This window comes from Cynara cardunculus, unplaced genomic scaffold, assembly GCF_001531365.2.
Source record: "Cynara cardunculus var. scolymus isolate 2C unplaced genomic scaffold, CcrdV1 Un_Scaffold_2491, whole genome shotgun sequence".
NCBI lineage: Eukaryota > Viridiplantae > Streptophyta > Magnoliopsida > Asterales > Asteraceae > Cynara > Cynara cardunculus.
In genome coordinates, this window is record NW_020201111.1 from 1 (window position 1) to 60,007 (window position 60,007).

The window sequence follows — 60,007 nt, forward strand, 5'->3', positions numbered from 1 at the left end:
GTTTTAGCGGGGAATCCCCGTCCCCGTCCGGGTCGGGTGAACCGGGTTCCCCACCGGGTCGGGCCAAATCACCATCCCTACTTTTCAAACCTGTGAGACTGCTTCAGATTATATCATTTTGAGGGCGATATTAACAACTAAAAATGAGCATGTCGACAAGATTAATGATTAGTTGATCGGAAGATTCTGCGGAGAGGAAAAAAATTACTATAGTTTTGATGAAGCAGAAGACAATAAGAATAATTTATATTCGATGAAATTCTTAAACTCACTGACTATTGCGGTTTACCCCTCATTACCTCCGGCCCGATAATACTATTGCGGAATATCGACCTCTCAAATGGATTGTGTGACGGCACGAGGTTGATATGTAGAGGTTTTCAGCAGAATGTTATCGATGCAGAAATAGTTGTTAATCAGTATGCTGGTAAGAGGATATTTTTACCAAGAATTCCTTTATGTCTGTCTGAAGATGACAAGTTTCTCTTTAAATTAATGAGAAAACAATTTCCCGTTCGACCTTGTTTTGCCATGACAATCAATAAAGCTCAAGGGCAGACAATACTAGAATCGGTATTCTCGCATGACCAACTTTATGTGGCATTATCCAGAGGGATATCACGTGGTAATATAAAGGTATTTAATGAAACCTATCAAAAAGTTCAATCAAAAAGGAGTCTACACATCAAATGTGGTGTATCAAGAAATATTTTATGATTGTGTATGATTAAAACATGATTTTAATATTTACTTTCTTTAAACATAAATTTTAATCTTTTTAAATGAGAAATTGTATTAATTTTTTATTTTTAGATTTATAATATAACATATGAACTACCAATTATTATAAAAATAATTTAAAAAAAATAATATTTAAAAGTTGAATATATCGTGATTATTAGATTCAAATGTTTGAATACTACGCCGGCCGCTTACTTTAGAGGATTTTACCCTGCTTCCTTTAACAATCATAAACTTGGATGAAATCCTTGGTCCAAGAAAGTAATGCCAATGGAGATCGCAACTCCGAGTTAGTGTCTTGTTGATTAAAATGGATTTCGTCGAATTGGAAGCAATCGAAGGCTTGCGATGGTCATGGAATTCATGGCCAGTATCAAAAACCGAATCAAACAATCTGGTAATCCCTTTATCGATAATGCAAACTCCATTGATGAAATTCAACGAGCTCCCACTATTATCGTATGACCCATTGATCTGTTCCCGTTGTGGGTCCGTCTTAAACCCGTACGCCCGTGTTGATTACCCTTCTCGAATCTGGGTCTGCCCGTTTTGTTATCAGAAAAATTCGTTTCCAAGATCGTATGCTGAAATCGGCGAAAACAATATCCCCGCTGAGCTTTTCCCAACTTACAGTACTGTTGAATACCAATTGGGTCATCAGGGTTTGATGACTCCGACCCGGATGAATTCTAATCGGGTTCATAATTGGGGAACCAGTAATGGTTTGGGATTGACCAAGTCCAATTCTTGTTCGTTTTCTTCATCTTCACTGTCGAGTTTGGATCAGCGAGGACTAGGAGGGCGGGGTTTGGGGATTGGTCCGGTGTTTGTGTTTGTGGTGGATGCTTCTTCCAGCGAAGATGAACTTCAAGCACTTAAGAATGAATTGTTGCTGATTGTTGCACAGTTGCCAGAAAATGCAATGGTGGGGTTGATCGTTTTTGATTCCATGGTGAGGGTGTATGATCTTGGGTTTACAGAGTGTTTGCGGATGGTTGTCTTCCATGGAGAACGCAAGCTTTCTACTACCCAGGTATACTTGGTGTCATATGCATTGTATTAAAATTCAGTGTTAAATCTTACTTAAATTTGCAATTTTTTGAATTGTGACATAGTTAGAATGAACTAATGGATTGGTTATTTAAGTTGGTTCTCAAAAATCATAGTCGCATAATGCGCTCCAATGCGTGATGCGCTCCGATGCACTGGAGGCTTCACATCAGAGGGGCTGATGCGAAGCGATTCCTTGCTGCTCTCTGATGCGGTCGCATCACCTATGCATCACATGATGTGTGCATCAGCGCATCTTGCATGTTTCATGTTTGGGCTCCTTTTTCATTCTTTAGAGGTTTTTAGTTGGGCTTTTTGTAGACATGGTCTATGTGAAATTCAATTGTGCTTTGCAACGTCGATATAAAAAATAGGGAAGTAGTGATCCTATCATTCTAGAAGACATAGATGAAAGTAATGAGTGGTTGATGGGGAGGATGGAGAATGATGATGAAGATGACGATTTGGTGTTTATTGGTGATGATCTTACGTGGGATGACGTAGTAGGTAGAGCTTTCGGGACGTATAAGACTCCTCATTTCACTAGAGCATCAAGAGGGAGAGTAAATGATGATGGGTCGGGTCCATCAAGAGCTAGAAGTGCTAGAGGAAAAGGACATGCTCTTTAGGATGAAGATGATGAAGTTGAGGTGGAAGCATATATTGGAGGGTTTGATAATGATGAGGGAGATGAACCCATGTTGGGGTTTGATGATGCTGATCTTAGGGGCTTGGTTTTAAAAAGCGTGATGCGGTTCGAGGCGGTAAGGGTCCTGGAAGCCGATGCGGATGCGCTTGCATCACGCACGTGATGCGCCCGATATTCAAAAAATACTTATAAATTAATTCTACATATCGATTTCTACCTTAAAAATACTTACCTATCAAAGTACTTCATTTATAACATAAAGTAGTTCAAAAAGTGGCATTAGAATCTTAAAAAGTTCGTGAATCGGAATAAGAAAATACACAAACTACTACCATGAAGAACACAAGTAAATGTCTATTAGTCCCCAATCCCAAACTAAATAATGACCAAGTAACTAATACTCCCCAAAATCAGCATCATCAAACCCCCCCCCCAACACGGGTTCATCTCCCTCATCATTATCAAACCTTCCAATATCTGCTTCCACCTCAACTTCATCATTTTCATCCTGAAGAGCATGTCCTTTTCCTCTAGCACTTCTAGTTCTTGATAGACTCAACCCATCATCATTTACTCTCCCTCTTGATGCTCTAGTGAAACGAGGAGTCTCACACGCCCGGAAGCTCTACCTACGTCATCCCACGTAAGATCATTATCAATAAACACCAATCATCATCTTCATCATCATTGTCCATCCTCCCCATCAACCACTCATTACTTTCATCTATGTCTTTTAGAATGATAGGATCACTACTTCCCTCTTTTTTATATCGACGTTGCAAGGCACAATTGAATTTCACTTGAGAGGGACTTCTATTTTATTAGGTCATTATTACGTTCTATTTTAATCTACAAAAAGCCCAACTAAAAACCTCTAAAGAATGAAAAAGGAGCCCAAACATGAAACATACAGGATGCGCAGATGCACGCATCGTGTGATGCATAGGTGATGCGACCGCATCAGAGAGCATCATGGAATTGCTTCGCATCAACCCCTTGATGCGTTACCTCCAGCGCATAGGACGCATCGGAGCGCATTATGCGCGCATTTTTAAACCAAGTTGGGGAGTATTAGTTAGGTGACTTGGTCATTTAGTTTAGGGATGTGACTATTAGACATTTACTTGTGTTTTTCATGGTAGTAGTTTGTGTGTTTTGTTATTCCGATTCACGAACTTTTTAAGATTCTAATGCCACTTTTTGAACTACTTTATGTTATAAATGAAGTATTTTGATAGGTAAGTATTTTTAAGGTAGAAATTGATATGTAGAATTAATTTATAAGTATTTTTTGAATACCGGGCGCATCACGTGCGTGATTCGAGCGCATCTGCATCACGCATCGGCTTCCGAGAACCTTACCGCCTTCGACCGCATCGCGCTTTTTAAAACCAAGGATGGGAACGTCACTAGTTGTAGGTAAATAAATAGTGTCTTTGCCATATGAAGGAAATACCACCAATAAAAGACTTCCCTCTCCAACTGTTGCAAAGCCAAGGAGCCTTGGTGCAACGGTTTTGCCTTTTTTACTATCCCCTTTCTTTTGATGGCTGCATAAGCTATTACTATTTTATATCATCCACCAAGTTGAATTGGTGACATGATCTCATAAGACTTCCAGTTTAATATAAACTGATGTGAGTAGGCTTTTGACAGTTGTTGATAGAAGTCCGACAATTGTTTGTATCCATAACAAAAGCATTTAAGCAACATAGAGGATAATTAACCTTGGATTGGAAGTGGACCTTTTACATGTCTTTGATCACAATAGGCATGTTGCTACAGATTCATGTAGTTTTGGTTGTTTAGAGCTGTTTGAATATCCGATCAGTAAGAGTTGCAGCTCACACAATGTGTGTGTATGGGGGGGGGGGGCTGGTTTCGTGTTGCATTGGGGTACATGCTAGAGTTATGTATAAGCACAAAATCCTTTMTTTTGCTAGGAAACCACAACAAATGCTTTGATGTATAGATTTGAAGGGCTCTCGAATTTCACACGTTTTTAGTTAACATTTATCTGGGGAAAGTAAGAGCTCAAGGGGAGGTCTGATTAAGCTAAACGATGAAGGTTAAGTTACTAGAGTCCTCTGATAGTTAGAGGGTGTGTGCTATTCCTTATTTGTTCTATGTTACTATGTACCTACCTCATACTATTTATTGCTCCTTTTCTTCTTCTTTTCTTTCCGTTGCTTACTATTTACTAGTCTTTGTCGATTCGGATGAGCTATCTAACTCTTCCCTTCTGTAGGAAAGCAATCTTTTTAGTTACATACAAGGAAACTATGAGAAAGATTGATTGCCATAACAAGGTTTCAGAATATCCTTATTAATATAACAAAGTTTGAAATTTTTATATCTTCTACCCATTTTGACTGGTAACCTGCTGTTCGTGTGACATTTAGTGACGTGGATATGTGTTGACAAAAGGTTTATCGCGAAGTGGAAGATAAACTTGACATCTACGTTATCAGATGTTACAAGTTAGCATGTTATCGGTCAAAATGCGAAAACATAGGGAATTTGAAACTTTGTTACATTAAATAGGATATTTTGAAACTTCGGTTACATTGATCAAGAATTTCGTTTTGTTATGCCAACTAGGAACCAAGGCAAACTTCGTTGCATTTTGCCCATTGAAAATGGAAAATCAAGAGGGAGGGGGGGATATTTAGGAAAAGATTGGAATGCGGTAGTTATGATAGATAAGAGCCTAAAACTAATATAATTGGTATCAAGAGACAAGACATGAAATTATATTAGCCGAAGAACTGAATATGTCACTTCGATAGGCTTTTGAATGTCATCAATGTAGATGCATTAGTGATTATGCTTTTCCGTAGGCTTGAATGAATTTATAAGAAGATAAATACAGGGAGGACGTTAAAGAAGTCATCTAGGTTGTGTGAATGAGCAAGAAACTTGGGTTAGATCTCAATGATCATTGAAAGAGGTTGACATCAATACATGCTTTGAAATGATCCGCAGGAGTTTGAGTTATGGCGATACCAATCAAGAATAACTGTTTGAAGTAGCTCACTGTTTGTTGGTTATAAACACTTATGAGGATGACTGTCACATAATAACCTTTAATGAGACGTATCATTACCCCCGCCCCGAAGATTCACCTTGTCCTCAAGGTGAAAGGCAGGGAACTGCTCCACCACCTGATCCATCAGCTCCCATGTGGATTCCTCACGTGTTAGGCCCTCCCAATGAATCAAAACTTCCAAGCCTTGATCACCTTTACGAGTCCCGAGCACATCCACCGGACGACAACCCATCGTCATACCGTCAGCCAAACCCACAAGCAGCTCGCTTTCAACTGCGAAACATGAAACACAGGATGTATGGTCGAGGATGGCAGCAGTTTCAATTTATAGGCAACCGCTCCCACCCTTTCCAATACCTCAAAGGGTCCATAAAACTGTGGAGCCAACTTCATATTAGCCCGATGAGCCACCGAAATCTGTCTATACGGCCTTGTCACCCACCTGAAAACAAACATCTCTCTGCTTGCCATCTGCACGAGTCTTCATGAGTTGCTGGGCCCGATGCAACTGTACCTTAAGTTTCGCTAACACCTCATCACGTTCCCGTACATAGCGGTCCACCTCAAAAGTAGTCGCCGCCCCCTGATCATAACCCAAAATACTTGGAGGATCCCGCCCGTATAACACCTTGAAGGGTGTCGTGCCAATCGAAGAATGGAAAGAAGTGTTATGCCAATATTCTGCCCATGGTAACCAACGCGTCCATTGTTTTGGTTTTGAGGAAGAAAAACACCGCATATAAGTCTCCAAACAACGGTCAACCACCTCTGTTTGTGCATCCGTCTGGGGGTGGGTAAGCTGTACTCCTGCCCTGATATTTAAACAACTCCCACTAGAAGTGGCTCACAAACACACGATCTTTGTCAGACACAATCGATTTAGGAACCCCGTGCAACCTCACAATTCCACGGATAAACTAGACTGCCATCGAGGCCGCTGTGTACGGGTGCTTCAGAGGAATAAAATGGGCTGATTTAGTAAGCCTGTCCACCACTACCATTATTACACTGTACCCCTCGACTTTGGTAACCCATCGATGAAATTCATCGCTAAATCTTCCCAGATATGATCAGGTAAAGTCAAGGGGCTGAAGTAGTCCTGCCGGTGCCAAGTTTGAATATTTGTTTCGCTGGCAGACATTACATTCCGAAATCATTTTAATAAATAATAATGTTCCGCCGCATACCAACCCAATGCACTTCAATCGCCATCCGTTGGTACGTCTTTTGTATACCTTCATGCCCCCCCTTGTCGCCCCACAATGCATCTCCTGGAACAACCGTGATGTCCATCCCGAAGTACGAGGAATAACCAAACGTCCCTTGTACCGCACATGCCCATCCTTCACAGTATATCCTTCGAGCCCGTCCTCCCCGTTCGTAATGCGTGAACGAAGGTGAACTATTTCCGGATCAGAACGATTAGCATCCAGTAAACCTTCATCAGTACTAACCCGAGACACGGTCAAGCTACTCACCTCGATCCCCGTTCCCTGACGCGACAGTGCATCGGCAGCCCCGTTCTCACTACCCGGTCGATATATAATCTCGAAATCGTATCCCGACACCTTAGAGATCCACCTTTGATGTTCACCCGCGACCACCCTCTCTTCTAACAAATATTTCACGCTCTTTTGGTCGGTAATAACCATAAAACGACGGCCCAATAAATACGGTCTGCATTTCTGCATGGCCATCACAATAGCCATTAATTCCCTTTCGTAGACAGATTTAAGTTGCGCCCTTGGGCCTATGACTTGGCTGAAGTACGCGACCGACTTACCTTTCTGTATCAACACTGCCCCTACTCCCTGCCCTGAAGCGTCCGTCTCTATAGTAAAAGTCTTCGAGAAATCAGGCAGAGCCAAAACAGGCACCTTAGTCATGATATCCTGCAAGTTTCAAAAAGCCTGGGTGGCTTTTTCGGTCCATTGGAAACTGTCCTTCAGCAGATCCGTTAAGTCCCGCGCAATTTTACTGTATCCCTTCACGAATTTCCGATAATACCCCGTTAGTCCCAGGAATCCGCGTAATTCTCGTATATTCTTCGGAATGGGCCACTCTGTCATGGCTGTGATCTTATACAGGTGCACCATCACCCCGTTGCTGGTAACAATATGGCCCAAATAGTCAACCTGGGTCTGCCCTAATACACATTTCTTGCGGTTACAGTAAAGTTTCTCCTTCCGCGGGCAATCAAACACCGTAAGTAAATGATTCCTGTGTTCGTTCATGTTTTTACCGTAGACTAGAATATCATCAAAGAAAACCAATACGAACCTTCTCAAATAGGGCCGGAAAACTCGGTTCATTAGCGACTGAAAGGTGGAAGGTGCGTTAGTCAACCCAAATGGCATGACTAAAAACTCGTAGTGACCCTCGTGTGTCAGGAAGGCTGTTTTATGTACGTCGCTCTCCTTCATTCTTATCTGGTGGTAACTGGATTTTAGATCAAATTTACTAAATGTCGTTGCACTGTGCAGTTCGTCCAATAATTCATCTATGACCGGTATCGGGAACTTATCCAACACTGTTGCTTTGTTTAAGGCTCGGTAATCTACATAGAAACGCCAACTACCGTCCTTTTTTTCACTAAAAGAACGGGACTTGAAAATGGGCTTATACTCGTTCGAATCACCCCAGCCTCAAGCATTTTCCCGACCAATCGTTCAACCTCGTCTTTCTGCAGTTAGGGATATCGGTAGGGGCGCACGTTAATGGGTTCTGTGATTTCTTTGAGAACAATAGCGTGTTCATGATCCCTCGGCGGTGGGAAAACTGCAGGTAACACAAACAGATTAGAGTAATCTGTCAGTAAAGAGTCATGTGCAGGCCGCCACCTCATCAATACTCGTCGGGGACACCAAGTAAGTCTCGTTGATATCTGGTCACGGGCCAGGGACTGAAGTGATGCCTCAGCCATTCGCAGCCCAGGTTCCCCTTGCAAGGTGACCCGCTCCATGCCATTCATAAAAGTCACGGTCAACTCACGCCAGTTCACCCGTGTATCCCCCAGTTTCCGTAACCACTTCACCCTTAGTATCACGTCCGTGCTGCCCAACTCTAGGGGATAGAAGTCCTCGATCACCCGTAATCCCGGTAAAGACAATTCTACAATTTTGCAAATATCATAACACTTATCCGTCTTCCCGTTGCCCATGGTGACGCCTGTCTCCTTCTGCCTCGTAACCCGTAGCCCCAACGATTCGACCAACCGTAAGGACAAAAAATTGTGGGTTGCCCCACTGTCAGTTAGTACCACAACCTTGGATCCTTGTATATTACGGCGAAGTTTCATAGTGTGGGGAGATGTCATGCCCACCACTGAGTGTACTGACACCTCCACCGCATCTAAGTGCGCGTGAGTTTCCGGTGTTACCTCTTCCCCCTCGTCATCATCATCATCCATTAACATGATCCGCAGGGCTTTCTCGGGGCAACGGTGTTCGGGTGTGAACTTCCCATCGCATCGAAAACATAAGCCCTTAGCCTGTTTATCCGCCAGTTCCGAATCCGTCATCCGTTTAAACGGCTATTTGTTACCCCTGTTGTCAGTCGTTGAGTTCCCGTTGGTGTGGCGGCCGGCAGCCGTGAGCCCCCCCCTCGGGTCCGCACCGGCTGACTTTTGTTTTTCCCTTTTTTTCGCGTTCCCGGTGCTGACAGTTTTATTTTCATCCACCATAAGAGCTAGTTGAATCGCCTGATCTAAGTCCATTGGTTGAAGCAACCTCACGGAAGTTCGTAGCTCCGGTTTCAACCCTTTTGGGAATGTACCCTGCATAATCTTCTCAGTAATACCCCTTAGCTGTGCCAATAATGTTTCAAATTTCCCTATATACTCGCGTGCCGACCCTTCCTGTTTAATTGCCAAAAATTGTTCGTATAGGTCCCCTTCCTGAGATGATTGGAACCGAGCCAACAACCGGCTTTTCAATCCTTCCCAGTAACGAAACGGGTGCCTATCATCACTCCATTGGTACCATGCGAGGGCCTGTACCTTCAACCCCAACACCGCCGCCCTCAACTTCTCCCCCGTAGTAACAAATCCCTGAACGTCGAAAAATCTTTCCATGAGGTACACCCACCCATATGCATCAATTCCATCGAACAGGTGCATCTTCAACTTACGAAGACGGGAGTCCGTTGCGGGCACCCACACCCGTTCCCCCAAAGGTCCTGAGCCCCTTCCATACCCGCTGCCAAACGACTTATCAGTCTCAGAAAAAGAAAATGTACCCGACTCCGGAAAAGGAATTTCCTGAGTGCCGATGGGCTTGTTCGATTCCTTTGTCGTACTACTGGTTGCATGCCAAGGCGGCAGGGGCGCCCCATTCTCATTAAAAATCAAATTTGATTGCTGCATTATGGGCCGTGTGGTGCAATCGGTGAAGATTGGCGATGGCATCGCCGCTGTCGGTGGTGGTGGCGACTTCAACGCTTGGAATTGTTGCAACATGACCTTCATCATCTCCGCATGTCGCTTCTCTGTTTCAGTGCACAACGATTCCACGGTGGCCTTCAAGTTTTCGAATCGCTGCGTCGTGTCAGCGCGGAACTGATCGGCCGCAGCCTTCTGTTGGGTCAACTCCACTTCAAGATCCTGAACTTTGGTCATGGTGGCGTGGACAAAATCACAGGCGCATGACCGATGCTCTAATACCAATTTGATACGAATCAAATTGGCAAAATCAAGACTAGCGGCCAAAAGGTACTGCTAATCGGATGCTTACGGATAAATCCTAGAATTCGAGAACCAGGGAATCTCCAATGTCAAACGACAAGAATAAAATATCTGAATGAATGCAAATAATGGGGTGGCCGGCCCCCTAAATAAAGCCGTACCCTAATCCAACAAAATAGGAAAATATATTTATCCTAATAAACTAATTAATATCTATCCTAATCAACTAATTAATTAAGAATAAGTAAATTGCAAACAGCCCCCTCTACTTGTTTCGTAGCCTCTCTTTTGCGACGCTGATATATCCGACCCCAGTGTGGGTCGGGCTGAGACGTATCAAGCAACTACTTATATTTGAGGAGATATTGGAATTTGGAAATCTAGTGATGGAACCTTTTTGTTTCCTCATTTGATTCTCCATTCGCACTAAATAGAATGACAAGAACAGGTAATATAATTTTAACAGTATGTCAATGACTAAATATCCATTGACCAAAAACCAAAATTGGAAATATTTATATGATATCCTTACAATATGAATGGAAACAAACAGTTACGTTAAGGAAAATTGTGCATCTTCTATTATGACCTAATTATATAAGCCTAAATCTAAACAAAAAAACTATCGAATACATGATTTGACGAAGAAGACGACTGACCTCGAAGTCTAAGATTGACAAAGAAGACGAGACGACTGGTGCTGAGTGACGATTGAAGAAGACAAAGGTTGACCGCTGAGTGGCTTACTGGCTCACTGCTCACACGATTGATGAAGAAGACGACTAGGGTCGATTGACGAGGGTTAGTTGATGAGGACAAGGGTCAATTGAGTAAAGAACTAAAGATTGTGTGACGGTGTGAGTTGTGACACTGTGAGACGCATACGGCAAGTCGGCAACGGCGTGGCGTCAATGAATGAGTTGGTCGAATCTTGAATGTCGATCAATGAATCCAGACTCCAGGCCATATATGGTCCAAGTCTAAGTGTATAATCAAAGCCCAAAGCCCAATTGCCCAAATAGTAAACTATCAATATACCGGGTACGGGGCGGGCGGGGATACAATACCTGGCCCCGGCCCTGGCCCCAACCCCGGTTTGCCCCTACCGGGGATCCCCGGCCCCTGACCTGGTACAGTTTTAGCGGGGAATCCCCGTCTGGGTCGGGTGAACCGGGTTCCCCACCGGGTCGAGGCAAATCACCATCCTTAAGATGACGCGATCAATAGAGAAATGAAAACTAAAAACATAGTGTATTGGATGACTTTTTTTAGTTGTCATAAAGTTGAACCTATAACATGAAAACTAAATATAATTAATGTATATTTTTTGGCAGTCGGTTCAGTCCATACCACTTAAAAAAGCATTTAAACCGCATACTAGATCGGACCGGACCGCCACACCGCTCAAACAGCTAAAAATGGTCTGGCTTGACCGGTTTGAGCAGTCCAACGGTTTTTCTGAACACCCTAGCTGTCCTGGATACCCACAAAAGAACATGTAATATGGTACTGGGCGACCAAAAATATCACACTTCATACCAGAACCCCCTATTAGAAAATATACATGAATTTGTCGGCTTATGCAGATGTTTCAGTCAAGTAAGTCGAATGAACCTTTAAGTAGCCGCAAAACAAAAATGGTGGAGAGATGAAAATGGTTACATACTGATCGAATATACTGAATCCAAGACGGATATATTTTAGGAAGAAGATATAGCCTAAAATGTCACCATGGAAGAATGACTCAAATGTCCTTGATTGTAATCTTGATGGAAGGGTAGGAATGATTCGTATGGTTTGTAGGAATTAGTGGGTGTCTATTTGATTGGGAGTCTGTATATTTATATGTGTGTGTGTGTATTTCTTTCATTAATACGTTTAAATTGTAAAATAGGTGAAATTGAAACCCTTATGAAATTTCCATATGATGTTCATATTTCCAGTGGATTTGTGGTGTTTCGAACACTCGTAATTGTTTATTTTCTTCAATTTCAGATCATCGATCTTCTGGGGATCCATACTTCTGTGAGGCAACATCTTGGAAAACCACAGGGGGTGCAAAAACATGGCTTTGTTCTACCAGTTTCTGAATGTGAGTTCAATATTACCACCGCCATCGAAGACATACACGAGTCGTCACCACTCACACCGGGCCATCGGTCTCCACGTTGTACCGGTGCTGCAATACTAGTTGCTGTAGGCCTTCTAGAAGGTTGCTCGACCACCACCGGGTCCCACATAATGGTATTCACATCTGGGCCCGCAACTATGGGACCAGGATTGGTCGTGAGCCAAGATCTAAATCAATCGATCAGAACTCATCGAGACATAAACACTGGTCATGCTCCTTTTTACTGGAAGTCTTGTGAGTTCTACAAACAAATATCGGAGAAATTAACAGATTTATCGATGGTGCTCCATCTGTTTGCATGTTCTCTGGATCAAGTTGGAGCAACGGAGATGCGAGCAGCAGTTGAAAGATCGGGTGGATTCATGATGTTGGCGGAATCGTTTGAATCGGATCAATTTAGAAAATGTTTGCGTCACATTTTCTGTCGTGACAAAGAAGGGTTCTTGAATATGTGTTTTGATGCAACTATCAAGATAATTACCACGAAAGATGTGAAAATATGTGGCGCGATCGGTCCGTGTGTTTCGCTCCGGAAAAAAAACGGTTCAGTGAGCGATAAGGAGATCGGTGAAGGTGGAACGAACATTTGGAAGCTTGGAACGATGACCGATAAAATGTGCATTGCATTCTTTTTTCAAGTAAGTGAAGAGCAGAAAGCGCAGCCGGGGACTGCGTTCTTTATACAGTTCATAACGAAATACCGACACGGAAACATGGGAATTCGCAAACGAGTAACGTCTGCCGCAAGACGGTGGGTCAGTAGCGGTGCACCAGAAATCGCTGCAGGGTTTGATCAAGAAACTGCGGCTGCAGTCATGGCTAGACTTGCGGTTCACGAAACTGAAAAGAATTTCCCCCGAGAGGTGGTGAGATGGCTTGATAAGGAGCTAATTAGTTTTGCTTCCAAGTTTGGAGACTACATCTGCGAAGATCCGTCATCGTTTCGTCTTTCTTCGAATTTCTCGCTCTATCCGCAGTTCATGTATCACTTACGAAGATCTCAGTTCATTGACGTGTTCAACAGCAGTCCGGATGAAACCACATTTTTCCAGCTGACGTTAACCCGTGAAGGGGTTGTGGGGTCGTTAATAATGATCCAACCGACGCTTTCCCAATACTCGTTTGACGGCCCTCCAATTCCCGTTCTTTTAGACGTTTGCTCGTTATCCCCTGATGTAATTCTGCTATTCGATTCCTACTTTTATGTTGTTATTCACTATGGGTCCAAGATCGCTCGATGGAAGAAGCTGGGGTATGACCGAGACCCAAACCATGAGAATTTTCGAAAGTTGTTGGAAGCACCGGAGGTGGAGGCGGAGCAGCTAGTGGCTCAACGGATCCCAGTTCCAAAACTGGTGAGATGCGAGCAGCATGGTAGTCAGGCTAGGTTTCTTTTAGCCAAGTTGAACCCTTCCGCAACGCATAAGTCGAGTTATGTGGATGGGTCGGAGGTTATAATGACGGATGATGTGAGTTTGCAAGCATTTATCAAGCATTTGCAAGAATTGGCGGTTCAAGGTTGATTCTAGTGCTGTCGTTGTTGTTGTATAGATAGGTTTCTGCCTGTAGAATCATCGTAGGAACTATGTGCTTTATGTCTATATTTGATACAGTTTTTGTTATATCGGAAAACATAGTCTCGAATGGTTTGTCGTTGTTTATTTGGGTCAGGTCGGAATGACCAAATTCATGCATCAACAACTTGTACGTTGATGTTGAGTAATTCATGCATCAACGTCTTATACACTGATGTTGGGTAAACCTCTGTCTGAATGATCAAATTCATGCATCAGTGACTCGTACATCGATGTTGGGTAAGCCTTTGTAGGAATGACAAAGTTCATGCATCAACAGCTTGTACATTGATGTCGAGTAAATTTATGTCGGAATGACGAAATTCATGCAACTACTTGTACATTGATGTTGTGTAAACCTGTCACTGCTGTCAGAATGACCAAATTCATGCATCGACTTGTACATTGATGACAAGTAAACCTATGCTGTTTTTAAGTTGATTGCATATCGTCATAAAACAGCACACATGTTTTGTCATCCATATCTTTGTTATAATGATCAATACAGTATCAAACGCACATTTTGTATCTTAGATTATGGCTGAAAATTCTGTAGTTCTGGTTTGTTGGTTTTTCTACTAATGATTGTTTCTTGTGATGTACTGGGGGATATGGCAGCATATCAAGACTATTATCACTGCTGAAGAGGTTAGGATTTCATTTATTATTATTTTTCTTTCTTACATATTTTTTATCTTTCTAAAATTGTTTAACCACTCTTCTTATTTTTAGATGTTCTCAAAATTCATTATCTTGTGTATATTGGTGTTCCTAGCTGATGTGCAGGGCCTCATAGATTTGTATATTAGTTTTTGTAGAACTGTTATGCAACAACGTAAGTTTGTTTGTTTTCTCTTAAAACAGGGGAGCCATATGTGAAATTCTCATATACTGTTGAAATCTGTTTATAATAACATTTAGCTAATGGAAGTAAAGCCTCGAAGAATGGTATTTTTTGGATTCACATCAATTTTATTGTGCTATATATATGTATCATAGACGTAATAGATGTATGATGTGATGGATCATCAAAGTCTAGGGAGGATGGGTCTTGAAGCAAATGGCTTTTCATTCGTTGCTCATATACATCATTTTTTGCACGAATAACGCTTGCAGAATCATCATTCGAATTTTGAGCACTAGAGGTTTTCTTAGAGGCCATTTGCAGTTTTCATGCTGCTTGTACTACAGAACTGGAAACCGATGCTTACCCAGCCTTGGATGAGTTTACGTCTAAGGTATGTGCTTTTTTGGGAACTATTTAATTATAATTTTCAGAATAATAGCTTTTTGTATTTTGTCACAGCACTTTCTTTGAAGCTGTAGTGCTTTCACCTTTCAGTAGCTCTAAATTTTTCTGAAGGCTTGCTAGTAGGTTGGTAAACCAATCCAAACATGCCCAGTATATCCCACTCAAAAGTAGGGTCCCGGGGGGGGGGGGGGGTGTAGATGTACACAAACCTGCCTCTACCCCAGTAGGTTGATGATAGCATCAAATTACAAAAGAGCCAACGGTTGTTTACTTACGCTTGGTGACAAATGTTTCTGCAATTTGTGTCCTTTCTTTCAGATCTTATAATTATGAACTTCATTTAAGAAATTTCTACTAGTAGTTCAGTGCAGCTTGGCATTGTTGGTCATACAAGCTTTTAGCACCAGAAGCTAGAGAAAAACCAACAGCTCCCCTTTTCTAGTAATATTTTCTTATACCTCATGCTCCCCAGTGCCTTCTCAAAATCTTCTCAACTTTCTGATAAAAACCTTTTGACAAATTCTCCATTTTCTTTTGTTCTTTCAAAACTTTTTCGCAAGCATGGGGTTTTCATGGAAACAAAGTCTCTACCTCTTGGGTGCATGGAAGGTCTACGTACATCCTAGATCCTACCCCCACACCCTACTTTCGAGTGGGATATACTGTGCGTTTGGTATGGTAATGTCTGTACTAGTAAGAAAATTTTGTACTCAATTTTAGCTTTCCTTATCGGTTTTGCTTTAGGACTTCTGTTTGAGTCTCTTATTTAGTAGTTTAAATACCTTTGTGTTAATGGTTTGGAGCATGAAATTATATACGTTCTTTCTTTGAAATCTCAGTCTCCAATTACTATTATTTTCTCTGTTTTTCTTGAATCATTTATCTCTTGACTCTTAAGATGGGTAGAGTTTGGTTGAACGTTGGAATTTTCCAACCTCAACTGAGTTTGGTTCGGGCTGCATCATGTGGTAAGAAACACCTTCATCTCTGGCCCTGGTCAGAAGCACGGTCAGCAATTAGAGGCTTATATTGTTTTGGTAAACACTCCGAGTAATCTAATGGGGTTTCACATATTCTCACAGAAAGTTTAAGCCAGATAATATATGTGTTGACACTCTTTTTATGGTGTTGCCACATTTTATCTTATAATTCACTAAGAATTGCAACATTTTCTTTTGTGGGGAGACTTGTAGGCCAAAGAACTGATTTATCCCATGTTAGTCGTTACAAGAGTAACTATGTTCATTTCGGTACACCATATTAACTCAAAACTAATATCCACGTGACATTTTGAACTTTTAACCAGTAAGTGACTCTCAGGTGCTGCTAGTTGGTTTCTTGGCTCGCCTACTATAGGTTCAAAGATATCTAGAGCTAGCAGGGCAAGTGTGATGATGGTTCATGGAGATGAAAACGATGTTGAGGAGCTTGAGATGCTTCTAGAGGTTCACTTACAACCTTCTTACTGATTTTGTATCTTTTTTATTTGTTTATTGTGATTTGTTCTGAATGAATGAAAAAAATTTGACATGTAATAGGTTTTTTGGATGTATTCCAGGCCTACTTCATGCAGATTGATGGAACGTTAAACAAGTTAACCAGTGTGAGTGATATTAATTCCATAATTTCTGAAACGTTTTTTTCCCTCTTTTTAGTTACCTTTTTAGCACCACTTATGATATTGAATGTGCAAAAAGCTGGATAGTTAGGCAACCATACAAAAATACTTGTGCAAACAAGAAAAGTTTAGTACTTGCATCGCCTCGTTTTGAACCAGTAAACTAGACTGACCCTGTAAATTCCACTAGAAAGTAGAGTCTGTTAAGAGAGGGGGGGGGGGGGAGATAAACAGTAAACTTATGACATAAAAACTTGAGTGGTTTTTATAGTTCTTTTACCTTATGAGGTGGGGTCTGAAAATTTATATTTATCTTGATGGAATTCGTCGAAGCGATATATATAATATATCGAGATTTGTTTTCATGGGTGATTAACATTTACTCTCTCTGTCCTGGATTAAACACAACAGTTTTCTTCTCAGCTAGTGTAAACTGTTATACCCGGAAGTTACTGTTGGACACGTATGCTAGGAGGAGCACTGGTAGTACTTAAAATAAAATTACTATTGTAATACTAATAACTGATAGCAAAAGATAAGAGGGAGGTGCAAGGGCTGTGCAGGGCAGCGGCTAGTCTGTTACGAAGGGTAAAACGGGAAAGTAGCCTTTAGAGTTTGTTAATTACGGGAGAGGGTAAAGAGCATCAGATTTGTAAACACATAAAAGAGCAATAGCCTTGGGAGATCACAGCCTCTGGAATTACTGGAACCTCTTAATCAGAAAATCATATGCAATCCTTCAATTCTGCTATTACAACGATGAATGTACATAATAAACATAAAATTTTCTTCTTTGGAAAAATATTAATCCAAAATTACCCTTTTGCCCATCAGCAACTATGATGAAGTGTCGGTAAGTACGACTGATTTTGTTATTATCAATGTGCACTTCTATTTGAACTATGTGCCCATTTGTTTTGGACGAAGTGAGCATCTAAGAACGAAATATTTGGGAATGTAACGTTATGATTAACTACTAAACATAAAAATTCTGCAGCTGCGTGAATATATTGATGATACAGAAGATTATATCAACATCCAGGTATGCAAAAAGCCAGTTTTTTTTATTAACATTTTTGATATGTAGAAATTGTGATTCTAAAACCAACCATCATTGTTCTTACTGCAGCTTGACAATCATAGAAATCTGCTAATTCAGGTCCATTATATCCTGTTCCATAAAATGTTCGCTTGTTTGTCGCCTATTTTCTTCTATTCGAGGATAATCTCATGTCGGTTTGTATTCATAACTGCAGCTGGAGCTCTTTCTAAGTTCAGGAACTGTATGTATGTCCATCTATTCGTTGGTGACTGGTATATTTGGCATGAATATACCTTATACGTGGAATGATGATCGTGGCTACATGTTCAAATGGATAAGTGTTGAAATTATATATATATATATATATATATATATATATATATATATATATATATATATATATATATATATATATATAGAGGAGCGTTCAAATAAAAACTTGTCACATTTGTGTAAACTGTGTAAACCAATCTTATCCATCCATTTTTTTGATCAATGACTAAGATTAGTTTACTTTATTTTAGGAAATTAAAAATTAAAAAATAATTAATATTTATTTTATTTCAATACTAAGGGCAAAATTGGTAAACAAAAATAAACCATTTTATAATGAAACATTTTCACATTGAAACAGTTTCATGAACATTAATTTCATAAAGAACAAAATATAATATACAYCCRTTTCATCATACATTTATTTCATAAARAACAAAATACATTATGCACCCDTTTCATTTTCATCCTAYCAACTAAACGGATCAACTTCAATCACAAAGCAACATGGATCACCATGAAACTAGATCATGAATCATGCATCAATTAGAGCATCAACATTTTCACCATCATGAACCTATTTCACTAACATGAAACCTTTTCATTATGAATATTAATATATTATGCACCCGTTTCATYATAATGAAACCTTTTCATATGAACATTAATATATTATGCACCGGTTTCATCCTACCAATTAAACGGATCAACTTCACACACAAAGAAACATGGATCACCATGAAACTAGATGTACATTAAATCACAAAGCAACATGGATCACCATGAAACTTCAATCACAAAGCACCTATTTCATTAAAATGTAAAATATGCATAGACGTAGCAAATATACCATTGTACAATGAAACAGTTTCATGACCATTGATTTTTTTTTCTTCCAACCTCAAATCAAGAATTCATTCCATAACAAGCTAGAATCTTCATAAAAATTTTCAAATTCATTGGATAACAAAAAAAAAACCAATTTTTAATATTATAATATTTTAAAATCTTTAAATCTTACCATTTATATAATTTCCATTATTAAATTTCCTTATTTAATATTCCTTAATAACTTCTTTATTTATCAAAAAAATAATCAAAATGACCGAAATACCATTATTGATTAAATTTAATTAAAAAAGAATGAAAATTTTCTATTGGTCGATTTTGGTTTACACGGTTTCTTAGAATTGCATGGTTTTCATTTGAACATGCCCCTATATATATATATATATATATATATATATATATTATAACACCCGGAAATGGATGTTTATGCAGAACTGCTTACCACCTGGGTAAAATCGTCTTAGTATTGAGTTCTCTACTCGAAATAAGTATGACCGTTTACTGCCGAATGGACTCTTATGGATAACAACATAGGGTTGAATGCAAGTGAGAAACGTATTCGGTTTGATAAAGGTTGTTAGAAAATTTGGGAATAAATTGATTTTGCGATATTAGTTGTAGAATTAAGCCATTGAGGTCGTAAGTCACCCCGAGGTAGTAAGAACCACCTAAGATTGAGAGGCAAGCGAGTTCTTAATGTTGGAAAAATGATTAGACATGGATTCAATGTTCATCCCGGTATAAGTGTGATGTAGCGAATGTTGAGGTTGGGCTAGTGGCAGTTCGTTATGAGTTTCGGCTGGATGGTTTAGTTTTGAAAGTAGTTGAATCCCTGTTTGAGGTTAATTGATGTCATGGTATTTCTTTGGAAGAGGAGTCGGTAGAGGTGTGAAAGGTGCCGTTATTTGAGGTTTGCACCTTTGGATTGATACCTTCTTAGGACAGGTGGATGACGAGCCGTCTGTCAAGCCTGCTCCTCGAGTTATGTGGCGTTCCTGAATTGTCTTGTATATATCTTTTGGTTTGAGCATTTTGCACAAACGGAAAAGAGCAGATAATATTATAATTCGAAAGGACTCGCTTGTCAAATTTTGGTAGTGGTTGAATGGGATCAAGATTGTCTACGGAATTGGAATGTGTGGCGGGTTATTGTAGTTGTCAGTTTGAGCAATGCTTAGATTTCGGGGACAAAATCTTCTTTAAGGTTGGGAGGATTTTAACACCAGGATTTTTTGGTCACTTCGTCCCTTTATATTCCGTTTGATATTTGACCTTAAAATATACCATTTGATTAAGTTACATTGTTGCAAGATGTTGTGGGGTGAATTTTATGCTAAGATACAAGAAAAAGTCATTTGGAAGTCAAGTTTGTGGTCAAAGCGGGTTATAATGCAGGTTAAAGGGCAAACCCGCTTTAGGGACTGTATGCATGAATTTTCGGACAAAGGACATTTTCCATGAGGGTGAAAGGGCTTGAAACCCGTATTTGCATCCAAATCAGTTTTAAGTTGATTTTTCAAGGGTTTCATTCATTAACTATATCTCTTTCATTTCTAAACCATTTGGACGATTTTGGAGGGCTTAGCTCCATTTTTGGAAGCTCTTCAAGAGGAGATCAAAGAAGTAAGATCCCATGGTGGATTCAAGATCATTAGTTAAGGTAACCTCCTAATCTTTACACCCAAAATCTTGGGTTTTGGGTGTGTTCATCTCTTTTCCTCTTTCTCCATCGTTGTCTTAGATTTTAGGCTTTTTAAGGTGAAGAAGATATTTTTAGGCTTCTTAAGGTGAAGAAGATCTTTTTAGGCTTCTTAAGGTGAAGAAGATCTTTTGAGAAGCTGTGGCGCTAGGATTTGAGAGTTTTCTTGTAGATCTCCAGTTTTTTTCAAGGAAAACTCAAGAATGGGTGAAATCTAGCTTTAGCCTAAATCTAGCAAGGTGAGTTTAAGTTGTTTTGTGAAAACTACGTACATGCCAAAATGTTTATTTTGAAGGATTAATGTGTTTTACTTGATATTTATCAAATGTGTCGAGTATTTAATGAAGTTTGCATATCTAGTAAATTTGGGTTAATAAGTCTTGTAAAATGCCTATATTTGGGTTTTTAGACATTTTGATAAATAAATCACAAGTGTCTGTTCTTTTGATGATTTATCCTATAAATGGAGATAATTTGGTGATAATCCATTTGTAATGTATTTGGTTTGGAAAATGCATATTGATATGTTATAGGACCTTTTTGAAATATAAATGGTATGATTTCAGTTGGAAAATCGTTTGCACCAACTAATGATTGATTTTTGAGTTAATCATGCATTTAGAGCATGTGTTTGCATAAATGTTGGTTGAATACGTTTTTATTGGTCACTTCTATATAATAGTCACTTAAGTTGTTGAGCTTTTGACTCGGTTTGACTCAGATGAGTCTTGGGGAAATTTGTCCTGTTTATTTGCTCTATATCGAGCTTTGGAGTTTTATGCAGTTATAGCATATTTATTTGAAATATTACATGCTTTGAGTGGGTGATCATTCATTTGGGGTCATGTAATTTAAACTGTAATGCAATGGATCCACATGTATAGGAGTCGGTTTTTTATTGATTTAAAATGGGGCGTTCGTTCCCGCGTTTGGCCAGGAACAATCACTAGGTCATCGGGGGCCTTATGATGCAGACTCTTGAAGTTGAACATCTGCCATTGACCTTATGGTGTAATTTTTTAAGTCAATTTAATGGGATGGTTATTCCCGTATTGTAGCTAGAAATAGCATTGGGTCATCGGGGGTAACTTGGTACGGTCTTATGGGAGCTGAAATAGTCATTGGCCACATGATGTAATTTCTAGTGAATGAGTGTACCTAGGATCATTGGGGACCTTGAACTATGAATCGCGAACAATTGATCCCATTAGGGTCATTGATCCTCAGGATGAGCTCTATAACGTGGAATGGTGACCTACTCTTGTGTTCCGGCACTAACAATGGAAATTGGGTCTTCCCTATCACCGAAAGGTGGTGTTTTGGGTATTGAGTTTTATCCATATATTTAGTGTCGTGTCGGGTATGGGGTATTTTCCATTATTTATGGTTGAGTATTGAACCTTGTTTATGTTTTGAGCATTTAATCTCCACTTTTTGGTGAGTGTTGGACTTCGGTTCCATGAATAAAGGAACGTTTTGACAAATTAGTTTTCATCACGATAATGGTGGGTTTTGGGAAGGATGTGTTTTTATATTAAATATATTTCATTTTGGAATTATGATTTAAATAACATTTTTTCAATTTTACCATTTTTATATTTAAGAGTAAAACTGTTTAAATTCACTAGGCGTTAAGCCTAAACTTTTTGTTTGTCGGCATGTGCATCAAGTCCTTAGAGATTGGTACTAGCGACATTGTGTTGAATTGAGGGACTAATTAGAGGCATGAGAAGGATCTAGCTAATTGATGACTTTTCCACATGTGGAGATCGACTGTTAGGACCTTGACATAGTCCTTATGTAAGACTTAGTTTATATATTGTTGATGATTAAATCTAGTTTTGCTGTTCGAAGTAATTCAAGTATTGATTTATAGAAAGGAATTTATCCCTTGTTTGATGTATTATAAAAAAAAATTAATTTGGTTGTTCTTTCTAAATTTGAGAATGTTATACATTGATATCTTGCTTAATCGAGGAAACTCTCGATCAATTCCTTCCACAACTGAACTCTCCAACATTATATAAAGAGAGTCTCGTCTCTCTCGAAATACACCGGAAAAATGATAATCCTCTCGACTCTACTTTGGCTCGACATCTCTGCAAAGTAAACTTTCTAGTTTCCTTAGTTTACGGTTTCTATTAAACCGTTCGACCGTTATATCTAAGGGAATAGATGCACCATATGGGGCGAATATGTTTTAAGGAAATTGTGTTAAGCATGGGCCTCAATTGTCCTTTAAGTTTCGGTTTATCGATTTCGAGTACATTGTATAACACCTTCTACAACAATGGATTTTGCAAAATGACCTTCTTCTATTCTTATTTTATTTTATATTGTATTATTTCTTAATGATTTATATCAGTTAATTTACTAAACTACCCCAAAGAAGAAATCATAAATCCCCAATTGAGTAAAAAGCCCTAGTTTAAACCTTGCCTACTCTTATCGACTTCTTCTTCGTCATCCTCCATATGTCGTCTCCGTCGCTTCCTGGAAGATCACAGTTCGAATGTTGTTGCAATGTTTCCTGACCGCCGCCTTAGATCAACCCGCCTCCTGTTGTCTACCTGAAGCTTGACTGTTATTGCTTGTAATCCGATGCTGCTACTCTGTGTACCGACCATCGCCATTGTTACCATCAGATTTGCTTCTCTCAATTACATAGTAAAGTTTTCAAGTGAAACACATTTATAATTTTGATTGGTGGCTTATGTTGAAAGGTAATGCTTCTTAATCCAACTATGTTGAGTTGTGGGTGTTTGTACTCTTAGGATATTTTTAGTTAACAATTACTTGTTATGATTGTTCTGTCTTTATGGTGTTAGTTTCTTGATTTTGAGTTCTCTCTTCAATTTTCTTTTTGGAAGAAATTAACCAACTGATGATATCATAAAACATGATATTTGGCTATGATATCGTAACATGATAAAATTTTGATGCCCATCGAGTTGGTATGTGCACCAATTAACTTCATTAAGCCTCTTCAAGTTTAGAATACTTTTACTTTATGTGTGCCTTTATCTCTTTAGATTGTGGTACATTCTTCCCTAATATTTCATGTCCTAGATACCCTTGGTTTTGATGGTTCTCAAAATGCATAGCTTCTTTCATTTGTTGGAGCAAAAATAATGATGAAACTTGTTGCATTCACTATATATATGTACCTATTCTTCTATAACCACATCATATCTCATGCAATTAGCCTATCACCCCCTGCAAAAACAGATTATGAAACCCTCTTCCACAAAGCCTCTTAGAATAAGTTGGAAGAAATTGGTAGGGAATTAGGCAAGCCTGGGGAAACTTGGGAGCCTCACATCAACTACATATTAAGAGCCTATAGAGCATCTAACTTGACCCCTAATGCAAATGTATGGGTCAACTTTATTAGACATTCTGTTGATCCTCTCTCTCATTGATTTAATGATAATCCCTTTTACCTTTCAAAGTATTATGTTTCTGTCTTTCCAATTCCAACGATCATCACTGAGTTTGTTCAGTGATCGCTGAAACATGCATTGTAATCCTACAACGACAGCGATACTTCAAGAAGACAAAACTCACACCCAAGAACCTTTAGTGAATGTCGAAGACTGAAACTGAAGATTAGTGACTAGCGCGTTCGTGATCTGAAACGGTATTCAGTGATTACAACCTGGTCAACACACGTGTGAAGACTGCACAAGCCTCGGTAAATGCTGAAGAGACCTCCAGCGTTATTCCAGCATTCAGCGATCAAATGAAGATGCCATGCACGATAGTTTTTGTCTTGTCCTTCTACACACAAAGGGTAACCCCATACTCTCTCAAGAGTATAGTGTTGTACGGAGCCGACTAGTCGATTCTAATGCCCACCAACTCCATGAAAGGATGTCTGCTCATGAATAGACAATAGTACTATTCACTGTTGCAAATGACAAGCTTTTCTCTAAAAGCTTGACGCGTTTTCTAACCCTTTTGAATTGCATTTAACGCAATGGGTATAAATAGCCGAGTGCTCTTCTCATGCACTACAACTACAACACAAAAAAGAACACATACGCTTATCTTCAAGCTAGTTAGAATTTCTCTCTAAAATTTTAAAGTTCTTACCCAACAAAAACACATTTCTGTCTTTATATTATTCGACAAATTTCTTATATTTGCTAAGTGTATTTGTGTGTAAACCTATATTGTTTTAGATATATTATCTTTACCTTTTCTATTTCCGCAAACAATCTATAAAAATCTGTATTGATTCTTCTATATCAATATATACTTTTAAAAGTGAAAGTTTTTTGTGTTTGTATTCATCCCTCCCCCCCTTCTACAAACTGTTCGCCTCTTAACTCTTGTAGACACGGCTGAGACCAACAAGTGGTATCAAAGCAGTATTTTCTTCTTTTCTTGGTTAGTTGTTTATCTACATTTTATTATTTTCTCTTGATAATTTACTATTTTACAAATGGCTTTACAAATCACCAACACAAACTTTCACGATAATGACTCTCTTGCCAAACCTCCCCGATTTATAAGAGACAACTTCAGTCTCTGAAAAATCGGATGCATCTCTTCTTGGAGGGTGTGGATCCTGAGATTCCACACTATATAGAGAATGGACCTTATGTTCCATAAGCTATATCTCTGGCTGTTTCTGAAACAGCTACGACTGCTGCGATTTCTGAACGGCAGATTACAAAGCTCCCTCATCAATGAAGTGATGAAGACAAGAAGAAAGTGGCTATAGATACTCGATCGAGATCTATAATAGCCATATCTCTTCCTGACGAGGTTTATCATTATGTTATGAAGCTTAGAACCTCGAAATCCATGTAGGACACTCTTTGTGTTCAATATGAGGGTATTTCTCAAGTAAAAGAGTCGAGGAAAATTAATCTAGTAAAACAATACGAAAGCTTTCTTTGTGAAAAAATGAAATATTGTCTGAAGTAAATCAAAGATTTAATTGTCTTCTTATCGACTTGAGGACTGTTGGCAGAGAATATTCCAATTCTGAAACTTTGACGAAGTTTTTTGAATGTTTTCCAGAATCTTGGGATACATATTCTTTGTGTCTCAAAATGTCCAATGATATGCCATCCCTCTCTCTAAGTTCTCTCTATGGGATACTGCTTAATCATGAGCAGTCTCGTTAACTGAAGAGGAATCTCATCAAAGATTCCAGAGAAATGAAAAGCTCTCCTTTAGCTTTGATCTCTGAAGATTCTTCAGCTGATCTCCCACCTTCTTCTTCTATTCCTCTTGCTTCTTCTGTTTCTTTAACAGAGTTAGATCCCACTAACTCTAAGGATTTGTTAGAGTCTGATCTTGCAGACTTTGATGAGTCACTAGCTCTTCTAATCAAGTCATTTAAAAGATTTGTCAGAAAAAGTAACTTCCGCAGATCTCCTATGATGACCATCAAGGATAAGCCAAAGCCAGATCTTGTTGACAAGGCTTCAGCGATCTGTTACAAGTGTAAATGCAAAGGTCACTTTGCGAGTGAATGCAGGTTAAAAAAGACTGTGATGCAATCTTTAAAAACTCCATCCTCCTTCAGGTCCAAAGACGATAAATATCTGAAGCTGAAAGAGAAGTATAAGAAGATGAAGAGTTTTCAGCGGAAGGGCAAAGGTCTTGTCGCTGAAGAACATGACTGGGCCGATTCATCTGACGAATCATCCTCGGATGAAGAAGACACGACCTATCTCTGCCTAATGGCTAAGGATGTCAAGGAAGAAAATTCTAAGACATCAACCTCCAGTGATCCTTCATCCTCCTCTCTTGCTCAGGTATGTTCCCTGAATGAACCCTCTTCTTCTTCTTCTTCTTTTTCTTCTTCTTCTTCTTCTGTCCCTGATAGCCTATCAGCGTTAGATACCTTGACGGTTAATCTTTACAATGCCCTGAATGGCAAATCAAAAGCAGAAATGCTTAATCTTGATATTCAATAACAGTTGAAGATTTGTCATTTTAAGATCAAAGAGCTGACCAAGATCGAGGAAGATCTTAAGGATTAGGTCATTGTAAACCAGACCATCACTATCGATCATGAACAAGCTATAGCTGAGCGTGAGCAAGCTATTGTTGAACTCAAGGCTGAGAAGGATACCATTGAAGGGTGGTGCAAAGCCTCTGTCAAAGTCTCTGAGATCATCAAAGCTCAGATTCCCGCCAACATTAAGATTGGTCTAGGCTTCTCCTATGATTAGGAAGATAGTGTCACTAACAGGTCCATGCTGAAGTTTGGCACCTTCGTCTCTTCTATTCCTGACACTTCTTCCTCTCAGTCTTCTATCACTGACAGTCATCTTGTAGGAACTCCTTTAAGTTCATGTCACAAAGACAAAGGTAAATCATTGTCAAAGCATCTCTTCCCAAGAAGGCTGACAAGTCACATAGATCAAGATCTACTTATTCAGCTTGTGCACCTTCTTCTTCTTCTTATTCTTCTTTTGGGATCAAATGACAAGGGAATTCTTGGAGCTTGTCCCTCTTTTGTTCCTCTAGTACTTCCTGGCCCTAAAGCTGGTTTCAGCTATAGGAAGTGTAGACACTGTGGTGAAACTACACATATTGCCAGCAAGTGTCCTTCTGCCGCCAAGGCTGGTCCTCCAGCCAAGGGAAAGAAAGTATCCAAGGCTGAGAAATCTACCAAGGTGAAATCTGCCACTAAGGTTGTAAAAATGACTAAAGTGAAGAAAACCACTAAAGCCTCTTCTTCAGGCTCAATGAAGACACCTACTGACTCTAAGTCTTTAGCGTCAGGGGTTGTTGTTCCTAATACTACTGAAACCTCTTCTTCAGGCTCATTGAAGACTTCTGCTGACTTTGAGTCTTCAGTTTCAATGGATGTTGCCTCTAACACTGCTGGACCCAAATAGAAATGGGTACCAAAGCAATCTTAATTTGTTTATGTGTGCAGGAAGTCAAAGGCATTTGGTATCTCGATAGTGGATGCTCAAAACATATGACTGGAGATAAATCTCTGCTCATTGATTACAAGGATGAAAGAGGGCCTTCCGTAACCTTTGGAGGAAACGGAAAAGGATATACCAAAGATTTTGGTGTTTTAACCAACGGTGCAACTACTTTCAAACGTGTTGCATATGTTAAAGGACTGAAGCACAATCTTCTTAGCATCAGTTAGTTGTGTGATAAACATTTCACAGTAAAATTTTCTAAGAATTCATGCTACGTCTTCGACAAGGATGATAAGGTTGTTGTAACCGGTTCTGGCCTAGAGAATATATATATCATCAACATGGATTCTCCTCTTACTGAGAACATTTGTTTTCTCTCAAAAGCTTCGTTAGATATCAATTGGCTGTGGCACAAATGGCTATCTCATCTTAACTTTAAGACAGTCAGTGAGCTGTCTCAAAATGATCTTGTCACTGTTCTTCCTCAACACACATTCGCAAAGGAATCTCTTTGCTCAGTGTGTGAAAAAGGAAAACATACAAGAGCTAGCTTCAAGTCTAAGCAAATCTCCTCAGTGACCTCTCCACTTCAGCTATTGCACATGGATCTCTTTGGTACAATCAACGTACAATCTATAGCTGGAAAGAAAATATACACTTGTCATTGTTGATGAGTACTCCAGGCTCCAGGTACACTTGGGTCTTCTTTCTCAGATCCAAAAGTGAAACACCTAAAGAAATAATTTCGTTTATCAAAAAGATAGGTGTACTTAAAAATATTAAAGTACGATCTATCAAAAGTGATTATGGAACTGAATTCAAAAACAGTATTATGAATAGCTTCTTTGAAGACAAAAGAATCTCTCACAACTTCTCTTCTGTGATAACTACAGAACAAAATGGGGTCGCTGAAAGAAGAAATCGAACAATCATTGAGGCTGCTCGATCAATGCTCAGCGAATCTCATCTTCCTACTCATATTTCTGTGCTGAAGCTGTCAATACTGCTTGTTTCACTCAAAACCGGTCACTGATTGTTAAAAGATTCAAGAAAATGGCTTACGAACTCTTCCATAGCAGAAAACCTTCTCTCAGCTTTCTTCATATATTTGGTTGCACGTGTTTCATTCTTAACAATCGTGACCAACTTGGAAAGTTCGATCTCAAAGCTGATGAACGAATCTTTCTTGGAAATGCTTCAGTATCCAAAGCCTTCAAAGTATTCAACAAACGTCGACAAACCATAGAAGAAACTATTCATGTCACCTTTGATGAATCTCAATCAGTTAATTCTAAACCCATCATTAATGATGATGAAGGATTAGAAAACTGGATGTTCTCTCATGTTGGACAACCTGAAGCTTCCTTCAGCAATCAACCCAATGTTGATTCTCTAGAAGCTGATGATGATTCACTTATCATTCCAGTTGAAACTAATAACCAAAGTGAATCTTTTTTAGAGATCGTTACAGTGCCCATTAGTTGCATACCTCCCTCTACTTCAAACACTGACGAATCAGTGAATGAAATGCCTTAGTTATGATATGTGTAAGTAGCTACGTGCTGTACTGGTTTGCTTTAGATCGGTAAAAGTGAACCTCTATCAGTCGCTGAATCTCTCACTGAGGCTCCTTTAGCAATTCTACTCATTGCTGAAGAATCTGTAGCTGAAGCCTCATCTTCTGTTTTTGAACATCAATGCTCAGACGACAATCCTCTACCAGCTCAGGGATGGACAAAAGACCCATCTAATTCATCAAATTCTTGGTGATCCAAGTGCAGGTATTCAGACACGACGTGGTCTAGGTATATTAGACCCCATCTTGTAAAAGTGTAAGTAAGAAGTCTCTTACTCTAGTCTGTAAGACTTAGTCTTTTGAAGCGGTCTGGACCAAGAGCTCTCATGCAGAAGACTCCAAGAGACAGAGCTCTTACTCAAGAAAACGTCTCATACACAGAGTCCACGCTCTATTCCAAGGAAGATCAAGCCTTAAGCGCCAAAAAGGTTAAGTGCTTTATGCAGAGCTTCACTCCAGACGCAAAGCCTCTGCATAGTACATGCATAGCCTCTGGGTCTCCTACTCCCATGGAATGTGCGCACGATTCATACTTTCCCACAAGTTCTCCAACAGAATCCAGAAGACTTGACTTAGTCCGTTCCTCTTTCTAAGGAACGGGAATGATAAGAACGTGGAACAAAAACTAAAAGATTCAAGCCAAGATTATAGGAAATTCTGTTTGAGCTTAGTCGTATATAAGGAGGCATCCTCCTTAGGTTACATGAACCTGAACGTGCCGAATTAGACTATAGCAAAATCTTGTGAGAATATAAATTAGATTTAGAGTTTAACTATTTATTCTTCCAATCTAATAAAAGCTTTCGACTTATTCAAGTTGCTCTTGCATTCTTATTTTATCTTGAATAATTGTTAAACCTTTGAAGTAACACAGTTTCATTTCACTCATACTCTGTTTATCTGTGTTTTATGAAATTAAGAGTAATCTGGGATCCAATAAGATAATATATGTCTCTTTGTCAACTTTCTTTCCTTAGTTGAACCCAAGAAAATCAATGACGCTATCTCAGACCCTAGTCGGGGCATTGTCATGCAAGAGGAGCTCATTGAGTTTGATCGGAACAAAGTCTGGTACCTTGTCCCATGTCCATCTGACAAAGTGTGATAGGAACCAAATGGTTTTATTGCAATAAGTTAGATGAACAAGGTGTGGTAACCCATAATAAGGCTCGCCTTCTTGCTCAGGGTTATAGACAAGAAGAAGAGATTGATTATGACGAAACCTTCGCACCAGTGGCTAGACTCAAAGTTATTCAACTCTTTCTAGCCTTTGCTGCCTATAAAGACTTTAAAGTCAAATGGATGTAAAGAGTGCTTTCCATAATGAAGAACTCCAGGAGGAAGTTTATTTTTAGCACTGAAATTCTGTGTTAAATGGTATTCATCTTGAAAGATAAAATTGTCTATAATTATAATAGACATCGTGTTTGACTTTGAATGTACTTTGACTTTGACTTTGACTTTGAAGGGTTCATCTTTGACCCTATAAATAGTATAGTCTTAGTGTATTTTGTGTAATGAGCTCAATTGTAAATTCATTTACGTATTATAAAGTTTGACTACTTTGACTTTCTCTCACATCTCCTTCTATTGTTCTTATTGAATATCTTGAAGATTGCCATGGATGTTTGAAGCTTCTATGAAGATTGATCTTATAGAGGACTAACAATTGGTATTAGAGCAGGAAGTGCATTGAAATCAAGAAAAGAAATCAAAAATTCAAAGATTTTTGAAGGAAAATTTTCTGGAATTTTATGTGTTCTTCATTTTTTTCTTCATGTTCTTAATTTTTCTTGAGTTTAATCCAAAAATTGTTCAATTTTTTTTGTGTTTTTGTGTTAAAACCTAGATCGGTGTGTACGTTTTTGCATTGTGAATCTTTGTTATTCACAAGATTTCATGTTTGATCATTAATTTTCGAGTTTTTGATGAATTTTTGTGATTTTGAAAGTTTTTGGAGTTCTTGAAAATTTCGTAAAAATCTGGATTTTAATCCATTTTTGGTTGAAAATGGTGAAATTTTTGTGTTTGTGATGTGTTTTTGATCAATTTATGTGTATTCATCGCTCAAAGTTTTGTATAAACCGATCATTGCCATACCCGGATTCTCATTAAATCGCTCAAGGACATCAAACGGTTTAGACTTAGTCGAATTTTTTGGACTCTAAATCGCTTATCACTTTACCCGGATTAAGTGTAATCCACTCATAAGTGATGTCTGGATATTAAGATTCATCGGATATAGCTTCAAACGATTTAGACTTGGTATATTTTTTAGGTTCAAAATCGCTCGTCGCTTTGTCCGGTTAAGGAGTAAATCGCTCGTCGCCTTGTCCGGTTTAGGAGTAAGTCGCTTGTCTACCGTGTCCGTGCCAGCATACATCGCTCACTTCTCGCATCATCCGGATTTGATCCTCGGTTAAGGACTTAGTCGCGATTACTCTTTTCTCGTATCCTAATCCAGACACTACCTTGTCCGGATTGCTTGTTTTACTTGATCGCCGGTTGTGTTCTTCGTGAATCCTCGTGTCCGGATTTAAACGCTGAGGATTAATTTCCTTCAGCTATAAGCATTACTCAGTAAGTGAAATGATTCAGTGTTCCTATTCTATCATTGAACTCTTGAGTAAATATATCTTCTCTTCCTAGAATACGTATACTTATTATCTCTCTCTCTTCAAAACTTAAAATTATCACTGAATCTTTTCATACTCAGTGACCAAAACGTTTTAAAAGATTGTTTTAGTGATTTCCTTCTATTGCTGAACTTTTTAGAGCAAGTGTATCTCTCTAAGATATACTTATCTTAAAACAAAAAATTATCACCGAACCTTTCCTTATTCGATGATACAAATGTTTTAAAAGAATGTTTTAGTGTTTCTTTCATCACTAAACCATTTAAGCAAATATATCTCTGTAAGATATATTTTTCGTTTCTTAAAACAAAATCATCACTGAAGCTTTTCTCTTTTAGTAATCAATGTTTTAAAAGTTTTATTTTTCTTCAGTGATTCTTCTTATCACTGAACCTTTTCAAAAACTTTTCATATTCTTAAGTATGATGTTTTTGAATATCTTAAACTTTTTGTTTAAAAGGAAATGGAAAATGAAATGTTTTATGACATCGTTTTTATTTTAAACGATGCGATTTTTTTGAGACGCGCGTACCGTTCTGACACATGCGACCCCTCGAAATTTCATCCAATCGTGGATGAGAACGTGCTATTTTCTTTATCATTGCACAACTTTTAAGTCGTATTTTCCTCTCTCCTATTTCCATTTCTCTCTTCTACTACCTATAAATATGATACTTCTCTTCTCATTTTACCTTATGCTTTCAAATACTTTTGTCGAACCTCTACCTCAAAACCTTTTGCAAGCAAGAACTAAAGAACTCTCAAAATTCTTCAACCTTCTTCTTCTAAGACTCACACGTTGATAACACTTCTTTCTTTTTGATATGTTCTTCTTCTAAGAAACTCATGTTAGGTTATTTAAGATCTTGTTCTCTTAAACAACTAACATAAAGATTATTAACGCATTCTTATACTTGGTTATAATCTAAAGTTTTTATACACTTGCTCTTCTTGAAAATTCCTAGTATATTTTTTGTGGATTTTTTGAAAGAAGTTTTATTGTTTCAAAACTTAATAGTTTACATATGTATCTTGGATTTCTAACAGATCTGTTATTGCTTATTTTTTTTTATTAATAACAGAAATGTCTATCAAGAACGTGAAGTTCTCGATTGACGATGTGTCTTTCAAGCCCAACAATCATGTGGTGCTTTTAAACATTTCGGCCAACAAATCTTACTACAAGGAAGCTGCTACATTCCTCAAGAACTCTCCTATCTATTTCGTTATCTCCCATGAACCTGTCATGGTGAATGAAGTTCTTCAGCAGTTCTAGCTTACTGATGAAGTAGTTTAAAAGACTGACAAGACTGGTAAACCTGTGGAGAAAATCTCTTTCCTCTTTAACAAAATGATTGTCATTTTCGGCATTGCCACACTGAGGACCGTTCTCAATCTACCAAAGGGTCCCTATACCAGTGAACCTTCCACTAAAGATATCATCTCCTGCTTGGATGATATTGGCTATGCCTGGCTAACAAAGAAAGATTCCAGCGATCCCCTCAAATCGCTATCAAAGATTGTGAAGAATCACATGTCAGCAGTATGTCAATTTTTGTTTTCCTATGTCATCTAGTGTATGGGAGGCAAAACTGGTGGACAAGATCAAGCGTCCAGAGTTGCGTTAAATATTGGCGTTTCCATCATTCGCCAAAGGCCAATCAACTTTGTCAGCGTGATCTTTGAAGACCTGATGCTGAAGCTAAACAAACACCAAAGGGAAAAGGTAGTACCTTACACCATATTCTTATCAATGATGTTTGCTAAAATCTTTAGCAACAAGTACTCCACAGAAGGAAACCTGCCCATCTGCAAGCTTGGATCCAGAATCTTGGATCATAAGTTGAAAGTTGAAGATGTTGCACTCTCCTCCCTTCTGATTGTGCATGCATACACTTCTTCATCTTCTCCAACTGTGCCGGTATGTCTTTCTTCCCTTGCTCCGATGGTTAAGACTAAGACAAACCCCCCAAAATCTATCCCAACCACCACTACCCCTCTCTTCTAAAAGATCCTCTTCACAAACCACTCTTGGTTCTCCATCGAGGGCCAAGAAAGCCAAAAAGGGGATAACCATATCTCTGGCTGTTACCTCTCAAAAGGTTCCAGTTATTGAAACCAACCTTAACCCCGAGGCACCTTCAGCTTTATCTCCTCCAAGCTCTTCAGTGATTTCTTCAGTCACTATCGTACATGTGGCTTCTTTTTCAACCACCTCAGTGACCCAAATCACTGAAGGTGAAAATATCAGCATAGCCACTACTGAACACCCACTTCCACCACTCTTTACCATCTTCTTCGACATGTGCTCGTGACTCATCAGTGATTGTCCTCACTGATGATGAAGCACACACCATAGGACCTGAGGTTGCTCCTCTCGAAACACCTTAGTTAATGGAAGCCTATCCTCACGAACGCAACCTGGAGAGAACTAGCATCAATCCTTCAGATGGTGCTGATGAACCCTCAAGTAATCTTCCAACCTACCCTTTCATTTCTTCTAACCCCGAGCTATCTTGTGCTCAACCATCTTCTTTTTCAGGTCCTTGTGATGAAGGAACACCAGCCATGGAAGAAGATTATAACATGGCTGATGACGTGAAGCTGCTTCTCCCGGCCATAAAGACTGCCTTAATTCAAATGGATCAAGTCCATAAATGCATGCCTCTCAGGGATGACTTTTCCTCAGACTTCTCAGCTGTCAAAGCTGATGTCAATGACGTGAAGGAACAACTTTCTGCGGTGCAAGCCGATGTACGTACCAACGCTGCGAGTATCTCTGCTCTCAAAAGCAAAGCCGATGAAGTGAATGCTCAGCTTGCCAAGCATGGTGAGTTGTTGCAACAGATACTGGAACTTCTTTAACGTCTAGTACCAGTTTCTACACCCTCCTTCACAGCAATGGATCGCCTATCGCTAGATCAGGCTCTCGAAGTCGGTCTTCTTCAAGCTCGATCGCTGACCATGCTTCAACAACAAATGGATATAATAGCCTTGAGTCTTGATAACCTCTTCTCTTGTCATGCTGATAACAAAGAGGGGGAGAAAGACTTGGCTAAAGACTTGGCTGCTGCTGTTGCAGCTGTCCTTACAACACTAGTTGAAGCTGGTGCTCAAAGAGCTGAAGCTAATGAAAGCTAAGGTTTTTGATGATGACATCACTTCCTATGAAGTTGAAGCTGAGGTTGTTGATGATGCCGTCAGAGTTGATGCTAAGCTCATGATGAAAACCTTCTTATCACCCCTGCAGCTGATGCTGGTGATGAGGAAGATGAAGGTGAAGATGATGACGATGACTCTCCATCCCTTCCTGATGTTGGAAAAGATCTTGGTGGTGGTGGTGATGAAGATGATGATGATGACGACTTCACTATTCAGTACCAAAAACCCGCAAGCACTTTGAAAGGAGCCTCTCTCAAGGATTTTGCATCCCAGGGGGAGAAAGAGAAAGAAAAAGAGAATGAGACTTACGGAAAGAACCAGAACGCCAAATAAAAAGAAAAAGGTGTTGCTGAAGAAGTAAATCTCAAGATACTTTTCAAACCTGTTGTGTTTCAAAGTACAGAATCTTCCAGGTTTGCTATTGTTACTTCATTCTATCAACTTTCTTTTATCCCTTCTACTACCTACGGTCGGCTAGAGGGATGGGTGCCTGAAAACCCAATCTCTAGTGTTCCTAGCGACCAATAGATGTCTCACTTAAGGAGTCGCTCAACCAAACTAGAGTAAAAATCCTTCTTCGTACCTCTAGTTGTGGTGAGTTTGCTTCCTGTCTGAAGCTGAAAGACTCGAGGCACTCAAGGCTAAGGAAGAACTCAATCTTCAACGACAACAGACCGAGGACAACATAAAGTTGGCCAAGTCTCTTGCTGCTCAAGTTCTTTCAAAGTAAAAGTCTAAAAAAATGGTGAACGTTGTCAAGGCCCAGGCTAAGTTGCTTTCCATTGCAGAAGTTGGACATGAAAAGGCAATGAAGCTGAACGATCGAGACAGAAAATGGAGTGAAGATCGTCTGAACAAGAGAATAAATTCTCACCGCATCTCAAACATCACGATCAGTGGACGGATGAAGGATGGTGGACTTCTCGTCTCATTGCTAAAGCTGAAGAAGTTCTCACCGTTACTCCTTGTCCACATCAACTGCTGAAGCTGAATACATTGGAGTTGGAAGTTGCTATGCCCAAGTCCTTTGGATGAAAAACTAGCTAAACGATTACGATCTTCAGTTTTCAAAAATTCCTATCTATTGTGATAGCACTAGTGTTATTGCGACTGCAAACAACTCTGTTCTTCACTCCAAGACCAAACATATTGAGATCCGATATCATTTTATCAGAGATCATGTTTTGAATGGTAATATTGAACTTTATTTTATTCTCACTGACTACCAACTCACTGACCTTTTCACAAAGCCTCTTGTTGAGACAAGATTTAACATCTTGATTAGCGAACTTGGAATGCTAAACGTTGAGGATTAATTTTCTTCAGCTATATGCATTACTCAGTAAGTGAAATGATTCAGTGTTCTTATTCTATCACTGAACTCTTGAGTAAATATATCTATTCTCTCTAAGGTATGTATATTTATTCTTCATCTTTAAAACTTAAAACTATCACTGAAGCTTTTTTTTTTATGGTCAAAATGTTTTAAAATTTTGTTTTAGTGATTTTTTCTATCGCTGAACTTTTTAAGTAAGTATATCTCTCTCTAATATACTTATCTTAAAATCAAAATGATCATTGAACTTTTCCTTATTCAGTGATTCAAAAGTTTCTAAAAGATAGTTTTAGTGTTTCTCCTATCACTAAACCTTTTATGGAAATATATCTCTCAATGACAGTTTTCTTTCTTAAAACAAAACCATTACTGAAGTTTTTCTCCTTCAAAGATCAATTGTTTTAAAAGATCTTTTCATTCAGTGATTCTTTTTATCACTAAACGTTTTCAAAAACCTTTCATATTCCTAAGAAAGTGGCTAAAACTTTTTTGTTTTAAAAGAAATTGAAAATGAAACGTTTTATGATGACATTTTTATTTAAACGATACGATTTTTTTTGAGAAACACGTACCGTTCTGACACACGCGACCCCTCAAAATTCCATCCAATCGTGAATGAGAACGTGCTACTTTTTCATCATTGCACAACTTTATAAGTCGTATTTTCCTCTCTCCTCCTCCTACCTATAAATATGAGACTTCTCCTCTCATTTTTGCCTTACGCTCTCAAATACTTTTGTCGAACCTCTGCCTCAAAGTTATTTGCAAGCAAGAATTAAAGAATGCTCAAACTTTTCATCCTTTCTCTTCTAAGCCTCAAAGGTTGATATCTTTTCCTTCTTATTGATATGTTCTTCTTCTTCTATGAAACTAATGCTTGGCTACTTAAGACCTTGTTCTCTTAAACGACCAACATAAAGATTATTAACACATTCTTCTACTTGGTTATAATTTGTGGTTTCAATACATTTATTCTTCTTGAAAAACCCTAATATTTTCTCTATGAATTTTTCAAAAGAAATTTTATTGTTCAAAACTTAATAGCTCATATCTTTATCTTGGATTACTAACAAATCTATTATCTCTTATTTCTTACTTATAATAGAAAATGTTTGCCAAGAACGTGAACTTTTCAATTGACGACGTGTCCTTCAAACCAAATAATCATGTGGCTTTATTGGACATTCCGGCGAACAAGTCCTACTATGAGGAAGCTGCTACTTTCCACAGAAACTCACCAATCTCCTACGTTATTTCCCATGAACCAATCATGGTGAAGGAAGTCCTTCAACAGTTCTGGCTAACTGCTGAAGTTGTTCATGACACTGACAAGACTGGTCAACAAGTGGAGAAAATCTCTTTCATCTTCAACAAAATGACTGTCAGTTTTGGCGTTACCATGCTAAGGCATGCCCTCCGTTTTCCAAAGGGTCCTTACGCCAGTGACCCGTCCACTAAAGACATCATCTCATGTTTGGATGATATTGGCTACGCCTGGCCAACAAAGAAGGAATCCAGCGATCTCCTCAAGTCACTTTCAAAGATTGAGAAGAATCGCATGTCTGCGGTTTAGCAGTTCTTCTTTTCCCATTTCATCTAATGTATGGGAGGCAAGATTGGTGGCCAAGATCAAGCCTCTAGAGTTGCATTGAACATTGGCATTTCTGTCATTCGCCAACGCCCAATAAATTTTGCTGCTGTGATCTTTGAATATCTGGTGCTGAAGATGAACAAGCGCTAGAGGGAGAAGGTAGTACCCTACACCAGGTTCTTGTCCATGGTGTTTGCCAAGATCTTTGACAACAAGTACTCTATAGAAGAAAACCTGCTCATCTGCTAACTTGGATCCAGAATCTTGGATCATAAGCTGAGGAATGAAGACGTTGCACTCTCTACAATTGTGCCTACATATTCTTCATCTTCTCCAACTGGGACTATATTTCCATCTTCCCTTGCTCCGGTGGTCAAGATTAAGGAAAACCCCCCAAAGTCTATCCCAACCACCACCTCCCTTTCTTCCAAAAGAACCTCCTCTCAAACCACTTTTGGTTCTCCATCGAGGGCTAAGAAAGCCAAAAAGGGGATACCCACATCTCTTGCTGTTACCTCTAAAAAGGTTTCAGCTATTGAAGCTAGCCTTAACCCCGAGGCACATTCAGATTTATCTCTTCCAATCTCTTTAGTGATTTCTACAATAATTGTCATACCTGTGGCTCTGATCCCAATCGCCTTAGTGACCCAAATCACTGAAGGTATGAATATCAGAATAGCCACTGCTGAACACCCACTTCCACCAGTCTCAGCCATCTTCTCTTCTCCTCCTTATTTGGTCTTGACACGTGCTCATGACTCATCAACGATTGTCCTCACTGATGATGAAGCACCCACCATAGGACATGAGGTGGCTCTTCTCGAAAAACCTCAGTTAATGAACGCCTATTCTCTCGAAGGCAACCTGGAAAGAACCAGCATCAATCCTTCAGATGATGCTGATGAACCCTCATGTCCTTGCGATGAAGGAACGCCAACCATGGAAGAGGAATACAACATGGCTAATGACGTGAAGCTGTTACTCCCCGCCGTAGAGATTGTCTTCATAAAGATGGATGAAGTCCATAAAGGCATGCCTCTCAGGGATGAAGTTTATACTGACCTCTCAGCTGTCAAAGTTGACGTTCAAGAGGTCGAGGAACAACTTTCTGCAGTACAAGTTATTGTACACACCAATGCCGAGGCTATCTCTGCTCTAACCAGCAAAGTCGATGAAGCGAATGCTCAGCTTACCAGGCATGGTGAGTTGTTGCAACAGATAGTGGAGCTCCTCCAACGTCCAGTACCAGCTCCTACCCCCTCCTTCACAAAGATGGATCGCCTCAAGGTGGAACAGACTCTTGAAGTCGGTCTTATTCAAGCTAGATCACTGACCAAGCTTGAATAGCGGGTGAACATCTTAAGACTAACTCTTGATAACCTCTTCTCTAGTCAAGCTGATGACTAAGAGGAGGAGATAGATTTAGATGTTGTTGCTGCTATCCCTATAACTAAAACTAAAGTTGACGCTCCTAGAGCTGAAGCTAATAAAGTTGAGGTTGTTGATGAAACCATCACCTCCCATGAAGCTAATGAAGCTGAGGTCGTTGATGAAGCCGTCAAAGCTGATGCTGAAGCTTGTGATGAAGACCTTCCTATCACCCCTTCAGCTGATGATGGTGATAAGGAAGATGATGATGAAGACGATGATTCTCCTACCCTTACTTACGCTGGAAAGGATCTCGATGGTGATGATGATAAAGACGACGATGATGATGACTTCACTATTCAGTACCAAAAATCCGCCAGCGCTCTGAAAGGAGTCTCTCTTAGGGATTCTGCATCATAGGGGAGAAAGACAAAGAAAAAGATAAGGAGACTTCCGGAAAGAACCATAACACCTCCTCTAAAGACAAAGGTGTTGCTAAAGAATGAAATCTCAAAATTCTCTTCAAACCTATCGTACTTCAAGATACTGAATCCTCCAGGTTTACAATTGTCACTTCCTTATGTCAAATCTCTTCTTCTATCCCTTCTACTACATGTGGTCGTCTAGAGGAATGTGTGCTTGAAAACCCAACTTCTAGTGTTCCTAGCAACCAACATATGACTCAGCTTAAGGAGTCACTCGACCAAACTAGAGTAAAAATCCCTTTTTGTACCTCTAGTTGTGGTGAGTTTGACTTCCTGTCTGAAGCTGAAAGACTCGAGGCACTCAAGGCTGAGAAAGAACTTAATCTTCAACGACAACAGACCAAGGACAACATAAAGTTGGCCAAGTCTCTTGCTGCTCAAGTTCTTCCAAAGAAAAAGTCTAAAAAGATGGTGAACGTTGTCAAGGCCCTAGCTAAGTTGCTTTCCATTGTAGAAGCTGAACATGAAAAGGCAATGAAGCTGAACGACCGAGACAGAAAGTGCAGCAAAGATCGTCTGAACAAGAGAATAAGTTCTCACCATATCTCAAACGTCACGATCAGTGGACGGATGAAAGATGGTGGACTTCTCGTCTCAATGCTCATCACTAGAGACAACCTTGAAGCTGTCACGGAGTATCCTTCCTACCTAGGTCAGTACGACTATAGTGAATGGCTGCAGATCCGCCAAGCCATTCAGCGCTCAAAGTCAAGGCACAAGTCGATAATTGAAGACATCCTCAGCAAGCTGGTCAAGAAGATGTCTAAATTCGTCGCTAAACCTACAAAGCCGTCACTAAAGAAAGGTGGAGGAAGAAGACCTTCAAGTTCTAATGACGGACCACCTCTGAGGAATGAACATGAAACAAAGTTCTCCTTAGACGAAGTTCTGAAGGATTCGAAGAAGCCAGACATCTCAATGTTGAACCTCTCTTTGCCAGCTAAAGGTCCTTACATACCCAACACTGTGCATCTAAAGCCTGAGTTTGGATTTATTTTCCTTGACTATGAAGGTGAACACAACTTCTAAAAAGTGTCTTGAGTTTAATCTTTTCCTATAGAACACTTAGATTATCTAAGGTATTAGTTGGACAATGATATTTATGGTGAAATGATAGATCGCAAAATTAGAAGAGAATTTCTACGTCGAAAGATGCTTGGAGAAAAAGTACCTGGTTACATCGACTTCAACGACCTAGATTAGTTATGAAATTTTGTCTTGTAAATTTATCTTTCATTGTATGTCTTTTGTATCTATGTCTTTCTTTCAGCGTACAACTTATATGTAATAAGTCTAGAAATATAATGACTGAAACACTTGTGATTTTTCTTTGATTAATATAAGTATTTTATCAGCATCACTGAAAAAGATCCCTAAAAAGAGTAATAAGGACACATATCTAAGAGTTTCAATATGCTCTTACAGTCATTAACAATCTCTAGTCAATGAACATGCTTTCAGTTTCTCCTTCCTGTACTTTTTCTTAAACTTCTAACTTAAGAAAACTTATAAAGTAAAAATCTGATTCACTGAAAAAGATCCCAAAATAGTTAAAAAGGACATGTACTTTATGTGTAACTTTTCCTTACTATTAATTCTTATGGCAATTTTCTTTATGTTGCTTTGTCATCGTCTAATAAGGGGAGATTGTTGATCCTCTCTCTCATTGATGTGATGATAATCCCCTTTACCTTTCGAAGTATTAGTATTTCTGTCTTTTCACTTCCAGCGATCATCACTGAGTCTGTTCAGTGATCGTTGAAACATGCATTGTAAATCCTACAGCGACAGCGATACTTCAAGAAGACACAACTCACACCAAAGAACCTTCAGTGAATGTCGAAGACTGAAACTGAAGATTAGTGACTGGTGTGTTCGTGATCTGAAGCGGTATTCAGTGATTACAACCTGGTCAACGTATGTGTGAAGACTGCACAAGCCTCAGTGAATGTTGAAGAGCCTCAAGTGTTAATCCAGAATTCAGCGATCAAAAGAAGCTTGCTATGCAATATTGTTTTTGTCTTGTCCTTCCATACACAAAGGACAAGCCCATACCCTTTCAAGTGTAATGTACAGCATGGAGCCGACTAGTCAACTCTAGTGCCCACCAACTCCATGAAAGGATGTCTGCTTATGAATAGACAATTGTACTATTCACTATAGCAAAGGACAAACTTTCCTCTTAAAGCTTGATGCGTGTTCCAACCCTTCTGATTTGCATTTAATGCAATGGGTATAATTAGCTGAGTGTTCTCTCTATGCAAAAAAAACGTACGCAGGGATTACACATCTGTCTAAAGAACACATACACTTATCTTCAAGCAAGTTAGAATCTCTCTCAAGAATTCTAAAGTTCTTACCAAGAAGAACATCCTCCTGTCTTTATCTTTTCGGCAAATCTTTTCTATTTGCTAAGTATATTTGTGTGTAATCATAGATTGTTTTAGATAAGTTATCTTTACCTTTTTTATTTTCGCAAACAATCTGCAAAAAATATGTATTGATCTTTCTCTATCAATATATATTTTTAAATACGAAAGTTTTTTGTGTTTGTATTCATCCCCCCCTTCTACAAACTATTCGTCTAAAACTCTTGTAGACCCGGCTGGGACCAACAATAATCTTTATGGTGAAATGATAGACCACAGGACCAGAAAAGAATTTCTACGTCGAAAGATGCACGGAGAAGAAGTACATTGTTACATCGACTTCAGCGACATAGATTACTTAGAATTTTCTATCTTGTAAGTCTTATCATTCATTGTAAGTCTTATTTTTCTATGTCTTTTCTTTTAGTGTACAATTTATATGTAATGAGTCTAGAATGTACTGACTGTAACACTTGTAATTCTCCTTTGATTAATATAATTATTTCATCAATATCACTGAAAAAGATCGCTGAAAATAGTAATAGGAACACATGTCTATGAGTTCTAGTATACTCATATAGTCACTGAAATCTTCAGTCAATGAACATGCTTTTAATTTTAGTTTCCTTTATTATACTTTTTCTTAAACTTGTAACTTAAGAAAACTTATACAGTTAAAACTGTATCACTGAAAAATATCTCAAAATAGTTAAAAAGAACATATACTTTATATGTAACTTTTCCTTACTATTAAACCTTAAGGCAATTTTCTTTATGTTGCTTTGTCATCATCAAATAGGGGGAGATCATTGATCCTCTCTCTCATTGATTTGATGATAATCCGTTTTACCTTTCGAAGTATTATGTTTCTGTCTTTTCAGTTCCAGTGATCATCACTGAGTCTATTCAGTGATCGCTGAAACATGCATTGTAATCCTACAGCAACAACGATACTTCAAGAAGACAAAACTCACACCCAAGAACCTTTAGTGAATGTCTATGACTGAAACTGAAGATTAGTGACTATCACGTTCGTGATGTGAAGCGGTATTTAGTGATTACAATCTGGTCAACATACGCGTGAAGACTGCACAAGCCCCAATGAATGCTGAAAAGACCTCCAACGTTATTCCATCATTCAGCGATCAAATGAAGCTTGTCATGCACGATTGCTTTTGTCTTGTCCTTCTACACACAAAGAACAAACTCATACGCTTTTAAGAGTATAGTACTACACGGAGCCGACTAGTCGACTCTAGTGCCCACCAACTCCTTGAAAGGATGTCTGCTTATGAATAGACAATAGTACTATTCACTGTTGCAAAGGACAAGTTTTCCTCTAAAAACTTGACGCGTGTTCAAAACCTTCTGAATTGCATTTAATGCAATGGGTATAAATAGCTGAGTGCTCTTCTCATGAACTACAATCACAAAACACAAAAGAACACATACACTTATCTTCAAGCAAGTTAGAATTTCTTTCTAATTCTAAAGTTTTTATCCAAGAAGAACACCTTTTCTGTCTTTATCTTATTCGGCAAATTTCTTATATTTACTAAGTGTATTTGTGTGTAATCCTAGATTATTTTAGATATGTTATCTTTACCTTTCCTATTTCCGCAAACAATCTATAAAAATCTGTATTGATTCTTCTATATCAATATATATTTTTAAAAGTGAAAGTTTTTTGTGTTTGTATTCATCCCCCCCCTTCTACAAACTATTCGCCTCTTAACTCTTGTAGACCTGGCTGGGACCAACACATTCTCTCAACCCAACCACCCATGACAGTTCAATTTTTGTTGAGAGAATGATTCTATTGTTCTGTGTATGATGGGGAACTCTATAAATGTTGGGGAAATAATTCAAAAGGCCATCTTTTATTGTTCTAAAAGAAATCAAGGGAAACTGTTTTTCCCTGGCCTAGTTCACAAAATGTTGTTGCATGCTGGTGTTCCTCAATATACAGAGGATTTGGTAATCAAAGAAAATGAAGAGAAGTGGTCAATCGACATGAAGGCTGTAACAAGGTTAAGGGACAAAGGTGATAGGGGAAAAGAGCACAATGGAATGTTTAGACTGATGGAAGACTTAATGGCTCAAGGCAACAACCTGATGGACTGTTTAATGAAACAAAGGGCTGAGTTTTTGGAAAAGATGGAAGCATTGTAGGCAGAGTTGGGTGAAAAGATGAAGGTTGGGGAAAAAAGGATCAAGAAGAGCTTCAAGAGGCTAAGGGAAGAGTTAGAGGATGGTGTAGTAAAGCATGTCAAGATACTGAGGCAGAAAGTGAAAGACCTCAAGCTGAAAAACAAGAGGCTGAAGGCAGAGAACAAGCAGATCATGAGGAATGTAGAAACAACAGCATCTCAGGCTTCACAGCCTACTCTTATGGAGTAGGACATGTTCAAATCACTACCTTTAGCTCTAACTTGATTCCTTATTATAGAAGGTTTTGAAAGAACAACAAAAATTCCATAGGGGATATGTGCATACTCCTAATAAAAGAGCACAAAGTGCCCAAAAATTAAAAAAAAAATTGAATGTGGAGCATGAAAAAGAAAAAGGCTATGAAGAAAAGAAATGAAATGTCAATTGAGTGACCCTACAAGCCCTATTGATCTTAAAAATATGATTGTGTTTGAGCTTAACAAAGAGAAGGGTAATGCTAGCTTATGGTTCATACAAAAAAAAACTTGGTTTTGAGTGATTCATCAAGGACTTATGAAAGGCTATGAACTTCATAATTGGTATATCTCTCATTATGTGTGCACTTGATGCCTTGATCATGCATATTTTTTCCAAATTGAGTCTTTTTGTTTGTCTTTTGGTTGCTTGGGGACAAACAACGTTTTAAGTTTGAGGGTGTGATATACATTGAGAATTCAATGTTTAGAGCATTCATTTTACAAATTCTTAGCTAGATTATTTTTCTTTCATCCCTATATTGAGTCATTTTATTACTTTATTTTTTCTTTTATTAATTATGGAACTAAATCATGTGGTTTACTTGTTTCTACACCAACTGGAGTCTAATTTAAAAAATTGATGGAATGTTTGACGCTACAGCATTGATACAGCCGCGGCCTGATGTTTTTTGGCTTATTGAAGATCTTAATGGAATAAGTTGCTGGCTCTTCTTAGTTTCTAGAAGAATTGGAGCTGTTGACTTTTGGTGTAAAAATAGTTAAACTTTTGTTAGTAATATTGTAACTAACTAGTACATAGATGTGTACTTCTAGTTACCTTTTTGTGGTTTTATCCTTTGGGTCTCCATTTTGTCATTTTATGTTGTGTTTTTTGTATAAATAGGGGAGAGGAGACTCTTGTTAATCCATCCAAAATTAGCTTCTACAAGCCAATTTCTACCTTTCATTTTGAAGTAATTTAAGTTCTTAGGTTGTTCTCAAGATTGTAATTTAATTTCCATCTTTTACTTTACGCTCTTTACTTTCCAGTATTTTATTTTTCCGCTATTTACATTACGTCATTTAGTTTACACAATTTATATTTATGTCTTTACTTTCCGTTATTTTTTTAATTTGTCATTTAGTTTACGTTATGTGTGGCTAAATTCATAGCTTGGGTGTGAGACGAAAGGGTGATATTTTAAAACGAAAGAAAGTGGTTATTGTTTGCAATAATGATGTTCCATTATTTCATTCAAATCTTTATAAAAACCAATGACACTTCTTGAAGAGTTGATCACTTTGAAAGTGTTAAAGTGTCATGGTCTTAKAGATAAGCCATTAAATGCACGTCAACTTGAATGATATGAGAGGTAGACTTGAGAAAGTTGCTGACAAGGAGACTTGTCATTTATATCGTTCAAACCAATTAATTCTCGATAGGTTGGTCACTTATTAAAGTGTTAAAATGAAGTAGATTCAGAGATGAACTACCTAGAACGCACGCCAACTTGAATGATATGGAAATTGGCGTGAGAGAGTGATTTTTAACAAAGAGAATTGTTTATCCATATATTTTGATGACACCATTCGTCACTATCTATTAGTCCCGTAGGGGATGGCAATAAACAAAAAATAATTGTAGAAGGGGGGTTGAATACAATTACATAGACTTTTTTTCAACTTTTTAATTCTTATTGATGTATATCAAGAATTAACACATAGAGATACAAAAGGTTGTTGCGGAAGATAAGAAAGAAAAACCTAACCTAAACAATCTTACAAGGAGAAGACCTTACAAGAACAACACAAAAAGTACTTGAAAGGAAATGAACACTAAGTTTTTCTTCACACACAGGAGAGCAAGGGAGTAGAAGAGAATAGTCGATTGCCTTAAAAATGCACTTAGTAATCTTTCAAAAAGCTAATGGTGTGCATGGTAGAAGCACACTGCCTTTTATACTACCTTCAGCATTAAATGCTTGGGGACACTTGTCACCTGAGGATAAGAAGGCAGGGGTTGACTTGATCATTGTTGATATCTCATTTTCATCGTGTACAGCATGAATACAACACTGTTCATGCAGAGGCAAACTTTTGCAGAGATATGGTCAGTCTGCAGAAGATCTTATTTGGATGGATTAGTAGCTTCAAACAGCTACTCACAAATCTTTGGTCCATCAAGATCTTCAATCTTCGGTCCATGAAGATTCTTCCTTTAATCGACTTGTAGCTTCAAAATATTTTCAATATTCATTTCAGCTACTCTAGAGTCTTGATGTGTATATTAAACAGTTGATCCACAACACCGCATCGGTAACCTACTATCTTCACATCGGTTAGTCTTCGATTTTGCCAATGGCTTAATGATGTACCAAGACACCAACATACAAAGAAACCAAGAACTACTAAGTGTTGCTAAGGTAGAGGAACAGATCAGTAGATCATCACCAAATCAATAGGTGACCCAACAATCTCCCCCTATTTGATGATGACATAAACACTTATAAAAAATAAATACAAGATACACAAACTCTAAAGTTCTTTGAGAAGAAGAACTTATAAATTCTGTGACCTGTGTACATATTCTTTTTGGGTTCTTTTCTTTTTTTTTATTTTTTAAACTGTAAACGTATATACAAAACAAATAATAAATCAGAGAGAAACAAATAAAAAATGAATTTTTTTTTGAAGTAATACTGAAATATCAAATTCATTTAAAATAGACAACGAATTTAAATACTTACAATGAATAAAGTAGTTCAAGAAGAAGAAGTCACATAGAAAACCTAGCAATCATCATATACTTCCATAACATCTGTATCAGCGACCGGAAGAACATCTCTTTTCTTTGGTTCATCCGAGATCAACGTATAGAAGACTCTTCCAGCTTCACCAATTTTGAGTATACTGAGTATCACACGTAGTAGCTGAGAATCAGTTATAGGTATCTCAGAAGCTTGAAAAAATCGAAGGCAACTACTCGCATCCCAAAAGAATATTTCATGCTCAGGAGTGGACAAGATAGTTCCTTCTGGATGACAATCATTTGTAGGAAGGGTGGGATGAAGAAGTGAGACGTCAAGGACCTTCCCTTCCTTTGATAATTTCTGAATCAGAAAGTCTTACTTCTTGATGGACTGAGAGGAAGAAGCAGATTTAGAAGAGCTAGATTTATTCAACATTTGCTTGAGAGAGGAGAGTTGTGGAGGGGAAGGCAGCTTGTAGTGCATCTTGATCATTTGTATCTTTTTCAGAAGGCAATACAAGTGACCCAAGACAAATTCTTTGTGCATGTTTCTGCTCTTTTTAAGAAACTTAATAGTCTTCATCCATTCAGATAGGCTATACGTTTTGATCTAAGATAGTTTTTCAGTCATCACTACTCCGTTTGCTCGACCAATAATCAAATAAATCAGATAAGAATCATAGGTCAATTTTTGAGGACCTTTGATTCTTGCGCTGACAATTCGAACAACAATATATCGCTGGAGAATTGAATCATTAAACCATTTAATCATTTTCTCTTTGGTTTCTTCAGATTCTGATCATTGGACCAAAGAGTGAGATCTGTTGGCTTCCTCAAATTGCTTCTGAAGAGCAATTGAGTTGGCCGCATCCTCAGCAAAAATTCTTAGAAGATGAAGATCAATTTCAAGAAGACCTGGGGCTTTAAGCATAAGTTTGTCTTTTGTATAGGCTTCAGATTGATTTCTAGCAACTTTAGCTTCTTTAGCTGCATCAACTTCTTGATCTGAAGTCATAGGTGCCTTTCCTTCTCAATGAGTTGGGATTATGTCCCCATAAGTAGTAGGAATATCATCTTGAGAAGGTACAATACCAATCTCAACAGATACTGAAGGCATAGAGCTCGGTTGCTCCCCCTCAACAGGTACTGCAGCTCTATCATGATCAAACAACTCCCCCTTAATAGGAGCATCAAAGTCTGACTCAACATCAGATGAGGAAGAAGAGGCGGAAGAAGTAGATGCTGAGTCATCCCCGTTTTTACTGGTGGTAGGGTATACTGTCTTCTCCCCCTCAGTGGGAACAGGGGAAGGCACACGAGCAGGAACTGGGGGACCCTCCACAATGGCAATGGAGGAAGGCACTGAATCAGTAGCATGAGAAGAGGAAGTAAGGGGAGCACCTGTGGCACGTAGTAGATGAGATACACTGCGATGAAGAGTGCCTAGAAGCCAGAATCAGACTCAACGCGACAATTGACATGGCTAACATAACCCTATCCGATTTTGTGAACTAACTGGTACCTAAGTCGACAGATATTTCCTAAGGCTCCCTGTCTAAGAACAACTTGGATATCTGCGTCTGTGCATCCACCTTTGAGTGTAAATCGGCTAGAGACTGAATAATGGCCTGATTAGTGGCAACCTGACTGTCCGAGCGAGAACGAAGATCAGCTACATCTTGTGAGATACAAGACTGGGAATCTGATAGAGCATTCATGCGAGCAGTAAGAGAATCAACCGTGTCTCAAAGAGCTGTAAAAGCAAGGCCATGATCTTGCAAGGCGGCACTATGCTGGCGCATCTCAAAAGTAATGCGGGAGGCAAAGAAGTCCAATCTCCCAGATAAATCATTGCTAAAAGAGGCCTATTGAGAAAGGAACAGCTGGCACTGAGATAAGAAACCCTGAAACATGTCTACCACCTCGGTAGGTAGAGCATATAGCACCTCAAGAGGGGAGGGAGCTGAGAACTGAAAGTCTGGTGTAGGAGGGGGCCTTGAAGGAGAAACAGCAGCTGGAGTAGGTGAGCAAGCTTTGATTGGGTTTGCTGACCCACTTGGAGAAGAACCATCAATACTCTCAGTACCATTGGCACCCTGAGAGTCATCGATAGGAGTATCACTGATGTCGGCATGAGGCTCAACATGTGTATCAGCAACACTGGTGAGACGTTCACTGTCTGTATCACCCACACCGGCGTGAGGCTCGATGTCTGTAGCATCGACTCCTGCGTGAGGCGAGTCGCCGATTACCACTGTAGTAGAGTTAGTAGGCTCGTAAGGCTCACCCCCCACATCTATAAGAAGATAATGGAGAAAAGAGATGTCATTATCAGGTGGTGCTGAGAAATCATCCATCCGTGCAATATCATCAAGATCATCGATCTCGGGTGATAGGCCGTGAGCATGTGGAAGAGAGGAAAGACCTCGAAAAAGGGAGGTATTCGAGTCATCACCAAGGTCATGTAGAGACGCCAAGGTGGAATGATGTGAGATCCTCATAGGTACAACAATGTCCTGTTGAGAGGGCACTGAGGAGCTMGGGGGTGTATAACAGATGTCCTGGGATCAGTAGGACCAACTTCAACAACCTTGGACTGTTGAGAGTCCTTGGTTGGAGATGTGTTTTTAGCCCTTTTTGGCTTCTTGGTCTTCTTTGAGGAACAGCCAAGAGTGGATAATCTAGAGACTCTGCTTTGAGTGAGAGGGTTGAGAGGCGGGTGAAACCCGAAGGCGCTTTTGAAGTCATAGCCTCAGAAGCAGATGCGAAGGAGGAGGGAACAAAGCTATCTGCCAGCCGTCTCCAAACAGAGGAGGAGGCCTCTTTTGAGGCAGTAGCTAAAGAAGTAAAAGGAGGGGAAGGGGCCACTGACATGGAGGAGTGTTGGGTGACCGGAGCAACATGAGGATGGTCCCCAGCTACTGTGTCACAGAGCACTCTCCCCATACAGGGTGAGAAGAGGTGGCAAAAGAAATCATACCTGATGGAAGAGGAAGATCGGTAGATAATGATGCCTTCTTCAAAGTCTGAAAGCCAACTTGAGACACTTTAAAGTCAAAGAAATTATCAGTATCGGCCTGCATACGTGACCCAAGTTTGTCAGCAATCAGCATGGATAAAAATCTGATGAATGGCACAGTAGAACATTTGGCACTACCTATCTTCTTTACCAACTCCTCAAAAAAATAACCAGCAAAGTCAATTTTTCTCTGGAAAATAAGTACATGAGCGAGCTAGGTGACTGATCCATTCCTCCAATTTTGGAACTCAGACAGTGAATAAGATGAGAGAAGAAAAAGTTCCAAACACCACCCATATTCATTCTATAAAGAGTGTTTTGTTTTTTCAAAGCAAGGTCTTGCACATAGCCCATAGTGGAAGCAACAATATGAAGGTTATCAATGGACACAAGCTCATCATAAGAGGAGTAGCAGGAAGATCCAACACTCTTCTTATATCATCAACAGTAAATGATACACCATTATCAGATAAAACAGTTGCATGCACAGCTTTGGTAGAAGCATCAAATAAACAAGTGGCCCAAAAAGCACGTAGAAGAGATTTGCTCATCTTTGGAGAATAGGTAAAAGCTTTGAAGAGAGGGCACTTACGTAAAAATTCGATGATGATGTAGAAATCCGGATACTTGTATGTGTGATCCAACAATGCCACAAAATTGCACGGAGAAAATGTAACATTATCAGCAGTGAGGGAAACAAATTTCTTAACCTTGGGAGCTTTGGAGTGAGTTCCACCTTTGGAAGCCATGGATGGTGAACTTGAAAACACACAGTAAGGTTAAGAAGAAATGAGAGGTTGAAGATGTTTAAAAAAGGAGAAGGGAGGAGGTAAATATATGGTGGGTAAAAAGGTGTAACCTAGGGAACCCAAAAAAAAAAGATTTGACAGGTGAGAAGATATGGGTGTGAGGTTTCTTGTTGGTGAGTGAAGAGGGGAGTGTGGGCAAAGGGATTTGAAAAAAAATTGTCAGGGAGAAGGGGGTAAAACTGAAGGGTGCAGAAAAAGAAAGGTGGACGGCCTAGGGACAGGCCGAACGGGCACGGCGCAACAAGCCGTACAGGCGCGGGTCGAGACGCGGTGCAGGACAGGCTGGTCGGTGAGTACCTGATTTGGCAGGAAAGCAGACAAAGCAGGGTGGGGCGATTGGCACAGACGATGCGGCTGGGGCGCGACGCACAGGGCGGTGCGTAGGACGGTGAAACGGCAAGAAGGAAAGAGACAGAGGCCGAAGGGATTCGGTTTATGTGGTTTCGGTGGGAGAAAAGTGAGAAAATGAGGTTTAAATAGGGAAGGAGGGATTAGTTTAGGGGTTCGGGTTGCGAGGTTGGGGGGTCGGTTTGGGGAGAAGCCGAAAGGAGGGAGATTTGAGGGAGAGGGGAGGCCGATTGGAATCGGCTTGGGGAGGGGCGGAGAGAGAGGAAGGTCGGTGTAAGGAGGAGAGGCCGAAGGATCGGCTAGAGAAAGGGAGAGGGTCGGTTTGTGGGAAAGAGGTTTTAAAAGGAAGAGAGTAGGCGGATCAGCTTGAAGTTCGGTTCATGGGTGTGTGTTTGAGATAGTTCGGTTTGAGGGAAGGAAAGCCAAAGGAGGTCGGCTTGGGAAATGGGGGGGATCGGTGTGTGGGTGAGTTTGGCTTGTGTGAGGGGGATGAGGGAAAGGGGAGCCGATTGTAATCGGCTTGAGGAAGGAAAGGGAAGGAGAGAGGTCGATCGGTTTGAGGTGGAAGCCGAAAGGAGACAGAGAGGAGCGTTTTGGCTTGATGGGAGGAAGAGAGGCCGATCGGCTTGGGGAGGGGGTTAGGCCGAAAAGGGTTTGGTTTGTAGGGAGGGGGTTAGGCCGAAAGAGATATGAGGGGTAAAGGGGGGTCAGTGGGTGTGAGGTGGAGGGGAGGCCGAAGGGTGGGAAACAGACCGGTAGGCACATAGACGGCCCACAGATGGCACAGGAGGCACTTCAGCACCGCTTGAACGGGCAGCACGGCTGACATGGTTGGCAACAGTTGGAATCGAGGGGCATGACTGAAAAAAGTACTGATTGCTACACAAAGTAAATCGAATTCACACAGACACTTTTTAGAGAGAAAATAGAAACTGATTTTTTTAAGAAAATTTTTACGAGTGTAAAACTCATCATTTAGAAAAAACAACATTACTCACACAGAGAACAAACATAGACTATTTTTAAACAAAAGTGACAAAAAAATTAGAGAGGACACACAACCCAAAAGAATCAGTGAAGACTCAAAAAAAAAAACTTTATTTGTCAACATTTAACATTCCCAGCTCACTGATCAGAAGATTAAACCGAGCTTCATCAAGAGGCTTGGTAAACAAGTCAGCGAGTTGATAGTCTGTAGGGACAAAATGAAGTTCAACATCACCTTTCATCACATGATCTCTAATAAAGTGATCCGACTATCAATATGTTTTGTACGAGAATGAAGAACTGGATTGTTGGCAACAGCAATGGCACTTGAATTGTCACAGAAAATAGGAATTTCTAAGAACAACTTATCATAATCAGCTAACTGATTTTTCATCCACAAGACTTGTTCACAACAGCTACCTGCAGCAACATACTCAGCTTCAGTTGTTGAGGCGGACACGAAATGTTGCTTCTTAGTAGTCCAAGTGACTAACTTTCCACCCAACAACTGACAACTCCCAGTTGTACTCTTTTTGTCAACTTTGCAACCTGCATAATCAGAATCTGAAAAAATTGTTAGATCAAAACTTAAGTCTTTGAGATACCAAAGACCTAGATTGGGAGTACCCTTCAGGTACTTAAAAATGCGTTTAACAGCTGCCAAGTTAAATGATTTGTTTGTTATCTTGCACAAAGACATGTGGAGAACATAATATATGGTCGGCTAGCAGTAAGATAAAATAAGGAGCCAATCATTCCCCTATTACTAGTCACATTTACCGATTTGCCATCGGGGTCTGCATTCAGTTTCAAGGTGGTGCCATTGGGGTTTTCATGGAAGAACACTCATTAAAATCAAATTTATTTAAAAGATCTTTAACATATTTGCTTTGATTTATAAAGATTCCTTTGTCGGATTGTTTGACTTGCAAACCCAAGAAAAATGTGAGTTCACCCATCATACTCATTTCATATTTACTTTGCATGAGTTTTGAAAACTTTCTACACATAGATTCTTTAGTGGCACTGAATATGATATCATCCACATAAATTTGTACAAGAATGACATTACCTTTATGTTTTCTAAGAAAGAGGGTATTGTCAATTTTACCACGAGAGAAACCATTTTCCAAAAGAGAAGTAGAGAGAGTGTCATACCATGCACGAGGAGCCTGTTTGAGACCATACAAAGCTTTGTCTAATTTATAGACATACCCTAGATGTTTAGGATCCTCAAATCCTGGAGGTTGCTTTACATAGACTTCTTCAGTAAGTTTCTCATTCAGGAAAGCACTTTTTACATCCATCTGGAAAAATCTGAAGTTCTTGAATGCAGCATAAGCAAGGAAGATTCGGATAGCTTCCAGCCTTGCTACTGGAGCAAATGTCTCATCATAGTCAATGCCTTCCTCTTGCTTGTAACCTTGGGCAACGAGTCGGGCCTTGTTTCGAGTCACCGTTCCGTTCTCATCCATTTGGTTTCTGAAGATCTACTTTGTGCCAATAATTGTTTTGTTGGTTAGTCGGGGGACAAGTCTCCAAACTTTGTTATGCTCGAACTGCAACAATTCTTCTTGCATGGCACTGATCCAACTAGGATTATCAAGGGCTTCTTCAATCCTTTTAGGCTCGATAAGAGGTAGAAAATTGACATAAAAACATATATTATCAGCACCATGACGTGTTTGGACACTTGCTTGCTGATCACCAATAATTTGCTCCACTGGGTGATCTCTGGTCCACTTAGTGGCAGGAGGAAGAGGAAGAAGAAGAGAGGAAAAGGATTGGAATAAACAACTATTGAGGCTGGGTCACCGATGTCCCTAGTAGAAGAAATAGGAACATCAACACCAGTTGAGGGTTCCACACAAGAAAGAGGTTCCAAATCGGTTGGTTCTTGTTCAGGACTGACCGATGAGATATTCATGTTGAATGAAAGATCTTCATTCTCATCTTCCTCAACAGGTGGAACAACATCTCATTAGAGTGTGGAGGTCCACCGATTGGAGTTGAATTCTCAAATGAGTGATATTCCAACCACTTGTTTAGCTCAAGATCATCACTTTGAAATGATGATGTTGCAGGCACCGATCCAGATTCATCAAATCTGACATTGACAGATTCATCAAATCTGACATTGACAGATTCATCAATGCACTAACGACGCATGTTGTATACCTGAAAGGCTTTATAGAAGAGAGAGTAACCAACAAAGATTCCTTCATCAAATTTAGGACCAAACTTTTCTAACTGATCTCTGTCATTCAGAATACAACATGCACTACCAAACACATGAAGGAAGCTGATGTTTGGTTTTCTACCATGAAATACTTCATAAGTAGCCTTATTGTGTCTTTTCACAATTATAGACTTATTTTGAGTAAAGCAAGTAGTATTAACAGCTTCAGCCCAAAATTAGATCGGAAGACTTGCTTCACTTAGCATAAAGCGTGCAGCTTCACATAGTGTACGATTTCTCCTTTCAACAACTCCATTATGTTGTGGAGTCCGAATTGTTGAGAAATTTTGAGAAATACCCTTGTCATCAAAGAAGCTTTCAACAACACTGTTTTTGAATTCAGTGTCGTTGTCACTTCGAATTGATCTGACAAGTTGACCATTCAAGACTTTAGTCYGCTTCACAAAGTTAATAATTTCTTCAGCTGCATCACTCTTGTGTTGAAGAAAGAAGACCCAAGTATATCTTGAGTACTCATCCATAATAGCAAGAGTATAATGTTTTCCACCCAAACTTTAAACGCTTACAGGACCATAGAGATCCATGTGAATCATGTGCAAAGGAGCAGAAATAGAAGAGCACATCTTGGACTTGAAACTCATTTTGGTTTGCTTGCCTTTTTCACAAGCAGCACACAGCTTCACTTTGACATATGACATCTTTGGAAGTCCAATAACCAGATCTTTGCTAGAAAGATTGTTGATGGTTTTGAAGTTAAGATGGGACAACCTTTTGTGCCATAGCCAATTTTTATCAGCAGTAGCCTCAGAGTAGAAACAGATGTTGGCGTTGGAAGAGCTAGAAGAGTCCATGTTGATCACATAGACATTATCCTTTCAGATACCAGTTAGTACCTTCTTGCTAGAAGAGTCAAGAATAGTACACTGGTTTTCTTCAAATATTACAATGAAGTTGAGATCACATAGTTAACTGATGCTTAGAAGATTGTGCTTCAATCCATCCACATAAGCTACCCGGTTGAAGGTAACTGAGCCGTTAGAAAGAACACCATATCCTTTACTAATACCTCTGGCATTATCTCCAAAGGTTACAGAAGGACAAGGTTCAGACACATAGTTGATCAAGAGGGACTTGTTTCCAGTCATGTATCTTAAACATCCACTATCCAAATACCATACCTGCGAGTGTGCTAAGCCCTGCAACACAAATAACTCAGTTTTTAGGTACCCATTTTACAATGGTTTAGGAGTATTTTCTTCTTTCTCTTCTCTTACTAGCCTAGAGATTCTTTTCTTGGGACAGTTCTTGCCCATATGAAAAGTGTCACCACGTTTATAACATTTTCAATAAATAAACACAGGTTTAATAGAGATTAAAGGTGTGTGCTTAACTATGTTAATATGCTTCATGGATCTTTTGAGAGAGGAAGAAGCGTTTGAAGAAGGGATAGAGGATGAAGAGGGTTTTGGACCAAGAACCCATTTTTCAGACTCAGGGTTTGGTTTTTAAGAAGAGGTAGAAACCTTGGAAGTCTTTTTAAAGGATACTAGTCTAGGAACGAACTCAGTAGTAGAAGGTACTGAGGTACCAGCCTGAGAAGCAACAGCTGACCGAGATGAGGTAGCCGAAGGCTTATTTTTCATCTTCAATTTGGATTTTGGCTTCTTATTCTTGATAGGCTTATCCATCGACTTGCCTTTCTCAGCAGTAGAGAAACGAAAATTCAAGGGATGCTTCAGATGCTCATATGTTTTAGATTTAGATGAGCATGTATTAGGAGATTGCATAAGAGAGAGAGAGAGAGAGAGAGAGAGTTAAACACACAGTCGACAGGAACATTATCAGATACAGAGTTAGGATTCTTAGCTTTGACAAAAATTCTGAACTTAAGAGATTCTCCATTATCATTAGATCTAGGAGAAAGAGATCCAACAGAATCAGATAAATGAGATAAAGAAGCGGAAGAGTGAATGTGAGAAGAAATACACATATAGTCATCAGGAGCACACAGATCCAGATCATCATAACCTAGGTCAGTCTTTATTTCACTAGGAAGTTGATCATGTAAGATTTTATCAAGGTTCTTGGATGATCTAGCCTATTTTTGAAGAATAGCTTTTTCTTTCTCAAGCTTCTCGTAGACCTTAGTTTTTTCTTTGTTAAGAACATTGTTTATTAACTTTTGTTCTTTCAAGTCATTTTTCAACTTATCAAAGTCTTTCAGTTGATTCATGCATTTATGTAACTGACTAGTTAGACTTTTGATTTCAAGGTCAACTTTCTCTCTAGCAGATCTAGCATTGTAAAGAATAAAGAATCAAAAGCTTGAACCTTTTCAGATTAAGAGATAGAAGAGAAGTTGTTTACCTTCTTTGTTTTGACCAAATCTTTGGCATCCTTGGAGGTAGAAGGTACATCAGCAACAACAGTAGAGGAGGATCCCTTGACAGAGTCTTCTGTCTCCCAAATTTTGGCTATAAGGCACAGATGTGCCATGTCCTCATCACTAGAGGAAGAGGTTGGCTCATCAATCCAGTCATGAGTCTCAGCCATGAGACCCTTACCTTTTCTTTGAAGGCTCTGGTTCTTTGCCTTTTCTCTCTTATACTTTGCTTTGTACTTGTCATGAGAGGATCGGCTAGAGGGTTGAGAAGGATGTTGCTTAGAGATCTTTTTGCTTTTGCACTCAGCAGCAAAATGACCTTTCTTGCCACAGTTGAAACACTCCTCATTGGACAGATCAAGATGAGCTGATTTAGGTTGATCTAAGGTTCTACGATCGGGACCTTAGATCTAGGAGAGAATCTTTTTGGCGTACCTTTTGAAATTAGTAGCCATCATGGCCATGTTGTCAGCTAAGTCATTAACTGTGGGTTCATCACCCTCATCATCAGCATCATCAGTATAGCTTTCAGCAAAGTCTTCTTTTCTGACAACATCTTCTTTAGTCTCAGTCAGATAAGTGATACGAGGTTCACTGACTGGCTTCCTCGTATCATTTCAAAGAAGAGCAATAGGAGAAGTTTTAGGATCCTTTAATAATGCCTTTTTCAGATGCTTGGTTTGCTCATAATTATGGAGAGTTCTATAAAGAGCAGTAAGAGGCATATTTTCAAGATCTTTGCTTGTCTTGATACAAGGACAGATGTTTTCCTAGAAATCTGGTAAACAGTCCATGAACTTGCACATGACTTCCTCATTTTCATAGACTCTGCCATGAAACTTCAGATCATTAAGGAGGCTGTTAAACCTGTTGTAGTACTCAGTGAGAGATTCACCTTTTCCATGCACAAAGAGCTCATATTGCCTAACGATGCTAGTCTTCTTGCTTTTCTTTACTTCGATGGTTCCTTCATACAGAGCACAGAGAGTGTTCCACATGTCCTTAGCAGTAGAGAGGTTTACCAAGGAGTGGAAAACATCATCAGGAAGAGAGAGGGCAATGATAGCCCTTACCTTGGTATCGAAGGAAACTTTTCTTTTGTCATCTTCATTCTACTGTGCAGGATCTTTGATGATGAACCTTCCAGTAGAGTAAGATTCATCTTCATCATCATCATAATCATTTGAAGAGTCACCTTCATCTTTGTTCTTTCCATGACGAAGCCATACTTTTGGAACAATGGGTCCATCCTTGAGGATAGAGAGATATTGACTATCAACACCCTCAAGGAAGAGTGTCATGCGACTTTTCCACATAGGAAAGTTGTTCTTGTTAAACTTGGGAGGCTTGGGAATTGTGACATTGTTGTGGTAAGAAGAAGGAGCAAAGTTGGAAGAAGAAGAGGCCATTGTAGATCTAGCTTATGAGATTAAGCTAACTGCTCTGATAGTCCCGAAAGGGATGACAATAAACAAAATGTAATTGTAGAAGGGGAGATTGAATACAATTACACAGACTTTTTTCAACTTTTTAATTCTTATTTATGTATATCAAGAATTAACACACAGAGATACAAAAGATTGTTGCAGAAGATAGGAAAGGAAAACCTAACCTAAACAATCTTACAAGAAGAAGAACTTACAAGAATAACACAAAGAGTACTTGAAAGGAAATGAAGAACACTAAGTTTTTTTCACACACAGGAGAGCAAGGGAATAGAAGAGAATAGCCAATTGCCTTAAGAATGCACTTAGTAATCTTTCAAAAAGCCAGTGGTGTGCACGCGAGAAGCACACTGCCTTTTATACTACCTTTAGCATTAAATGCATGGGGACACTTGTCACGTGAGGATAAGAAGGCAGGGGTTGACTTGACCATTGTTGATATCTTATTTTTATTGTACACAGCGTGCATACAACACTGTTCATGCAGAGACAAACTTTTGCAGAGATATGGTTAGTCTGCAGGAAGATCTTCTTTGGATGGATTAGTAGCTTCAAACCACTACTCATAAATCTTCGGTCCATGAAGATCTTCAATCTTCGGTCCATGATGATTTTTCCTTCAATCGGCTTGTAGCTTCAAAATATTTCAATATTCATTTCAACTACTCTAGAGTCTTGGTGTGTATATTATACAGTTGATCTACAACACCATATCAGTGACCTTCTGTCTTCACATCGACTAGTCTTCGATTTTGCCAATGGCTTAAGTATGTACCAAGACACCAATATACAAAGAAACCAAGAACTACTAAGTGTTGCTAAGGTAGAGAAACAGATCAGTGGGTCATCAACAAATCAATAGGTGACCCAACACTATCCCTGGTCCGGACACCACATAGAGATATGAGTTGAAAGCTATAATATAGTGCAATGGTCAAAGTCCGAGAGAAATACCTTAAAATAGATGGCGGAACTAAGTTATGAACAACTGCTTGTTGTAGCATTCCTACAACATTGACTACTAGAATTTGTGTCTGAGTCTCACCACAAGTCTTACACCAATGTTACCTTTGTTTATTTTGTTATTTGCATTTAATTAACTCAGAATCAAACTGAAGTCTTCAAATTCATCATCTGAAATTATCTCTTTCATTAGACTTTTATTAGACTTTTGCTACAATCTCCGTGGACGATAAACCAATATTTTACCACTTTATTACTTGGAATTTGGAAAGGTGATATTGGGCCATATTGTATACTTGTTTTGTAGTTGATTTCATTTGTTTAAAGGTGTGCAATATAACCTACCAGTTATTCTTCAGAGTTATTTTTCAGAGTTATATTTCAGAGTTATTCTTCAGAGTTATACTTTAGAGTTATTCTTCAGAGTTATAATTCAGAGTCATTCTTCAGAGTTATACTTCAGAGTTATTTCAATAGTACAAGTCTGAAGTCATTCTTCAGAATTTTACTTCAATGTTATTCTTCAGAGTCATACTTCAGAGTTATATTTTAGAGTTATTATTCAGAGTTATACTTCAGAGTCATTATTTAGGGTCATTATTCAGAGTTATTCTTCAGAGTCATTCTTCAGAGTTATTCTTCAGAGTTATTCTTCAGAGT

At 39.1% G+C, this 60,007-nt stretch overlaps 1 protein-coding gene and 1 pseudogene across 1 annotated transcript; both read left to right on the forward strand.

Moving 5' to 3' along the window:
- Positions 1-989: 989 nt before the first annotated feature.
- Positions 990-13,927, forward strand: LOC112503071 (protein transport protein SEC23-like). Its single transcript, XM_025107136.1, has 2 exons — positions 990-1,774; positions 12,166-13,927. The coding sequence occupies exons 1-2, from the start codon at positions 1,052-1,054 to the stop codon at positions 13,822-13,824; spliced, it is 2,382 nt and encodes a 793-aa protein (XP_024962904.1). The 5' UTR covers positions 990-1,051; the 3' UTR covers positions 13,825-13,927.
- A 485-nt stretch (positions 13,928-14,412) lies between these two features.
- On the forward strand, positions 14,413-33,001 carry LOC112503073 (annotated as a pseudogene).
- Positions 33,002-60,007: the final 27,006 nt, after the last annotated feature.

What these genes read in the sequence shown, in the direction of transcription:
- LOC112503071 (XM_025107136.1), top strand. Translation starts at nt 1,052, where the DNA reads ATGGATTTCGTCGAATTGGAAGCAATCGAAGGCTTGCGATGGTCATGG. An exon ending in GCAAGCTTTCTACTACCCAG is followed by an intron (nt 1,775 to 12,165) that starts GTATACTTGGTG and finishes CTTCAATTTCAG; the next exon opens with ATCATCGATCTTCTGGGGAT.